This window comes from Gasterosteus aculeatus, chromosome 17 (genome assembly GCF_964276395.1).
Source record: "Gasterosteus aculeatus chromosome 17, fGasAcu3.hap1.1, whole genome shotgun sequence".
Lineage (NCBI taxonomy): Eukaryota > Metazoa > Chordata > Actinopteri > Perciformes > Gasterosteidae > Gasterosteus > Gasterosteus aculeatus.
In genome coordinates this window covers 19,598,254-19,666,025 of record NC_135705.1, presented here as the reverse complement: position 1 = coordinate 19,666,025, position 67,772 = coordinate 19,598,254, and the positions used below count along the sequence as shown (strand labels likewise).

General features: G+C 45.8%; 7 protein-coding genes and 3 long non-coding RNA genes across 28 annotated transcripts in view; 2 read left to right on the top strand and 8 right to left on the bottom strand.

The window, feature by feature from the left end:
• zc3h11a (zinc finger CCCH-type containing 11A) overlaps positions 1-4,770 on the top strand; it is a 9,138-nt gene extending 4,368 nt beyond the window's left edge. For 8 of the 15 annotated variants that reach the window (XM_078092312.1, XM_078092310.1, XM_078092320.1 and 5 more), the window contains 12 exons: positions 27-150; positions 243-422; positions 510-575; positions 664-837; positions 1,116-1,193; positions 1,271-1,369; positions 1,553-1,615; positions 1,731-2,192; positions 2,306-2,947; positions 3,031-3,188; positions 3,281-3,474; positions 3,665-4,770. In XM_078092312.1, the coding sequence (XP_077948438.1) occupies positions 27-150; positions 243-422; positions 510-575; positions 664-837; positions 1,116-1,193; positions 1,271-1,369; positions 1,553-1,615; positions 1,731-2,192; positions 2,306-2,947; positions 3,031-3,188; positions 3,281-3,474; positions 3,665-3,863 (2,439 nt within the window). In that variant the 3' untranslated portion in view covers positions 3,864-4,770. Of the gene's footprint in view, positions 1-26; positions 151-242; positions 423-509; positions 576-663; positions 838-1,115; positions 1,194-1,270; positions 1,370-1,552; positions 1,616-1,730; positions 2,193-2,302; positions 2,948-3,030; positions 3,189-3,280; positions 3,475-3,664 lie in introns of all 15 variants that reach the window. The other 7 variants (XM_078092311.1, XM_078092309.1, XM_078092315.1 and 4 more) reach the window with 1 other exon arrangement.
• Positions 4,771-5,213: 443 nt separating this feature from the next.
• Positions 5,214-7,178, top strand: LOC120834845 (uncharacterized). The gene is made up of 2 exons (XM_040203160.2): positions 5,214-5,563; positions 6,319-7,178. The coding sequence occupies exons 1-2, from the start codon at positions 5,377-5,379 to the stop codon at positions 7,059-7,061; spliced, it is 930 nt and encodes a 309-aa protein (XP_040059094.2). The 5' UTR covers positions 5,214-5,376; the 3' UTR covers positions 7,062-7,178.
• Positions 7,179-7,631: 453 nt separating this feature from the next.
• Positions 7,632-9,826, bottom strand: LOC120834846 (uncharacterized). The gene is made up of 4 exons (XR_005714512.2): positions 9,695-9,826; positions 8,905-9,082; positions 8,685-8,827; positions 7,632-8,156 (listed from the first exon to the last, which is right to left on the bottom strand). It is a non-coding gene; the product is annotated as an uncharacterized LOC120834846 (long non-coding RNA).
• A 914-nt stretch (positions 9,827-10,740) lies between these two features.
• LOC144388957 (uncharacterized) lies at positions 10,741-12,565 on the bottom strand. Its single transcript, XR_013453227.1, has 2 exons — positions 12,135-12,565; positions 10,741-11,977 (listed from the first exon to the last, which is right to left on the bottom strand). It is a non-coding gene; the product is annotated as an uncharacterized LOC144388957 (long non-coding RNA).
• Positions 12,566-13,274: 709 nt separating this feature from the next.
• LOC120834648 (serine/threonine-protein kinase 35-like) lies at positions 13,275-18,454 on the bottom strand. The gene is made up of 3 exons (XM_040202741.2): positions 17,673-18,454; positions 16,235-16,967; positions 13,275-15,541 (listed from the first exon to the last, which is right to left on the bottom strand). Exons 1-2 carry the CDS (start codon positions 18,187-18,189, stop codon positions 16,267-16,269), a joined length of 1,218 nt encoding a protein of 405 aa, XP_040058675.2. The 5' UTR covers positions 18,190-18,454; the 3' UTR covers positions 13,275-15,541; positions 16,235-16,266.
• A 2,365-nt stretch (positions 18,455-20,819) lies between these two features.
• LOC120834647 (3'-5' exoribonuclease HELZ2) lies at positions 20,820-38,941 on the bottom strand. 3 transcript variants are annotated; one of them, XM_040202739.2, is made up of 21 exons: positions 38,745-38,934; positions 38,187-38,483; positions 32,960-34,507; positions 32,362-32,545; positions 31,863-31,970; positions 31,137-31,651; positions 30,407-31,042; positions 29,283-30,084; positions 29,110-29,185; positions 25,596-28,938; positions 25,403-25,488; positions 25,147-25,272; positions 24,912-25,067; positions 24,683-24,827; positions 24,466-24,594; positions 23,827-24,019; positions 22,989-23,135; positions 22,623-22,832; positions 21,752-21,908; positions 21,403-21,570; positions 20,820-21,324 (listed from the first exon to the last, which is right to left on the bottom strand). In XM_040202739.2, the coding sequence occupies exons 3-21, from the start codon at positions 34,318-34,320 to the stop codon at positions 21,215-21,217; spliced, it is 8,652 nt and encodes a 2,883-aa protein (XP_040058673.2). In that variant the 5' UTR covers positions 34,321-34,507; positions 38,187-38,483; positions 38,745-38,934; the 3' UTR covers positions 20,820-21,214. The 3 variants fall into 3 exon arrangements, with proteins under 3 accessions (XP_040058673.2, XP_077948434.1, XP_040058674.2); XM_078092308.1 differs by having other exon boundaries at positions 38,187-38,505; positions 38,745-38,883; XM_040202740.2 differs by lacking the exon at positions 38,187-38,483 and having other exon boundaries at positions 38,745-38,941.
• Positions 38,942-39,502: 561 nt separating this feature from the next.
• On the bottom strand, positions 39,503-40,504 carry LOC144388956 (uncharacterized). The gene is made up of 2 exons (XR_013453226.1): positions 40,185-40,504; positions 39,503-39,948 (listed from the first exon to the last, which is right to left on the bottom strand). It is a non-coding gene; the product is annotated as an uncharacterized LOC144388956 (long non-coding RNA).
• A 9,118-nt stretch (positions 40,505-49,622) lies between these two features.
• On the bottom strand, positions 49,623-54,816 carry arfrp1 (ADP-ribosylation factor related protein 1). The gene is made up of 7 exons (XM_040204576.2): positions 54,392-54,816; positions 53,195-53,282; positions 52,555-52,637; positions 52,027-52,108; positions 51,849-51,919; positions 51,543-51,643; positions 49,623-50,932 (listed from the first exon to the last, which is right to left on the bottom strand). The coding sequence occupies exons 1-7, from the start codon at positions 54,482-54,484 to the stop codon at positions 50,845-50,847; spliced, it is 606 nt and encodes a 201-aa protein (XP_040060510.1). The 5' UTR covers positions 54,485-54,816; the 3' UTR covers positions 49,623-50,844.
• A 3,045-nt stretch (positions 54,817-57,861) lies between these two features.
• LOC120835833 (chitotriosidase-1) lies at positions 57,862-63,364 on the bottom strand. 2 transcript variants are annotated; one of them, XM_078092307.1, is made up of 13 exons: positions 63,180-63,364; positions 61,733-61,805; positions 61,585-61,639; positions 60,635-60,661; positions 60,332-60,536; positions 60,206-60,262; positions 59,754-59,919; positions 59,522-59,646; positions 59,258-59,381; positions 58,973-59,155; positions 58,773-58,889; positions 58,552-58,684; positions 57,862-58,421 (listed from the first exon to the last, which is right to left on the bottom strand). In XM_078092307.1, the coding sequence occupies exons 3-13, from the start codon at positions 61,607-61,609 to the stop codon at positions 58,165-58,167; spliced, it is 1,419 nt and encodes a 472-aa protein (XP_077948433.1). In that variant the 5' UTR covers positions 61,610-61,639; positions 61,733-61,805; positions 63,180-63,364; the 3' UTR covers positions 57,862-58,164. The 2 variants fall into 2 exon arrangements, with proteins under 2 accessions (XP_077948433.1, XP_040061031.2); XM_040205097.2 differs by having other exon boundaries at positions 61,733-61,837; positions 63,180-63,314.
• A 2,321-nt stretch (positions 63,365-65,685) lies between these two features.
• The window catches only part of chia.1 (chitinase, acidic.1), a 3,967-nt gene continuing 1,880 nt past the window's right edge, over positions 65,686-67,772 (bottom strand). For both annotated transcript variants that reach the window (XM_040203959.2, XM_078092306.1), the window contains 6 exons: positions 67,570-67,694; positions 67,235-67,358; positions 66,762-66,944; positions 66,527-66,643; positions 66,269-66,395; positions 65,686-66,063 (listed from right to left, as the gene is read on the bottom strand). In XM_040203959.2, the coding sequence (XP_040059893.2) occupies positions 65,843-66,063; positions 66,269-66,395; positions 66,527-66,643; positions 66,762-66,944; positions 67,235-67,358; positions 67,570-67,694 (897 nt within the window). In that variant the 3' untranslated portion in view covers positions 65,686-65,842. The remainder of the gene's footprint in view (positions 66,064-66,268; positions 66,396-66,526; positions 66,644-66,761; positions 66,945-67,234; positions 67,359-67,569; positions 67,695-67,772) is intronic.

Below are 67,772 nucleotides of genomic sequence, written 5' to 3'. Positions count from 1 at the left end.
TGTTTGTTTATCTCTTTCGTCAACAGAAAAACAGGAAGGAGATCTGCTGTTACTGGGAGAACCAGCCTGCCGGCTGCCAGAAGCCTCACTGCGCTTTCTTCCACGAACGGCCGCGCTGCATCGATGGCACCTTTGTCCCCCCGGATAAAAGTGAGGAGACTTTTCTGCAGCAACACACGCAGTTCAAATGTACTCTTTTTATATTAAAGCCCACGTGTAAACAATCAATGTCATTCCGTCAGGTCTAAACAAGACTGAGGAGCAGCCGCACGAGGAACCGCCCCCCGCGCCCGCTGCCTCTCTGACCGCCGCGGCCAATCCACAGCTCCGAGGCGTCAAGACAGAAACCCAGGAGCCGGTGCCGAGCCCCACCCACCCGCCCGTGGTGATTAATCCAGCGGACGATGACGAGGACGAAGATGGTGAGCTGGATTTGAAAATCCCCCCCAAATGCAGAGACCGACGTACTCCTTGCAGTCTTTCCCGCTAACTCGTCTTTATGTTTCCAGACCAGTTCTCAGAGGAGGGAGAGGACGGAAAAGTTGGCTTTTCTCCTCGGAAACCACCCAAATCAGGTGGGACAGTCACAGAGTAACGCCGGGGGGGGATTTGTGATCCAGCTGGCGCGATTGTGTTTGTGATGGGCGCGTTGTGTCTCTGCAGGTGACTCGCTGAGCTTCGGCGTGAGCACCCTGGAGGAGATCCGGCTGAGGAAGGCCCTGAAAGCCAGCATGAAGAGGGCGGGATACCCCATGCAGAGTCCTGACCCCCAAGCCAACGGAGAGAAGGAAAACATCCAGTCATTGTTTGGAGCCACCCTCTACCAGGCGGAAGACGGTAATGCAAGCAAAGCCCCCAGCTCTGCTCTACTCGTAATGGGGGTCTTCCTGAAGATGAATCCAGATAACCTTCATGCACTTCAATGGTGCTCATGGTTTCTTTACGCAGCACCTGACGTGGCTCCGTGTCGCAGACGTTTGCTTTGTATATCCCCCTCATGATAACTGTAGAATATTGTTTTTGTTTGTTTACTAAGTCAGATGAACTTGTAGGACACTAACCGCTACTTTTCATCCTAAATAATACTGTAATCGGGTTTTCCTGTTTTACCGTAGGACCGTTCGTGTGTGAGGAAACTGCTCGACCGAGAGGCAGTTTGGCTGAAAGACTTGGAAGGAAGATGCCCAACAATGGTACATTTTCACCTGTTTGGCGTGTTTGTGCCACTGCTCGTAATAACTGCACAGCTCACAGATTGTGCTCCCTGTAGATGTGAAATTCGGAGGAGTCGTGCCACTAAGAAGGGGTCTGTCTGGGCGTCTGGGCCGGCTTATGGACGAGGAAGAGCCCTTCCTGCCCCCCCAGAAAGGTGAGCGTCGGGACACGACAGCACTTTCTACCGAGAGGTTCTTGGTGATTTAGTTTTTTAAATGATGTTTCCCTTTTCTCTCTGACCTTTTTATAAGAACCAGTTGGTTGTTTCGGTTGTAGCCTTTTCAGGTTACAGCCTATAGTTAAAAAGTCTTGACTGCAAAATGCGCCATTCTTTCAGCTTTGAAGCCCATTAAGGACCGACTCGGCTTGGCTGGCTCTGCTCCCACTTCTACTCAACCAGGTATGAACGAGTTTCATTTCCAGTGTTTCCTCTTGGTTAACCGCTTTATTTTTGGCTGCAGGGTGAAAAGTTCCCTACACATGTTGACTAAAACATATCCTACCGTTGTTCACAGCCGACACCGACAGGAAGCCAAAAAAGGCTCCTGAGCAGATTCGCATCAAAACCTTGGAGGAGATCAGACAGGAGAAAGCAGCGAGGTCTCCGTCCCAGAGCCCTTCAGCCGCGGCCGCAGAAAGCAGCCGATCCAAAGCCGCCGCGGGCGTCAAGCAAGCCGCCGCCTCCGGAGACGACTCCGTCAACCACACCAAGAGCTTCTCGGAGGGCCTTTGTGCCAAGAAGAAGAGGCAGGAGGGACAGGATCCCAAGTCTAAGAAGCGCCAGGGAGAGCCTGACACGACGCAGGGTGCAAACGTGGGCCAGCTCAGAGTGAAGACTCTGGAGGAGATCCGCAGGGAGAAGGCAGCCAAGGTCCAGGCTCAGCAGAACCTGGAGGGTGAAAACCAGAAGAGCTCCGATAGCGAGGAGAGCCCCGCAAAGAAGACTCACCTGCTGCACGTCAAACTCAATTCCCCAAGTAAGATCATCCTTCATCACACTCGCGTTGACACGCGTGTGTCAGATTGAATAACGTTCCGAATTGAGATGCCGTGTTTTTGAGCCTCTGCCACCTTGTGTTGCATTCAGCAGGCAACGTCGCAACGCAGAAGAGTTCTGAAGTGACGGAGAAGCGGGTGAAAACTCCTCCCGCTGCCCCGGAGGTAACGCGCGCCGCCGTTCCTAGTGCCGCCCCCAGGAACAACGTCAAGGTCAAGACCTTTGAGGAGATCATGTTGGAGAAACGCCTCCGCAAGCAGGAAATGCAGGACCGGGCCACAGACCGTGGAGAGGCAGAACCTGCTGAGAAGCCCAGCGACGAAGGAACCGCCAGGCGGAAGGCTCCCGCTAAAGTCCGTCTGACGAGCCCGGGCTCCTCATCGCCTTCCTCCACCGCCGACGGCTCCTTTTCCACCCAGAAGGTCCCCGTTGGCAAACCCGTCTCCCTCCGACCCAAAGCTGCTTCCTCTCTAAGCAGCGCCACCCGCGGTGCCCGAGCCGCTGCCGTCAAAGCTGCTCCCTCGGTGCCCGCGAAGCAGGTCTCCCCTCCACCGGCCGAGTCGGACTCGCGGAGCCCCGGCCGCTCCAGGGAGGTCCCCGACAAGAACACGAGGAGCTCTACGGCGCCGTCACCAGCCACGCCTCCCCGGGGCCCCGCTGCAGAGGGACGCACTCCTGATAAGACGCTGAACCGTAACCAGAAGACATCCCCAGAGCACGGCGCCGAGGCCAAAGGTGTTGCACCTTTTACTGTCATGCTCGGCCACGTTTGTGGCAGAGCACCATGTTCATCACTCAAACTGTGCCTCCCTTTTCAGTGAGGCCCAAGCTCAACGTGAAGCCTTCCGTGGTGAAGCCCGCGGTGCAGGTGAAGCCCGGGCAGAAGAGGAGGGGAGCAGCGCGCTCCGCTGTCGCTGCGGTCAAACCTCTGAGCAGCACCTCCACGCAGCAGGAGCCCGCGTGCCGAGGCAGAGCGGTACGACCTGCTTACTCCGACAGAATCGTTGTCATGTAATCGCAAATGCGCAGAAAGATCTAAACCTCTGGCGACCTCTCTTCCTTTGTCAGGAGTTCCCGTCCGCCTCAGCAGAGTCTCAGCTGAGCGCTGCTGTTCCTCGGAGTCCCAGCACCCCCGTGGACTCGGGCTCCGGCTGCAGCCCCCCGAGGGAGGACCTACAGACCGTCCCCGTCTTCAAACGGAGTCGGAGCCAGGACGCCGTAGTTGCTGCTAGTGCCAGCGAGGCCTCCACCGTCCCCCAAAGGTAGCGAGCCGTGTGAAGTCCTGATCGAGATCTATTAAGCAAAGAGATCCGTTGTTTACCGCCGTCACGAGGCGACCTTCTTACTCACAAAGGTGTATTTTTACAGTTCTACGGTGCAGTTGACTGTGGTTGTGATGATTCCCCCCCCCCCTCCCCCCCCAAATGAATAACACTGCTCTCTGTATCTCAGCCCGGTCCCGAAGACGCCCACTCAGGCCAAGTCCCGCAGACTGAGCCTAGCGGCGCCGCGCACCGCCTCCACCTCGGCCATGGATGACTTCGAGGAGCTCATCAACGAGTTCACCGAGGACCACCTGGAGGGAGACGTGGACCCCGGCATTGAAGAGGACGACCTGCTGCAGGAACTGTCCGAGATGATTGACAGTTGAGGGTTCCACCTGGTGGTGGGCGGCAAGTGAACCCCCGCATGGAAACGTTTGAAGAAGAGGAAACAAAAAGGTCTTTTAAGCTTTCGTTGAAGCTAGTTTTTACTTTGCCTTTCAGGTTATATTCTCTCCTTTTTCATTTCCTGCCCAGCCTGACGGTTCTTCGTCGGTTCATCATGATGTTCATTTACACTGTCAGACCTTTCGGGTCAGGAGGGAAAGTGGGAAAGAAGCTTTGTTGCTGGGAGATGATGAGAGCGTCGTCACTTTAGCAGGAGTCCTCGTGCGTCGTTGTAGAGAGAAGTCCTATCCGTGTACTGTGTATGCAAAGAGAGCCGAAACAATGATTTATACTGATGATCATGATGAATGTTTTTGTTTTTCTATATCGGTGACGGTTGCCCAGCTAGTTCCCACATTATGAGTTTTAATGTAATAATGAGCCAGTTTCTCTGACGTTCACACCTCATCTTCCTGTCTGGATGGTTCCATCCTCCGGGTGAATGCGGCTGACTGATGTCAGAGCAGCTTCTGTGCTTTACTGTTTTTAGAACGTGTATTTTAGTTTTTAACCAGTTCTCTGGGTCAGTGGGTCCTTTTGAAACAACTAGCGGAGGATAAGTTTGTGTGTGTGTGTGTGTGTGTGCGTCCTCTCTGGGCTTTGTTAACAAACACCTCAGGTACCTTTCCTAGTGTGATTTACAAACACTGAATTCAACAACGCCATCTTTAGTTCTCTCTTGTGTCTCCATTGGTTTCTAAATGTGATCCGAGAAAAGATCTACTCATTGTTTGGACTTCACACGTGTTGGCGGTGTCCTGACCTCTATTCCTACGCTTACTGTTCAAAGTCACTTGTACATATTACTGTGTAATAAAAAGTGCTTTTAATGACTAGCTGGATCAAGAATTGACTGCTGATTTGAGTTATTTTTCAGCCAGTGCTTAGTTTCAGGCAGGAGTTCACGTCACATGGTGAGAAATGTAGAACTGGTGACTCAAACAAACTGAGTCTGTTGAGAAGCATTAACTGCAAAAGAAGTCTGTTAAAAGAATTGAAGGCTTAACTAAACAAACGTTCCAGAGAAATAGATGGAACCTCTTCAATAAATATTAGGGTGACTAGAAAATAACCAGAGATTGTTACTTCATGAGGTACATTACACACAGCGGACTACACATGGCAGCTTACAAAAATGTAAGTCGCTTTGGATAAAAGCGTAAAATTACCTGTAATGTAAAATTTTCAATCCCCCAAATTGTACACCATCAATTTTGACGTGACGCGTGGCAGCAAAGTGCCGTCCATTCAAATGTACAACATTTAAGGCCCTCACAGACCAGGTGACGTCAGGGGGGGGGGGGCACATTGGGACGGGCCGGTGTCACACGCCACAGTGCCGTGTGGCCTCCCGTCCCGCAGGAGGCGTCGCAGGGGCCGTGCACGCTTCTGCTTCCGGGTCGGTGGATGTAAACACAAGGACGTTCCGCCTCCTGCAGACAGCGGACAGAAAACATGACCAAACTGGAGATGCTCAACGCGTTTCTGAACGAGAGGCTGTCCGCGGCCGCGGAGGAGATCTTCCGCGCCGTGAAGAGCACCGTGGCGGAGTACCAGGGCGAGATCCTGCGCTCCAAGGAGGAGAACGAGCGGCTCAAGCGGCTGCTGAACGTGGCCGTCCAGCGGCTCCTGCTGCAGCCAGGTGAGCGCCGACCTGCCGGTTTAACGAACGAGGGGTGGGCGTGGCCTCACGGGACCCGCATCGATCCGGATACGCACTCGATCGATCGCTCCGCTTTCACGCGAATCTTTCGATAGACGACAACGAAAACAAGCGCAACCGTTTAGTGTCACGTCCAGCTGACCGCCGGGGATCACCGGATCCCAGTGATACTTACTGCCGGACGTGTCATACATTATATTAAAAGACGACCCCTCCCCCGAGGATCTGATGACCTCATGTTTTAGAGGGAGAACGTTCTGGGCTGAGCACTGATTTGAATTTAAATTCCTCCAACATAAATGTTTTGATGTTGTAGTTTAATCATATCCGCTGCAGAAGGTCTGTCAGACTATGATTCACTGAGTAATGTGGGAAGGTGAACATCTTTGACGTACCGATGAGTCCTCGCAGGTCTCGCGCTTTACCTCACATTGTAAACGCATCCCGTGAAAAGCTGCTGGTGACCAGGGTCTGGATTGCCCCACTGTGGCAGGTCACTGGTCATTGCCACTAAATGTGTCAGCCAGCAGTCAGCTGATGAATGTTTTCCTCAATGGCAACTGTTTGGCTGCTGTTTACATTCCTCCTGTTTGTTTGGTCGTCGTGTCTTTGTTTGCTTACGAATGGGTTGCAACGATATCCTTGTGTTGCATAATGACAATACATTATTCTTGAATCCTTGACCAAGCAAGACTACCGAGCGACTGCGTCTGAAGGTGCTTCATGTCTTGCAGAGCCTCCCTCTGTCGAGCCCCAGGAGGACGCTCGGCCCCGTGAGACGGAGGGGAGCCTCAGCGTGGAGCCGCTGCCGCATATCAAAGAGGAGCCAAAGCTCCGGGACGGTCCCGTGGATTCGTCACGGGAGGCCAGCGCCCCGGAGGAAGGAAGCTGCGGTCGCCTGGGGCCTCCGCTCGGGTCACATCCTTCTCCGTCCCCAGCGCCACCCGCCTCTCGGGAGGTGAAGTCCGAGCGCGCCGGGGAGGCCGGCAGCTCGCCGCCGCCCGCGACCGTTCACTCCAACGGCAGAGCGGCTCCGGGCGACTCGCGGGCCGCCGCCAACAGCCACAGGACAGCCCGGGGCTTCCTGCGCGCAAACGGCAAGCAGAGCGCGCACATACTGCAGATAAAAAGCGTCCGATCCCTGAAGCCGCTGGCCGCCCGCTCCTCTCACCCGGGCCAGAGCATACAGAGGTGGCACAGCTGCAAGGAGTGCGGCAAGGGCTTCAGCTTCGCCTGCCAGCTGGAGGTCCACATGCGCTGGCACACAAAGGAGAAGCCGTACAGCTGCGCCGTGTGCCGCAAGAGCTTCACCACGGTCAGCATGCTCAAGCGGCACCACCGCATCCACACGGGGGAGAAGCCCTTCCGCTGCCACGTCTGTGGCAAATGTTTCAACCAGTCGGCGCACCTCAACACCCATTTCAGGCTGCACAGCAGAGAGCGGGCCGGCTGGGGCCGGGCGCCACTCGCCAAATGAACAGACTGACCAACGTGTGTAAACTCTTTAAGAGGCCGAATGTCACCTGCAAACAATGTACAGTAAATGTGTGTGACTGTGTGTCTTCTCCCTTGTGCAATAAAGTGTGGTACATCATGTTTGCTCCCCGATGATTGTGCTGTGGGACACTCTGAGGACGTTTGTGTCACTTTTAAGCTGCAGTTCAGATCTGCAAACATGCTGACGTGACCGTTAGTGTAGGTTATTTAGAGAAACTACAGGGCAATTATAATGCGACTTATAACTGCACAGAACTTTCTCATATCCATTATAGGAATGTCTTTAGTGGTATATCCCGATGCTACGAGTGCTATTCACTGTGTTTAGCTCCATCTACCGATGTCCGACGCTGCTCCTGTTCCAAAGACATGAACTGTTTGCTAAATGCAGGGTAAGTTCTGAAGTCCATTGTCAGACAGACATAGTGGTACAGCTTCCTGATCCACATTGACATACCAGTGATATGAATGGAATACGGTGTCTACGAGGTGGCGTCTTGTGCTGTTTGTCTGTAACCAAAAAATGTTATTTAATGGAAGGACATTTACATTTCTGATGGTATGTATTCTTTACTCTTCCTTTAGGCCCTAAAGGAAGAATACACAAGGTGAATACAATTAAACCAAGCAGGGAACCTCGTGGAACTCGTTTCTCATTGCGGTTCTGTCGTGTACAAACACAAACCGGGATCGATCTGATGAATGTGACACAAATCCTTGTTAATTCCTCATTTTAACCAGCGATGTCTCTCTGCAATGATGTACTTTAAATCCTGACCCAACATGGCGCAGACGCAAAAAGACGTGCTAACTAAAGGTAACTTCTTTAATATGAATTAACAGGAATTGAGGACAGTGTGAGGTTGCTGCTTTGCACGTGGACTGTGATCCCAGCAGGGAAGCTCCTCTGTGCTGGACTCTGCTTCCCTCTTCTGGCTCCAAAGAAAATAGTAGTTCAATGAGCCGAGAGAAGTCCTGTTACTCCAAATTAAGATGAAGACGTGTTATCATGAAACAGGCCACTTGAATTCTGTTGATGTTCATCATTCAGGTCATTGTTTTCATCAGCTGTTGCCTGTAAAAAGTGAAATAATTGTGATTAATAAACACATGTTCCTTCTTCCATGAAATATAAGACGTATACAACAATGGTTGCAAACAAACCATAAAAACCACATACAATAAACTGCATTAAATACATCTGTAATAACCTAGATAAATAAAATAAAGTTTCATATAATTAAATTGATGGTTTAAATACGCGTATTCTGCCACCAACTGGTGGAGATGTGAAAACGTTTACTCTGCCTCTCATTGAACTGTCTGCTGTGTACATGGATGAATGAAGATACATCTGCATCACTGTAAATAAGTATCAAGGGGGTTCAACTCACAAACATACATCGAGTAGAATCAAATTGGATTTACAATTTGATTCTACTCATGTTGTTTTACTCAGCTCTGGATTGATCTGTAAGTTCACACGACTGTATAGTACATGTTTATTCAACTTAAGTTTTCAAACTAACTTATTATCATGCTTTGTGTTAAATAGGTCTGACAAAATTATTTCAATTCGCTTATTTAAGTTAGTTTTACTCACTTTGTAGACCTCTGGCGCTCTTGGGACCAGGTCATCAACGACTGCGTCCTGCCGGCCTCGTAACTGCTTCAGATCACGGACCAGAGAGCAGAAACGGTCCGCCGTGCTCACATCGACGCACATGAACGTTGCTGTCCGCTTGCCTGGAGAAGAGAACGTGTTTTTAGCAGGGACCACGCATTTGATGTTGGAGAAACACGGATAAGCCCGCTAATCTTACATCTCCCTCGACAGCGGTGCGGAGGTCAGTGAAGGCCGGGCGGACCCGTTTCCAGCCAGGCGCCCCCCCCCTGCGTGCCCTGTAGCAGGTGTGCGACTGGCCTCCATCGCAACCATCAAGTGATCGGTTTGAGGGTTACACTTGTACACAGGTACATCCGGGTCTTGTGCTCGGCCACCTGCACACAGAGAGCAGAAAAGGACAGACGGGTTTTCAAAAAGGCGCCAGTTGCGTGGGGAGTGTTTGGAGCGTACTCCCACCGATACAACGGCCGGTGGCGGGGATGGTGCAGCACAAGTAGCCGTAAAAAGCGTACTAAAAAGCGTCCCTCCGATAGACCGCATGGAGCGGGAGGAGATCCCCTAAGAGAGAGATGGTACAGATGAGGCAGTGTGCGCGCACACCAGCGGACAGAGCGCGCGCGCGTCCGCCCGAAACAACTGCAGACATTTTAGCCACAACGTACATCACTAATTAAAAGTTACATGAACGTTGGCTTGATTAAATTATATTTTTCTAAATGTCCTCTGAAACATTAATAATGATAGGACTTTATGTACTATTGTTCAACAACCGCTCTATCGGTCCGGTTATCGGGATTTACGGCTCAATGGTTGAAAGCTAACGCTAAGTTAGCTAGCGCTACTTTAACGCGGTACTATTTTCCATATTGGAACAACTGCATTAAACTAACCTCTAGTGTCATGCATGTACGGACAATATATTAACATGACAACTTTCTTTACATTTACTAACTGGGTTGAATGATATTGTTGATGGATCCACTCACCTCAGGCTCTCTTTCTTTTCCGAGCTGTCGCGCCGGTTTTCAAAAGTCGACTCGCGTTCGTCGTCTCGCTGGTGAACGATATTCATCCGCCACTTGGTTCGCTGAGCCGACGTACTGCGTGATGCGGTCCAGGTCACGTTTGTGATCCGGCTGTTCAGAACGTATTAATCCGCCGCGTGCTTTAGGTTAGTTCGCCGTCTGGTATTTACATTGGTTTGTGATGCAGCAGAACAGACAGTTTGCGATTATACACAACTTCAAGCCTCAATATAGTTTAAATTAATTATTAAAAAGTCACGCAATACACAGTTAAAAAATAAACCTGTTTTATAGCAGAATGTATGCATTTGTATTTCTGTGTAGATTGTGACAATTTAACATGGGGATCCAATGGAAATTGAATCGCTTATAAAAGACAGCTATTGAACTGACACTATTGAGTTCATTAAACTTGTTGAAATTTACAGTTTGTTGAACTGGTTTAAAAACCTGAGTTGGCGGACCGGAATCAATTAAGTTGTAATTATATATAACTCATCATGATAAGTTGAAGTAAATAACAAAAATAAGTTACTATGAGGTATTGTTCAAATCATGTTTGCAGTGTTGCTAACACATCCCGTTGGACCAGGATTATTTATTGATAATAATTACCAGTGGTAACCGCTGGCATCGCAGACGGATTTCTAGCACACACACGTTCCATTGCGTAGTTTAGCGGCTAGTTGTGAGTTTGTCTCGTTTTTGGCCGCCATACAGGACCCGCTGGGGGGATCACGTCTTTCAGCTGGCCTGGGATCGCCTCGGGATCCCCCAGAGGGAGCTGGCAGATGTTGCGGGGGCGAGGGACATCTGGGTCACTCTGCTGGGCAAGTAGAGGGAAATTGATGGATTCATAGATGCCTGTGTTCAGTGTCAATCTGTCTACGTTCAAACAAGCATCAATCAGCATCGACCTCGTAATGCACAATCGGAAGGATACCGTCATGAAATCCACAATTCATTCATTATTCTTCTGTAATTATGAGTGATTTACAAAGCAAATCTTTTTGCCAAACATTCCATTTAATACCAGCTGAACGTTAGAGGTGTACTGTGTAAGACGTAGCCACACGCCGAACAAACGTTTTATCTTGGTTAATACTTGTTGGATACAATGTAAGTTATAAAAAGAAGCCAAAAACAAACCAACAGCCCGGCAAGAAAACACAAACGCCGATCAGCTGATCCTCTGAGAGGATTTCAGAACAACACTGCAGCTTCTAATCTTCGAACACAGTTCACATGAAGCATCTGTGTGTTCACTGTTACAGTATCGTTCAGTCATTCAAATACAAAAAGGTCTATTGAAACATAGTGTTTTTCTTTTTCTCAGAAAGGTCGATAGGGACAAACTTAGCACCCTCGTTTCAGTAGAAAACCACCTGCAACACAACAACCTTGCACACCGTGACCTTTCCTCCAGGAAGGGCCCCGCGTGGGTCTCCTGAGGGTGGATGCACGTGCCGCTCACGGTGTGGATCGGCGGCAGTTGGAGATGCTGCAGGAGCAGGACTCGATCATCATCACCTGCTGCAGGGTGAGCCGGTTTTCGTGGGCAACGGAAAACCATCCGCGCCGTCCTGGTGTGGGAGGGGCTGCAGCAGCGTCCCTCCGGACAGGTTAGGGCGCAGAAGCGGCGGCGGTGGGCTCTGGAGCTCCAGCGGCCCCGCCAGCTCCAGCCGAAGGGACAGAGGTGAATTGTAGCCGCTCTGTAACCACTGCAGCTGTGGTTTCATCATTCATCATCATGGTGTGATTTCATTTGAATAACTTCCTCCAACAATCATAATCCAGTTCCTTATGGAACCAGCGTCCCCACCCAAAGGTTGTCCTCATAGCGTGAGAGCAAGTATTCACACTTCACCAGCAGCTTTCCACTCCTTCATTATTTACTCATTATACTTTATTCTGCTTTTGCTTTCCTTTAGATTTTTACAGCGCTGTGTGTCAGGGTTGGCGGTGAAGCCAGTTCATTATTCATTAACAGCAGGGACGCCTGCAAGCAAGCGTTCACACTTCAGGTTGAAAATTCCCCCGACTGTTTATACTTCAGGTAATTCCACTACAACAGAGAGGACTCGTCATTTAATGAAGAGCATATTAAGATGCGCCTCACCTGGGTGATGATGCACAGCAGCAAAGAGCAGATGAGCTGTGTGTCTCTTCCGTCCATCTTCCTCACCTCTGCCTCTGGAGCTCCTGCTGTTGTCCGTCCTCCCTCCCTTTGTCCTCCTCCTCCTCCTGTGGACGAGTGATGTCTTTGTTACAGGTGCTGGTCCTTGTTCATTTATACAGTCAGAGTCGTGATGTCATAGAGCGGAGAAGAATCTTAACGCTTTCTGAACACCAGATGGTTAATATCAATATAATGAGGATCATACACACGGTATTTACCCACCAGAGTTTATCCACATGTTGTAATTGTATGATAACTGCAGAGTGGCCAAAAATGGGCAAGTAGCAGAAAGCCGTCTGCTAACGTTACGTGTCTCGCACGTGAAAGCTCCTGTTGTGGATTCTTCTGAGGCCAGATAACCGACACGCGTTGACCTCTGGAATAACAGCTCGCCGATTCATTTTCCAGCTTCCTGCTGTCCCCAAGTGGCTGAAATCAGGAATCAGGAATCAGGAAACATTTATTAGCCAAAATATGTCAAACATACAAGGAATTTGTCTTGGCGGTTAGTGCGCGACAGTAGACAGACAAGACAACAGTGCACAGGTAATAAAATAAAGTGGAATGAAATGCTAATGCAATGGGTTAGTAAGAATAAGGCTAAGGCTATGGGTTAGTATAAAACAGGGGAATAAAGTTAAACAAATTTTAAATATTAAAATTTGTTTAACTTTATTCCCCTGTTTTATACTTGTGAGTAAAACCCTCCGTTAAGAAGAAGACTGATGTCTTCTCACATGATTATATTCACATGTTGTTAATCAACACGATGTGTATTTGTTTCTGAATGTGCGTGTGGCGCAACAACGTCAGGATGTGATTGACAGCTGGCGCAGGTTCCTGGAGGATGAAGTGAACACTGAGATGTTTGTCTCCATCTAGTGGTTGAATTGGATCAATACAGTAGAGTAACAACATTGAACACAGTTGACAGTGAGAATGTATTATTCTTGTGTGCTTTTTGAATTTTGTTTTCAGCCCAGACAAGTCAACTGACCGGATTGTAGTACAACTATTTCATCCCGTGGCGGCGCTGTTGAGTCCATTATTAAAATAATGATCAGGGTTATCGTGACATGCATTTCTATCAACAGCATTCTCTGGTGCCCGTCCCTCAAATTGCGGATCTTTTATTGACGTCGTGGTTAAAATCTTTTCAGGAGTTATGTATTTAAACTACACGCGAGAGGCGAAGGACGTCTCCATGTTACATTTCACTCTCTCACACACACACACACACACACACACACACACACACACACACACACACACACACACACACACACACACACACACACACACACACACACACACACACACACACACACACAGATGTGCAGAAATTTTTAGAAGTCACACAGATTGAAGGTATTTCCATACTTTATTGAAACAAAGCGCCGACACACAGTCAGCAAAAACAAACGTCATGTACAATCGCGGACCCGGTGCTCGAGCACGACGCGGCCCAGTGGAGATCAGCTTCAGTCAGGATGAGAAGCAGAGGACCAAAGACGCGATGAGCCTGGACGCCGCTGTCCGCTTGCATAGAAGAGTGTTGCATGTGACACGGGGAGCCTCGGTACTCAAAGGAAGGCATGACTCCCAATAGTGTAGACATGTTAAATACATTCGTCCAAAGTGAAGTAAAAAGGTGAGTGAACGATTAGCTCACCTACACTCCAAGATGATCGGTTCTACGCCGAACAATCAAACACGCACACTACTGGAACAAAAGTGGGGCAACTGAGGTACGTTTTTAAAAACACATGGAAGAACTTCAGGGTGTGTAAACATCCGTATGAGCGTTAACCCGTTTCCCATAGACAAACACCCCCCCACGCGGCCCTGGAACCTGCCAGCTGGTCTCTAACCGAGGAAGGTCTACGGCTCAGTGAGAGAAAACGAGCCGACACACGAGGTAGAGCGACAGGAACGGGACTCAGGGTCCCAGTTAAGCTGGACTTCAGAGCTTTGGTTTCAGGGTACAACGATGAACCAAGGTACGATACTCAGCGGTGCTTCCGAACCCGGTACTATTCAGATCTACGTCAGAACCTGCGGTCTTTAGTTCCCTTTGAAAACACTGCTTATAAACCCGTGCCATTGTTTGGAAGTAAATATTGTAAAATGTATATTTTTCATCCATCATACCAAAAAAAAGAAGAAGAGAGAAAGCCGTGAAGGACCTACATCGTGGAGGCCGTGGATACTAGGCGAGTCACACCAAAAGTAAAGACGGCAGCAGACCTTCAGCCACCTCAAGGCACCAGAGGTCTAAACAAGCAGACTAGAGGGAACCTGAAGGGGCAAAGAGCCATCAAGTCCGATCCAGCGGAGCGGCCGCTCGATGAGCCGCTCTCCCCGCCGGGCTTCTGGTCAAAGGCACATCGCCAGATATATACGGATTTAATAAATAAATACATTCTTCAAGTACAATTCCGCTTTAATTTGACCTGGGATTTATATTCATAACTGCGTTCACAGACTAATAAATGATCTAAAAAGCCCACAAGAAAGTCAAACAGCGACGTGTAAATAAGATGCGTCTTAGCACTAAATGGAGTGACTGCAGTGTGAGATCACAGTACGAGCAAAGCGATTCAGAAGGATCCTCAAATGTTTGGGCGATGGAACAATTTGCTCCACAATAACGTAGAAATGTGTCAACAAATTCTCCCGCGTGAAGCGCAGCGAGGCGTCACGCCGAAGCTCCGTCAGCGGGACTCGTTCGTCGCAGCAGCTCACGCGAGGTTTCTAATGTGCGTGTATGAACTCATCCTAGAGTCAACTATGCGCAGGCTTTACTCTCCTGGTCGGTGTCTATTTATCAAGGACATTTCCATTGAAACCGAACGTCACCGACGCTCCCGTGTGGAGACTCATGGCCGCGTCACATCTGCAGCTGCGGCGTTTCATGTTCACGGACTATTGCGTGAAAACATGGTGGAACCAGCGGGACTCGCGCGACTGAAACTGAACATGTTCATGCTTCATCTACATACTGCAGTTTCAGTCTGGTATGGTGCATTGCTAAGGCCAGAAAATAATGTTCCAACTTGCGTATTTAGAGCTCCGGATCTCCACGCTTCTGCTAATCGTCTGGGGCCTTAGTTCCTCTCGATTGGCCAAACAGCCTGAATGAAATGTATTCATTCATTATTTAATTTTTATCTCAATATGGGAATATAAAAATCACATCTCATGACAGAAGATCCACACATATTACCACCTAAACGGACCCCGTGGCTCCCACGTAGTGTACTTCAAGGTAAACCAACAACAGCAGTGCAGACACAGCAGGCCGACGCGACGGGAAACGGGCCACCAGAAGACAGGTCAGCCCGGGGCAGCGGGAGTGAGGCATCCCGCCACCGAGGCCCAAACTTCACCGAGACAAAGGAGGGGAAACTGCCACATGAGGCCTGAGGAGGATTCCGGTGGCAGCGTGATGTCACAGCGCTGGTACCAGGCCGAGCGTTTCTCTCTCATTGGGATGTTCGGGGCGAAGCGGCCGCTCTCCGTCAGGCTGAAGACCTCGTTGAATAAATCACACTTGGGACATCCAAACACCAGGATTGGTTTCCTCTGCGAGCTTCATTCGTGTAGCAGCTCCCGGCAGAAACGGCGGCCTGAAACGGAAGCAAAAGAACAGTGTGCGATTAAATATCGAATAATTTATTTATCTCCCGTGGTAGAAAGTAAGAGCGCGATGGTGGAGACAGTCGCTCTTCTTCAGTGATACACATGATGAAGAGCGCGTGCAACACGTCTGCTCACTCATGTATTCGATATCCTCAACTCAAGTGTGTGTGTGTGTGTGTGTGCTGCACAGAGACAGATGGACACACCTCACCAACTAATCCTGCAGCAGCCTATAAAAGAACAACAGCCCACAGCTGCATCCGCCACCGTGAGCTCACATCAAGTCACACTTCATCAGGCTGCATAACGGCACACGGGCAGAACAACATGTCACCGTGTAGAAGATATGATAATTATTAGTATTACAATCTCACCAACGAACAACTTCACAATAAGACAAAACAGGACATTCATCAGTCAGCTTCTGTGGGACATTTCCTGGGAGAATTAAGACAATCAAACGTGTAAGAAAACGTCCCTCCGCTCCTCCTTCAACATCCAGACAGAAGTCACATGACCTTCTGCGCTTACTTTCCTCCCTTGCTCCCTCAGGTCGGATTGCGAGCGAATCGCAATCATCAGATCAGACTATGCAGACAGTATTTCTGCAGCAGATAGAGCAGCGATTCATAAACGGGGCAGGCAGAAACACATTAACATGGAGATATAAGCACACGTACCCGCGGAGCATCCCGGCGGAGGCCCGTGCAGCTCACACGGCCTGGTCCACCCGCACCTGCAGCTCAAAGGCGTCGGGCCGGTCCTGGGGGTTGACGGCGAGCATGTCCTGCAGCAGCTTCCGCACGCCTTCCGACATGCGGGACCGGTGCCGGAGCGGGATGTTCAGCACCATCTTTGGGTTGTCTAGCAGCGCCTCGCCCACCGGCACAATGTCCACTCCTTGCCTCACGTAAGACCCCAGCAGCTCCCGCTTGGACTCGGCGTCAATGAAGGTGATCCTCTCCAACATGGCCCAAATGATGATGCCCAGGGCGAATATGTCGGCCTTGGCCGTGTAGTGGCCCTCCCACACCTCTGGCGCCATGTAGAAGTCCGAGCCGCACGCCGACGACAACCAGAACTTGTTCACGTTCACGTTCTTGCTCTTGTCGTCGCCCTCTTTGGGCTTTCCTAACCCGGCGCAGACTTTGCTCAGGCCGAAGTCGGCCACCTTGAGTACCGGCGTGCCGGACTTCTCCGAGATGAGGATGTTGTCGGGTTTCAGGTCTCTGTGGACAATGTTGTTTCCGTGCAGAAAGGCCACGGCGCTGGTCAGTTGGAGCATGAAGCTGTTGTTGGTCTGCTGGTCGGGCCGCCGCGACAGGATGAAGCGGTTGAGGTCGCCGCCCTCGCAGTACTCCATGATGAACCAGAGGTAACAGGGCTCCTCCGGGGGACCCAGGACCCGCTCACCTGAAACGAAAGTCATTCACAGGATGAACGGACTCGGCAGCAGGTATTGGTCATACAGGTCTTTCTTGGCCCGGGTACCAAGTGACCTGCAGACCCGTTGGTCGGGGCCACGGTAGAGAACGGGCCCAGACGGAGACATTTTATTTTGTATTTGATTATTCTGGTCTTGAGCACTTATGCACATGTTTGTGTATTTATGCGTGTTGTTTGCAGCACCCCAACAAGTAAAGGCACTTGCATGAACAACGTACTGGGTTATGATTCTGATTCTAGTGCATTGGATCAAGTGCAATTGATCACTCGGGGGTTCGGAGTGAGAGTGGAGATAAATCCTGCAGTCTTTGACGTGGTTCCCACAATGTGATTTACATAGAAAGATGCGTTTACTGACAGCGCGATACGGTCACCGGAACCAACACAGCACAAAGCCGGGGTTTAAAAAAAAAGAAAACGTGCAAAGGTCGACCGTCCAGGATGCGATTAAAACACCTCTGTGAACACAGCAAAGTCAGCAGACTCCATTTTAGTGCGGAGCTCCTTCACTAAACGGACCCATCCCCCCCCAACCAGCGAGCCGCGTCACGGCCACCGAAACAACACCGGCTTCAGTCCAAACTACACGCAAACATCCCGGAATCTAACACCGCGTTTGGCGCGACCACGTTAGTTCCCGTCGCTTCCCTCCGGCCCCCGCGGGCCGCTCACCTTTCAGCGAGGTCTCCACCAGGCGCAGGTACTGCTCGGACCGCTTGTTCCCGTGGCTCATCCTCTGCGCCACGCCGTCCCGCTGCAGCACGCACTCCTCCAGCTGCACCACGTTGCGGTGCCGCTTCTCCAGGCTGGCCAGCGCCCAGAACTCCCGCAGCGCGAGCTCCACGTTCTCCGGCGCGTCGCACCGCAGCTTCTTCACGGCGACCTTCGCCCCGGACCTCCGCGCCGCGGCCTCGTACACCACGCCGTACGTGCCCCTCCCCAACTCCCGCAGCAGGCTGTAGCGGGGCGCCGCGGCCCTGCGCTCCGGCCGGGCCCGCTTGAAAAGGCCACCGTCCTCCTCCTCCTCCTCCTCCTCCTCCTCCATGTCATGGCCGTCTTCCGCGTTGCCGGCGGCGCTGAGACTGCGCAGCACGTCGGGCTCGTCGGGCCTCTCGCCGGCCGGTTGTTGGCGGTTGGCTCCGGCGCTCCTCGTGCGTCTGCGCCAGTTGTCAGGCCCGACTTTCTCCATACGTCCCCCACCAGCGGGTCAAGCGTTCGGGGACATGTCCAGCTCCTCCGCACGTCCCCCCCCCACACCACCAGCGCCTCGCGGGTCAAGCGTTCAGGGACATGTCCACATGTTGTCCCCGTCGGCGGGGTCCCATGGAGCGGTTCGGCAGAGGGAAATGTGAACCAATGGAACGAGGAGTCACGATGGCCACCGCGTAGATAGCGGTTTCCGGTCAAGACTTTCAGAATAAAACTCGATTTATGTCCAGGTGCGTTAAGATGGGTAAAGCGTGCTTTTATTAATATCGTGCGTTACATATAATGTCCCCTTAGGTCATTACTCTTTTTATACATACATACCTGGATTGGGTGTTGCTTTCAAACAGTTTAATTCAGGGAACTAAAGAGTAGTAGTAGATTGTGGGAACCTAAAACAATCAAAACGTTTAGTTCAAGGAAATAAGGAAAGGCAGAATATGACCTTAAACCTGAGCATTTAGTTCTGGGAACTAAAAAGAGGTTCAGGCACCAACCGTTGGCGGTTTCCGCGTGCACACTAATCTCATCTATAGCAAATTGTAAATTGACTCATATGAGGAAATTGCACTCTCTTTTCTTGTTCTTCTGAGTTTGTACCCTATGGTTGAATGCACTTATTGTGAGTCGCTTTGGATAAAAGCGTCAGTAATGTAACGTAATGTAACCTGGATTCTGGAAACCCGGAACAGTTCTAAAAAATTAATTTTCCTGCATTTTATGCAATTTACTACTGTTGGTTTTTAATTTCCATCTTTTTTTAAACGTCCTTCTCTTTTTGCCTTATGCTTTTGATAGTATTGTTGCCCTGTTATTGAAATGTGCTCTACAGATAAACATGCCTTGCCTCTACTTAACCACTTCCGGGGCCCGTTGGCGGTTTCCGCGTGCACACTAATCTCATATTTACCAGGAAAAGGGAACTTTCTACCGTTGTGTAACGTTTGCCTGCCAGTTAAACGGTGAATGAATGATTAAACAACTGTTGAATTATTTTCAATTTATTTTCAAATCAGTGAAAGCAGGGTGTTTTCGTCTTTGTGGATTAATTTCTGCTACTTTATTTACAATGATCCCCGCTAGTTTTCCATAGATCTGAGACGTTATGCACGTGACGTCGCACGCGTAACAAGTTGATATAATAAAATAATCAAAGAAAATATATTGTATATGTATAATATAATATATATATCTTGTCTTATTTCCCTTATTTTTAGCGAACGTTCACTGATTCATGCACCTCATCAACCACAAAGCTAACAAGTCCTAAAACCAGGAAGTGCAAACCTTACAACAGACTGTCTTTTATTACAGTGCTTCAATGGCAAGAATAAAATAACAGTTTTACTTATTAGTAGGAAGATTGTCCAGATTACATCTACATTATTCGTATCAAACAAACATAACCTCATAAAAAACAAATGGTATTTCAAAGTATTCCTGACTTTGCTACTCATTGTGGCACAGCCCCCCCAACAGTGACTAGAGAAACCATTATGTATTAAACACCACAAAAGAATGCTATACTCAAATTCATATAAAAGGAGTAATCAAGAAATTTGTTATGCATTTTTAAGTCAATGGTTAAAGAGCCAGATGAATAAAATAGTTTAAAATTGGTGCTCTGAAGGCGAAGCGGTCTTCACCTTAAATTAAGCCACGTTACACTGGATCCTACACATCCCATAATGCAACTCAACAGCGTCCCTTAAGCATTGATGTAGTCCGAAATACATGTGGACTGCAGGATGAGGAAGCAGATGCATACACATTTCTGAACTTGTGTCTGTGGTAACGTTTCCCATGTGGCCCGTTTCTATAAAGCATAATCAACATACAAGCAGATGAAAATTCAGAAATGATGACATAACTGTCTCTGAACTTCACCTGTGTAATTAAGGCTCCACCTATGAGAACTTCACCTGTGTAATTAAGGCTCCACCTATCAGAACTTCACCTGTGTAATTAAGGCTCCACCTACGAGAACTTCACCTGTATAATTAAGGCTCCACCTATGAGAACTTCACCAGTGTAATTAAGGCTCCACCTACGAGAACTTCACCAGTGTAATTAAGGCTCCACCTACGAGAACTTCACCAGTATAATTAAGGCTCCACCTATGAGAACTTCACCTGTGTAATTAAGGCTCCACCTATGAGAACTTCACCTGTGTAATTAAGGCTCCACCTACGAGAACTTCACCTGTATAATTAAGGCTCCACCTATGAGAACTTCACCTGTGTAATTAAGGCTCCACCTACGAGAACTTCACCAGTGTAATTAAGGCTCCACCTATGAGAACTTCACCAGTGTAATTAAGGCTCCACCTACAAGAACTTCACCAGTGTAATTAAGGCTCCACCTATGAGAACTTCACCTGTGTAATTAAGGCTCCACCTACGAGAACTTCACCTGTGTAATTAAGGCTCCACCTATCAGAACTTCACCTGTGTAATTAAGGCTCCACCTACGAGAACTTCACCTGTGTAATTAAGGCTCCACCTACGAGAACTTCACCTGTATAATTAAGGCTCCACCCATCCTCATTGCCAGCACACACCAACGTTCTGACCAAAAAACAGCGATCATCCAGTCAATCAAACATTATACATGTTAGGTTCAATGGCGATATTTTATTAAGATTTCTGTAGCAGAAGTGAATCCCTGAACATACAAGAGAATGTATCACAATAGGTAAAATGTTTCTTAAACACAACCAATAAAACCCAGAATATGCAGTCTTTAAACCCGGGGATATACAATTTAAATGAGCACATCTAACAATGCAATTCTAGATACAGTTGATCTAGGAGCTTTAAAATTTCCTATTCATATCAAATAGCAAGGAAAATCAGAGCACTTCAATGACAATATCAAAAACATCAAATACATTTAAAACTGTAAAAAGGGCACATGAAAAGTGATACAGATGTTTCGTCTTGCTGTTCTTTTCCTCTGGTCTGCTACTTTTATAAATCATGTGTCTTATAAAGGATGGATGAAGTCACCTATTTGTACAACACTGAAATGTCTTGTGCATCTGTCACTGCATTTTGGCCCCTGTAATGACTAATGAGCTTCTTCCAAGTCCTATTCTTGCTCAGCACCAGCTGGTTCCCTTTGAGAGGACAGAAACATTTGAGTTATGAAGCTACATAGGAGCTAGGAGCTGTGAGCGTAGCAATGGGGATCTTACCGATGATGCACAGTCCCTCCTTGGCCCTGGTGATGCCCACGTTGATCTGGTTGGGATCGCCCACGAAGCCCAGATGTCTGGAGAACCAAGCTCCGTCTGGCTCTTCCTCAATTTCTTTTTCCGGCAGAGAGCACACCGTGGATAAGATGACGTAACGCCATTCGCTTCCTAGAAGACAGAATGTTGCGTGTCACACAATGAGCCGCTGTTAAACGATGACACATCGGGGCAGGAAGTGGTGGTTCCACGCGGGAACGAGCTCAAACATACTGGATTTCTTCGGGACGAGCAGTTTCACTCTGTTTTCATTATAGCGTGACGACTTTACTCTCAGTAAAGGATCTGTTACCTTGGCTTTTGGTGATTGTGGTAACAAGAACTTGATCCATTTTCTTTTCCTTCAGCCCATCTTTGATTTCAGACACTTGGGCATTATAGGGAGTCAGAATCACAATGTCTTGCTGTTTGATTTTAGCATTCTCCACCAGCTTCGTAGCAATTTCAATCTGCAAAAGAACCAAAGCAAATTACCTTGATTAAAAGCATAAATCCATGACGTCACCACCTGGGTTTGCATTAGACTGTCAGGTAAAGTGTGTGTTTTGAAATGTTGGAAAAAAGTCATGCGAATTGGCAACATTTCCATCAACTAGTTTCAATCCAATGGACTTGCGTTGAGCATAGTTTGGGCGGAGGTTAGCGCTCTAGGCTTCACATTGCTGTAATCTACCAGTAGTGTAGAAGAGGAAAACAAAGAGCCTTGTCCATCAAACCATAATTACCCTTTATTATTTAGCAAAGACCCTTTTTTCAATTTGGTGCATGAATTTTGAAGACAAAAAACGTCTCAAGAGAACATACTGTTCACTCAGGTATTGTTTCCATAGAGCTTTGACCAATGCAAGGCTTGAAAATGTGCATTAATATACTTAAATGGAAACACGGCATGATAAAAGGGTGAACAGGTCAACGATAGGATGGATAATCTTCATTTTTGTTATGTTTGTTGAAACTTCCTTGACGTCCCCACAGCAATCAGTAAATCAAATACTCTGTATAAATAAAAGTAATCAGAGTATCTTTGGTTGCTGACGATCCGACCAGCGAACGTACGGTCAGAGTTTGAGACCCCTGCTTTAATAACTATGGTTGCTTGTCCACTTACACTTGATTGTCACTGTTTAAAATCAACGAGTAAACCAGGGAGCCTGATATCGTACCGCTTTGTCTCTCTCTTCCATGTTGGCTTTAGAGTTCTCGTTGCCCTTTGCTGTGTTGACGACCAGACTGATGGTCTTTCCGATGATGTGCCCAAAAACGATCGGCGTCGTCTTTTTTTGAACACGCAGGACGCTGCTCGGCTGCTCCACCCCAGTTTTTAGTCTTCCCTCATAAAATTCTTGTGATGGGAACTCACATATTTCCTCATGCTAGAAAGGAAAATAATTGGTTGTTATTATTAACAATTTTGAATATTTATCCTAGACATATAGTAGTAGAATATTTCTGCAGTCATGTATGCAATGTGCTCTTATGATGCACACTGTATACTGTGTGCATATATGGAGTCTGTTTAATGTGCTCACCATTCTGTACTGGGTGTCCAGCATCACCGCCCGGCTCTTGTGCATCATATAGTAGCGCTCAAACAGAGATTTGGTCATCCCAAGCTTCCTCACACCCTCGTGCTTCACAATGGGTCGTAACTGTTTGTGGTCACCAATCAAAACAATCTGAAAGGGATATTTAAAAAACATTCAAATCAATAACTAGTGTGATGATTCAACGAGAGCCCGCCCCTCCCTTCTAAGTCAAAGACAGTCCCATGTAAAAATAGCCTAGACACAGACATTATTATAAGAATAAATTACATCGAAAGTTATTCAAGTAGCATCATTTCAATGACTAGTTATGTTTGAATATCACGCCACATTGTCAGTTAGACACATACGTGTTATGCTTCTGTTAGCTGGCTTGGATGTGGTCAAATATGACCCTGAATACATTCAATTCAGATCCATGATGGAATTCATGGTGATCGTTAGAGTGAAGAGAATATTACACCCGGACAACTTGAGTCTGCAACCTAATTTAGTAATAGTTAGCAAGCTGAAAGGTTTTCTGACAGAGTGTTTTTAAAAATAAGAGGTATGCCTTAGGTTACATATAGTTGAAAACCCCTATTTTGCTCAGCATCAGTTGGTGAACGGGATAAATCTTCCATTTTAACTATTCTTATGCTTGTTTGACATGGATCAGAATAATACTGAAAAAAAGGTATTTTTACATTAAAACTTGTTCTTTAAAAATGTTGTTTCCATGTAGTATTTCATACATTGATGCACAAAGAAAGCAACATTCGTTGTTAGCGCACAGATGCATACAGTGGATACTAGGATACTAGTTATGAGATGGAAAGCTCACCTTTTCCGGTTGGTTGCAGACTAAGGGAATCAGGGCCTGGGGTTCTGTCGCCATTGCACATTCATCAATGATTATTTGGCGTGCAGCGAGCGTGGAAGTCAATATCTGGTTGGAAGACTGTGTACATGTACACAGTATGATGTCATGCTGTTGGAGCTCAGAAATTCGAGCTTTTTTGAGAAGACTTTTGTATCTATGGAAAAGAGATATCCATGGTTAGTTTTATAATTGCTTGCACAATTGTCTTTGTGCAAGTGGTGCAGATCTGTTGTTTTTTGCACATATGAGAAGCAGATGGAATCTGATCTTCTCCTTTCAGATTTTGGCCACTACCATATGTGGTTGTGTGTTGTATAATGCAACCTCCAATTGAACAGTTCACTTAGTGAATACAGAAAATGGCCCAAAAAGTAACAGTCATAAAATAATGTTTGATCTGGTTACCCGACGTTTAACTGCCAAACCAACTAGTTAGTAGTTATCTTTGAAGTCGTTTGTTAGAGTGAAACCTGAAAATGTGTTATTCAATGCTCAAAAAAGACAAAGTGGAGATTTACTAAAAAATAGTCAAAGAGAGTGTTTAGCAATCCCCCAATTAACTGAATAATATGTGACATTAAATGCAGCATCTGAACTCACGTGTCCACTTCTTCATCCGTGAGCTGAATGTTATTCGACAGGGCATCTCGAATGCGTTCATCAAATTCTTTTATTTGACGCGAAAAAGGGTTTTTGTCCTGTCTCATGCGGTGATGCAGTGTGATTCCCCTAAAACCACGTCGAGTTATCAAGTGTTGGTTAACAATCCAAGCCGTTATTAAAAAATAAAAAATCCTAACTGTTGTGATCATAATACCTGAGCTCCTTTTTGCTCTTTTCTTGGCGGTGTGGCCTCTGAGAAAACCGAAGAGCGCTGTCTGGAAAAGGGTAATCCAGCATCTCCACTTGTTCACCGTAGACCCTGAGGGGCCGTAGTCGGTCCCCAAACTTCAACAAATTCTCTGTGATATAACAGCAAATCCTTGGTTGTAGCAACAGAGAGAAATAATGCTAAAAATGTCAGCAGAGAAAAGAAAGCAACCTGCCTGCAACGACATCAACGGACTTGTTGGACGGGCCGCAGTAAAGAATGACTTGCTTCTTGCCCTCATCCTTTGGGTCAATTAATTTTCTCGGGTGCAGAGAATTCAGCTCAACGAAACAGGAGACTATGTAAGCGCCCACCACGGTCTTTCCAGTTCCTAAGAGACAAATGGGAAAAATGGCATTAGCCTTCAGCAGAAAGGAAACAAAAGGATGAATATACGTCCCTGCTCTCACCAGGTGGTCCCTGAATGAGCGTGAAGGTGTGATTGAGAGCTTTCTCCACAGCAAGACGCTGACTGACGTTAAAGTGTGGGATCCCAGGTGGTAAGTCTCTGCCTGCTCTGTGCCAACTTGGTTCCACTGAAAAGACAAAATGACTACTTTCAACGGGTCGTTTTGTTGCTCACAAAATAAAATCATTTTAGTCAAACTCAAAACCTGTTAAACAGTAAGAATATACAATGCAATCATTGCGGACTAATGGACATACCCTCTCTTGGAATTTGTTTTCCGAGTGCTATAGTCCTGACCAGATCACATGCAGATGGAATGTTCAGCACAGCTTCTTCCTTCCGGCTACAAAAATGAAAGAAGTTTGAACAACGTCTAACTTCAATGTCAATCCAAGAAAAATTGAAAAGTCCAATGTAGCAATGTTACAAGTGAACTCCACGTATACTTACACGTCAGGAATGAGCTTTGGGATTATTTCCACTGTGAAACGAGTGTTTTTCCTGTAGACACAATCAGGAATGGTCTCCATTGCCAGATGATTGACGGAGAAGTCGACCGTACTTCCTTCATTTGGAGGCTTCTTCTGTTTTGCTACTTTTCTTATGAGGCAGTGGGCCACCCATGTATACGGTCGGCTTTCCACCGGTGCAGAATCCAGGGTCAAACCTCTTTTCCGTATACACAGTAAGCACTTCCATAGGTTGCATTCAATGGCCCAATTCTTGATCCATGTCACCGGTAAGAAGAAGCTTCCTGCTAGTGTGCCTTCCTGCGCTTTAGTGAAGTTTACCACCAAGTTCTCAATGGTTATGCTGTAATTTTCCTCCACTGCATTGAAAACGGATTCCATGTCACACATCGGTTTCCAGATACGGACGTACTCTTCAGGGTCGTGATAGAAAATCCTCGATGGCCTGTCTGCAAATCTGGAGAAGCATGGGACGCAGCTGCGGACATGGTGCACACAAATCTCAAACTGTGGTTTAACGCACACCAACTGAACAGCAGGCATGTGATAGCCTCTCCTTATCTCTGTGTTCATTTGGACCTTCAGCGTGGCACCTCTCTGCAGCTGAAGCTCGATGGCGACCTCATGCTCCTGTTCGCCTTGCTTGTCGTTGCAACTTGACTTAGACTGAAGCACAACAGCTGCTTGTGGCAAAATCCTAGCCTCTATTGTGAGAGACTTTGCGTGATCCCAGTTTCTTGTGTCAACGGCTTCAATAATGTCTTTCCATACTGCCAGTGGAAGCTCAACGCAGGGATCACAGCCTGGCATTTGCAGCTCCTGGTGGATTTGGGTGTTGCCAACTGCGTAAATCCGCCTGTTCCATTTGAGAGTGACACAGTTGTTTGCTTCATCAAAAACTGGTTGGTCGCACAATTGTAAATCTCTGTATGCAATTGATACTCTCTCCGAAAGAGCATTCTTGTTAAAAGGAAATGCCACTGCTAAGTGGTCCTTGTTGGGACTAACAACAAAGGCTAGATTTGGGGCACTTTGGTGTCTCGTGGTAACTGCATAACGGATCTGATCAGCCTTTTGTTCATACGCTTTTGCATCCTTGCAACTGTCCTCAAATTGACTACACAAAGTCTTGATCTCTGACGTGTTGTATTGGACCCTGCGGTTGCATATGATGGAGTGCAAAAGTCTCTGCGAGATTAAGTCAATGTACCGCCGTATTGGCGAGGATGCATTGGTGTAGGATGGTAGTTTCAGAGAATAATGCCCTTGCTGTGCTTTGTCTGAGGACATAGAACATAGGACTTCAGCTTTACGCTGACACCTTCTGAACTGATCAATGACTGGCTGGAGCAGAGGGTGGATGTCGTCTGCAGCGATCAGGTCCACCATGCTGTCTACATCATCTGATCCGGCAGCTGCCTGGATTTCTTCCCACACTTCTGTGAGTATGCGGAAGTTCTCACAGTTCGGGGCTTGGTTGTCGTGGTCAACTCTATCCTTTACATGAAAAGACAGGGATATTAATTCTCCACATTTCTTCTTGAATTCTTCAATTTTTTGGGGAGCTGGTTCCGCTTGGCAGCGAAGGGGTGTGCAGTACATGGTTTCCTCTGAACCCATCAAACACTTTGATGCGTGTGTGTTGAATAACACACTCAGCTCTTCAATCATCAGATTGGCTTTGCGCTTTCCGGGCCATCTGCCTTCCTCAGGTTGAGAGTAAACCCAATCGACAGGCCTCAACATCCTTTGGGCCTTTGCGAAACAATAAGCCACCGTCACGCAGTCTTCTATGGAGTCAAATCGAGGGATGTCTCTATATCTTTCGGTGATCATGTCTCCTGCCTCCTTATAAGACAACTTCCGATTTGACTTGATGGATGACAGCTGGAATTTGGGCTCTCCAATGATCTCATTTGTTTGTTTTTTTACTTTGAACATCAATGAAACCACCCGTTTATCTTTTCCAGGCAGAAGACTGAAGTGTTCAGTGGCGTCTTCGGGGAACATATGTCGAGGTTGCTTATCCCCGTAATACGTTACTCCACGTTGTTTTGAATCGCAATCTAATTCACAATCTTTACTCACATAGCTCGCCACATCTGCAATATGGACTCCCAACTCATACTCATGGTCTCCAATTTCCATGACACTGATGGCGTCATCCAAGTCTCTTGCATTTTCTGGATCAACAGTGAACGTAAACTTTGTATTTACGTCCTTTCTGTGTGTCCTGTCTTCATCTTCGGAGGTGAGTACACCGTGCGATTCATTCATACATGTATTGGGTGCAACTTTGAATTCTTCATTCAGGATCTGTAGTGCAGCAGGAAAAGAACCTCCGATTGGAAGAATTTTTATGACCTTCCCCAATGGAACACGGCAATGTTCCTTCCATCCAATCACTTGCACCACAAATACTGAATTTTGTTTGAGGTTTCCATCAAGAAATGTATATGACATGGGGATCCACACTCCATCTATCTGCTCCCATATTGGAAGGAAGTTACATTTTTCCTTGAGGAGCAGTATGCAGATTTTGGGTGCGGATCTTGTGATGGGAATCATGGTCCTTCTCACAAATCTTTGGTAAGAATTCTGTCTGGATTTGCTGTGATCCTCGTCCTCAAGGATGCACACCAGTTCACGGGCTGATTTGGCTTCCTTGGTGATGCCGATCACTTCTGCTTTGTCTACGACCACTTCGTCCCCACTGAAGACTTCCATCAGGTTTTTCCATCCCTCAATGATGATATGTTCGCCGGGGTTACGAAAAGGTACCACATAACCTCTTCTTGCTGTCTCCCTGACCAATTTTCCTTGCCGGTAAACCCCTGGGTATTTTTCACACAACGCCAAAAGCTCACTGACATCGTGTGATGATTTTGACTGATGGTTGTCAAAGGCTTTCAAATTCGATCTGCATTTTTCAACTTCATCTTCTTCTCTCAGCTGTTTGTATTCATCTGTCAACTCTTGAAGAATTGCATCATTGATAGTGTTGCTCTCATGCACTTGCTCAGACTTTTGAAACCTGGCCGTTTCCATGACGTCTTTTTCAAAGAAACCTTGAGCGTAATGCCGGGGTGAAACACTATTGTTGCTGATGCAGTGATCTATGTAGCTCTTCCAGACCGCTGAGCATTTCCCAAAGCAACAAAGCGCAGCGGCGTCGCCCACCACAACCACGAGGGACTGGGCCCTGGTCATGGCGGTGTTTAACACACGGGCGTCATTGAACAGCTCCAGACCGGGCAGGTGAGATGTTTTCAGGCTGTCGCGTGTTTGCACCGGCGACAGTATGACCACCCTAAACTGTTTGCCTGCCAACACATGAAGACAATTCCCATTAGGTCATTTAATCAGGTAAAATGTTGTACAGTTATTTTAAAAAGGATCCGTTCATTTTTATTTTACCAATATCTAACCAGGCATTGAAATACAACGAAGCCTCTTGAACTAGTCAGACAGGTGTGTATGTACATTAAAACTACCTTGCACATTTGCAAGATTCTCGACGTGGACTCCAGAAAGGTTTCTTCTTGAAAGGGATGTCCTGATTTGCCGTACCTAACAATTGCAACACACATCATTATAACTGTGACAATATGCAGCGTAACGTAATATTAATATACATTCATGCATAAATCTTCACGGTCTGATTTACCTGATTCCCCTCTGACAGGATGCAGATGGAGCTAAGGTTCTTTGTCCCCCAGCTCATTGGCCAGTCTTTCAGAACCTCCTTCACTTCTTCAACCACTTTTACAACCTCTTCTTGGTTATACCAAGACAAGGACACAGAGTCCAGGAGACACTCTCCCCGGACGTGGTGAAACTTTAGTGCATGGCCATTTTCAGGAGCCGGAACATCTCCAACGGCTTTGATAACATCTTGCTGACCAACGTAGAAATGGGTAGACACAAACTCCACTATTTCTTTGCTTGAGCGGTAGTTTTCATTGAAGATTATCCTGCTGTTCTGGGCCGCGTCACACTTTTGACCTTGATAGTAATGGAACAGGCGGGTGAGGAGCGTGTGATTTGAACGGTGATGATCATCAACTGAGAAAAGCTTGGGTCCCATTTGCATGTGATCTCCAGCCAAAGCAACCCTGGTGTTTGGCCCAGCGAGGCCAAGGGCCATCAAGGCCTCGCATTCCAGCATCTGAGAGGCTTCATCAATTAGTATGTGGGTGAAATATCCCTCTGGGAGCTTTAGGTCGTGAAAGCGCCTCGCCATTGTTGTCGTGGTTATGACTAGTTTGTGGCCGTCCAGGGCAGCTTTTGTAGGTGGCAAGAAAAACTGTCCATCTCGTGAAAGCAAACAGTATTTTTGAGTGACGTCATCGGTGGCAGCGTAAGCCTTTTTACTGTTTGCTTTTATTCGAATTGGCCGCATCTCGTTATTTCGATTTTTCTGGTCAATGAATGGGTGAAAGTGATCTCTGACGTACAGATCTGCAGAGCTGAAAGGAAACATTGAACCTTTGTCATCACAGCGGTTTGTTGGTGGTTCACACAGGTGGTTCAGAGTAGTTCTGCTGCTGCTGCTCAATTTAATTCAAATAACATCAATACTTTAATACTATAGTACAGTGCATGGCCTAGCTGCCCACTTGTTGTTTGGTACGTGTGAATCCGTCAATAAGTCGACGTGCAGCGAACATTAACAAACATAATGAGCATCTAGTTTGGAGCACGGCAGCGTGGCTGGGTCACGTCAACGTTAAGACATTAAAAAATACTTCTCCAGTTACAAACACTGCTATTTTGAACGACATACATTACCTGTTGGTGTGGGTGCAAATGAGCACTTTTTTGTGAGGCTGCTTACAAAGTTCTCGGGCCGCCGTGGCGAGCGTGAACGTCTTCCCAGTTCCAAACGGGCCGTAGACGAGGAGAGGCGCCACACAACCCCGGCCGTTGGAAACGCCCGTGATGAAGTTAATCGCCGACAGCTGCTTTGCATTCAGCTTCGCACAGGAGACGTTGTTCACGGGAGCGATGCAGTCGTGAAGGTCCGGAAGCACTCTTTTAGTGTCGGGAAGGAGGTCTACGGCCTTGTGCATGGTGCAGAAGCCGAGGCGGTCGAGCTGAAACTGCACCTCCATCGGATACGAGTCATCGCTTCGGAGCGCCAGATCGGAGCAACATTTCTTAGACAGCTGCAAATGCATTTTGTTTTCGCTTGTTTTGTCGGGCAGAATGATGGCTTCGTAGACCTTGGGGTTTGGAAAGCTTGACGATAAGGGGGCAATCAGGGCAGACTGGATGCTGCGTTTTAGTGCCAGGCCCTCGGGTGTGTCTGGCGTGAGATTGAAAGGAATTGAGACCGCACAGAACAGTTCTCCCGGATGCGCCTGCAGGGGAAACTTTGTGCCGCTCAGACGGTCACACGTTGTCATTTGTCCACAAACATTTAGTCTGAAGCAGAAAGAGAAGAGAAAGCCTTAGACGTTTGATATATGTGCAACTTCTAAACATCATCAAAGAAAGACGCCAAAGACAAGCATCCTACCTTGAGACAATCTGGTCCTCGGCCCGCTCCTCGTTGTAGAGGAAGTCGTGCATTCTTTCTTTGTAGTTCTCGGGATTCAGAGGTGTTTGGCTGTTGTTGGAGGACTTGTCCTGGAAGCTAATCTGTGGCGCCTTGTACTCCTTTAACAGCTCCTCCTGTTCTTCTGTCCTGGACGTACACGGGATGATCACCCGGTTCCCTCGATGCCAACGCTCGGCGCTCTGAAAGGTGGCTCCGCCGCCCGAAGTCGGCTGCTCAACGTCGTCCAGGGACGGCTGGCCTACTCTGACCCTGAGTTTCTTCAGCAGCACTGGCCTCGCGTTGAAGTCCAACACCAGCCACTGGTCATAGAGGCCAGGATTGCTAGCTGTGAAGGACACGGTGATGTCATAGGTCATGTCTTCCCTGAGAAAGGGTTCACCTGAGGAGTGGATGCAGGGCGCAGGACCCAGGTCCCTGAGGGTGAATGACGCTCCCGGTTCCTGCTTGAGCAGCGCCACGTGCACAAGTTGTCTCTGTGCACACAGAAGATGGAAAATGAGCGTACGAAAAGGGTTTTTTGAAGATGTGTTTGAATGATCATAGATCTATTTATACGATGGAATACTATCTAAGAGGTTTGGGTCATTTTTGTTCTTGCACGTATATATTATCATATGTCTTCTTTTATGAATTCTGGCGCTTCTCACACAAAATCTAACCAGGCCTTGTGGTAAAAAATCTTACCTCTGTTTCAACTTTGAAGTCCCACTGAAATGTTGCATTGATCTGTTCCCACTGCACACTTAATTCTTTATCACAAGAGATGCTGACATCGTCCACCTCTTCGGATACCTGTTGAAAGAGTGAATTTAATAGCTGTGATTCACTGAGGAGTGAGCTGTCAGTTAGTAATGCGAACACGAATTATGTCAACTAACCAACTTTGTTAGAAGTCACAATGTTGTATAATCATGTGTTACGTCTGGATTGTATTTAGCTTTAATATCTTTGGGTCTGGAACAATTTGGGCTTGAAGTGTGATGGATGGAGATTTAAAAGGAGACTTGTACATTTCTATCTTTATACATCGACCATCTAAACAGAATTGCATCGCTATCGTCATTTACCCACAATGCATTAGGTTCTAATTCAGTCAGGCATCGCTACCGTAGTTTATGAGTCGGTGAGTTCACTCGGTGGGTGTGATGCCTGCGACCTTGGGGTGAGTCGTGTATGTACTCACGATGTATGCTTCGTTGCTGGTGTTTTTGTATTCCTCCAGGAGGCTCTCGTTGTAGGACATGAGGCCCTGGGCGCCGATGTTGTGTCGGATCTCTTTCTCCTCCTCAGCACGCATCAGCCACTCCTGCAGCTCTTCCACGGAATGAGCTTTTGGACACTTGCTGCCGTATTCGCACGTTTGTGGTCTAGGATGAAAGCGCGCAATTACAACACAGCGACACGATGAGGGTCCGTCAATCAAACTACCCCTCTGGAAGTAAAAGTGAAAAAACTCAGATGTTTACAATGACAGTTCTTGGCCAAGTGCTTTTGATCATGCCATAAATGTAACAGTCCACGACGAAACAAATGATCAAACACAGTAGACAGTAGATCATCATCCGTTCCACGTGTGTTGCATTTAATTATGTCCGATACGTATTATTTATATTACACATGTTTTTGTGAATGTAACCAAACCAGGGTTATGCGTGTACCATAACCCGATACATCTTCTACCATGTTTACTGACATTTCTGCATTACCTGTTATTATATATACACACACACACACACACAGAATGGACATGTGATGTCAAACATGTGATGCGAGGTGTCTACCTCTCGCAGAGCCAAAGCTCAGACCGGTGGTTGTGTGGGGGCGGCCGTCCTCTCCACCTGGTGGTGGTGTCCTCGGCGAGTAACTGAGAGTGCTCCAAAGAGCTGCAGTGCTTGTAGAAGCTCTCCGGAGAGGAAAGGACCAGGAGGCACACTTTGCAGTACATGGTGACCTTCTTCCTGTGCTCCGTCTGCTCGCCCTGGCTCACCTGGAGGAGGAGCGGTCGCACAGAGAGCCCGCCTCGCTCCGCTTCCCACACGGCCATCTCCACCTCGCTCTGCGCCGAGCCGCAGTGGCCCGGCTGGTGCCAGCACGGCTTGCCCTGCCTGACGTGGCTGCAGTAGGTGAACTGGCAGTTCGGGCGGAGAGGGCGCACCTGGCTGTAGACGTGCTTCCTGCTGTTCTCGGACAGGTGATGAACTAAGACGGGGTCCCAGGTGTGCGCCGAATCTGCCGAGCAAGTGGAATTCCACTTTTTAAGTGTCAGCTTTTGCGGGCAGTCGTTGAAGCATTCCCTGCAGAGCTCTATGAATTCGCCGGAAAACCGCCGGCGGATGCTTTCGGCCGCACTTTCTGGTGTCGACCGCGTGCGCTCAGACTCAACGACCTGTCGGATTAACTGGCCTTTATCGATACGATGGTCTTTCAGGTGGTTCCACACCACGGCCTCTTCGGAACTCCTGGCAAAAGTGCATGCGGCTCCGTGATATGTGCATTCAGAGCCCGAGCCCTCGACGTGGAATCTGCACACTTGGTAAAAAACATTCGGCCCGATACGAACACCCACAGGCCGGTCCGCGACAGGCTTCCACTGATGACAGGCCTTGTCTTTGGCCAACAGCAGATCTCTTCTGCAATTGTGGCTGATCAGCTGAACTGTGCGTGTTATTTTCTTCTCCTTCATAAAACACTGATCACACGCAGCCTTCAACTCCAGAATCGGCAAGAGGTCACCCAGTGGTTCGGCGTTACCGGGCGGATCCACTCCCGTCTCGGACTGAGCTACAAGCTTACAGAGGAGCATGTGGTCCAGACCGCGGCGCTTTTCAAACGTCCAAACGGTGGCCTCCTCGACACTTCTCGCAAAGGTGCAGCGGTTCTTGTGGGACGTACAACCATGGCCTTCCACGTAGAAGAGGCACATCTGGTACTGATTCGGATTTGGAAACATGGGCCGCTTGGAGACCGGCCTCCATTTGCTGCCCCCTTTGGCTCTGCAGAGCAGGAGGGTGCGGGCACACTGGTGGAGGACCGGCTTCAACGTGTACGTGACTTCTTTTTCCTTGACAGAGCACTGAGTGCATGCAAGTTTGAGTTCATGCGTCGATGACAGAGGAACCAGTTTGGATTCACTAGCTGCCATTGTGATACTTTCATAATGCTGAGGTCAGCACAGAGGATTCACAAGTGCAGATTGTAGTATTTTGGTTGCAGATTCAGTTACAAGTCTGATTAACGGAGGCACCAAGTCAGGAGCCTCTAACAGAATGAAGCTGCATCAACTGGTCTGTGACGTATCTGCAGAGATGTCCGACTTTCCTTCCATGAGTCTGAAGAAAACAAACGAGAAGGACAGCATGATGAAAAAGGCAGGCTGACGATGCAGGCTAGGCTGCTAGTTTGTAGTGTTAGCACGTTAGCTTGTAGAGGACAGCATTGGCCAACAATACATTACATTTGTCCTTTAGCTGACGCTTTTATCCAAAGCGACTTACAATGAGTGCATTCAACCATAGGGTACAAACTTAGAACAAGAAACAAAGTGCAATTTCCTCAAGTAAGCCAATTTATAATTTGCTATAGACGAGTGGTGTTATAAGTACAATTTAAGTGCTATAATTTGTTAGTCTTTCAGTCGAGTCTGAAGAGGTGTGTCTTTAGTTTGCGGCGGAAGATTTGAAGCCTCTCTGCGGTAACAACAATAAACCTTAACCTGTGTGTAATTTAATGTCTATATGACGCCTTGAACCGAGGCTATAAAATTGAGCTTTTGGCCATTTCACTCCTTAAATATACAAGTGCACAAACAGGAAGCGTCAACACATTGTTGTCTGGCATACAGCAACATGCAAACAGTGCACAGTATCATTGTGTGTAATGTCCCAGTGGGGATTCTTTAATTGAGAAGATGTTTAAAAAGTGGATATTTCTTTTTAATACTTGTTTTGTTTACATTTACATATTTACACATCCACAATAGATACGGAGGAGCATTTTTGTCTTTAAATGACATTTAAAGAAAGAAAGGGAGATCGTGCTATCATTTATTTTCTATTCCAGTGCTCCTCACAAAGTCAGAGTGTAGGACATTAAATTTCGACAAAAAATAAATAATAATACTGCCCGGCCGTTTGCGCGTTATTGTAAAATGTAATTTTTTCAAGTAAAGTTGACTTTACTAATCCAACTATTCACTTTACTAAGAAATAATCAGGAAACCGATTGCCTTAAAACTTTCAAGTAAGCTGAACTAGAAACTGTAAGCTTCGGACACAAAGACAGAACAGTTATAATGGAAGACAAAGTTTATTTCTAAGGAAGTTCCTCACACATTTTGTTAATCTAAAACATGATTAAAAAATGTAAAATTACATGTGTTGAAATGTGGACATTTTGCTCAAACTTTTAAAACATCTTGACATTGCAACGAAATAAACTGATTGCCTCTCCTTTTAGTGCTCCTAATGGCATTTGAAAAAAAAACAAGGAAAAAAGTCTGTCCTATCCAATTTAACTGTAAGACTATAGGCAATTAATCAAATACGAATCAATGTTCTGTTACTTGTTTGTTGGTTTCAAATATTAGAATGAACTAAACTTTTTTAAAAAACATGCAATTACCCACAATATGAACAAAACATGCCTTGCATCATGAAAAAGTAAGACTGTGGTTTGTAACAAACGGATAAACAAATGCAATAGTTGTAGATATTCCTGAAGTTGCTGGCCAACACTTCCATTTACATGTGTTCTTCAAAGCTGCAAAAGAAACAAGAAAAGCATCAGTCAAACTGTAAACAACCCATGCAGATGCATGTTAACGGCTAACTAACCTTCAGTTTAATGGAAGATTTTAACATTTCACTCATTTTATCTGCCGCCTCACAAATTGTCTGGAGGAAGATGGAGAGCTTAAAGGTTCCTTCTTGCATTTGGTTAAATGTTGTCATTTCCAGTAAGTATTAAAATAGAATTTTTATAACGTTACATTAGTCTTTACGCAATGACTACCGTGACTCCCGCAATGCGGTGCGATAATTAATAACCGTGCACGCGCGTTAGGCGGCCACGTTGTTTAACGGTCATCACTTATAACCGCACATTAAAAAAGTTAATACAGGTTTCGGTTAGCTTTCAAAATCTAAGAGATAAAGTTAACCCCCAAGAACTAACGTTAGCTAACGGGTGAACAATATGGCAAATGGACGAGTAAGTTTGCCAGGTGGAACGGTGCCAGTAAACGGTAGCATTTTATCATGTAACGTTAGCTGAGACTTACCTTCTGCACCGAGCGGCGCTTTCTTCCCGCTTCCAGCAGCCGCCTCAAAGGGAAGCGCGTCTTCAAGTGCGCATGCGCGTTAGAGCCGAGTGCAGCCGAGTGCTACCGAGTGCAGCCGAGTGTCTCCGGGTTTTGGGGAAAGTTCTTCGACACTCATTCTTTTAAGTAAACGTTACTTGGAATCACAAGTTTCATAAGAAAGTGTACTTTTCTACGTTTCCTTCAGTATGGTCACCAAATTAAGCAGAAATGAGTTAAGGGCACTAATTTTTTTAAGTAAGGTCAACAATTAGGTTTTACAGTGTGAGACGGACACCCCGTTGGGTGCCGGCCGGCTCGCCGTTTTTATTTAAAAAATAAAAACTATGACTAAATCCATTCTAACTTTTGTTAACGAGACGAGACGAAAATGTTGGTGGTTGACGAAGTCACGATACTTTTCCCCCCTAAATTCGCACGCAGCCGACAGACAACAGACCGGCAAAGTACGGCGGTTATTAACGCGTCATGGTGACGTCATCCACGAACCCAGAACGCGCGCTCGAATATGTGCAGCGGTGGTTTCTTGTGCACCGACTGCGGACCGCGACGACTGTTTTACGCTTCGGCGAGTTTGAACGTGGCTTCGTTAGTTAGGCTCCGCTGTCTCGGGTTAGCTGACTGTTAGCGGGCTGAAGCCGCGCTGCTTCACAGAAACACGAAGAGCCGTTTAACAGCTCGGGGCTGTTAATGCGTCTAACGTAATAAAGTCATTGCAGGTTCTGAAGCCTCACGCGTTTCAACTGTAGTTCACGCGCCACATCGTGAGAAGACTGTTAAACCGTCTCGGCCACCGTACGCTCGTTACTAAGCAACAGAGGCGCGCACACACGTGACAGGTGGATCCTTTTGATAGAAGTGCGCAGTGCAGGTGGAGGAAAACCCGCAGGACACAAGAGAGAAGAACTGGTCATGAAATAAACAAAGAGACAAAGAGAAAGAAAAGACTGTTGAATGAAAAGTGAGGGTCCAGTTTAGAATGGCTGCTTTATGATGCAGCCAAGAAAATAATGTATTGCACCGATTGTAGGACGTTAAGGTCTCTTTTGTTGGGACAGTGGAAACAATAAATGAGCATGAAGTTTCAAAAGCACTGCAAGTAAACAGACAAAGACAACAAAGTGTTGCGTTTAGGTCCCTGGTCCTCATGAACTTGTTACACCTTTGCCAATTTGTTAAATTGCCTTGCAAATAAATGCTTTGCTATTTGTTAAAATCCAAATCCTTTCATGTAATGATGTTTCACATGTTATTTATATTCGCTCACACAAACGCACCATTTGTTCTCCTCCGTCAAATTTTACAACCCATTGTGGCCCGCGAGTCAAAAAGTTTGCCGACCCTCCTATAGACCTGTCCTAGGAGGGACATCTGATGGACAACCAAGTACTGCAAACTAGACTATTATGCAGTTGTAGACACAACACAGGGGGACCCTGGGCCTGAGAAGGGAAGAAACGGAGTTTAATATGGCTATTAAATGGGACTAAAACTAGACTAAAACTAATTACATTTTAGTCTAGTTTTAGTCAGATTTAATAAGCCATATTAAACTCCGTCGACGAAAACTAGACTAAAACTAAGAAGGATTAAAATGACTAAATGTGACTAAAACTAATGCATTTTTCGTCTAAAGACTAAGACTAAATCAAAAATAGCTTCCAAAATCAACACTGATACGCTGAACTTACTCAGGTGATGGAAGCAGCCGTTAGTTGCGCTGCATTAACCGGCTCGCTGCTCTCCGGTCGGTCGTCTCTTCCCCGTTGTAATACCTGCTTAAACACGAGTGTCTTCCTCCCGTGTTTAACTGGCGCGACGTCACCAACGTCTCATAAACAATGCGCGCTTCAACCGTCTCCATGGCAATTACGCGCGCCACGCAACGCGCATCGCGTGTCCACCGGGTGGCGCGGCAGCACCGGCTCACGGAACGAAGCCAGGCCCTGGCTTTCGGCCAGAGAGCGTCTTTAAAAGTCGGGTTCCAACTGCAAACAATTGTTTTTTTTTCTAAAATACGATTCAAAACATCATGAAGGAATTACACATTTAAAAAAAAAAAAAAAGCTAAACTGTCTAGTCAAGTGTACTACTTTGATAATACTGCTGCTGTCATCCATACTACTTTTACTACTAACGTTACTACCACCAGTACTACCAATAAGGAGACGAACAACAAAAAGGAAAATACTATTGTGATGAAAATTACAACAACAGAAAAACAATAACAGTCGTGTGCGCGTAGTTACCGTGTATTGGGCTGCTCCTGGTGCAGACGGTCGGGTTAGTCCTCCGTGTCACAAGTCAAATTGTGAGATTAGTGCGGGTTCGCTGTCATATGATTGAGTTCAGTCGGCCCCTCCCTGGTCCTTCGCTGTCTATCGCAATAACTCAGCTTAAGTTTCGTTTTCAACGCACTGTGTCAGTGTGACGTCACATCTGTTACGCGTGCGCGCTCCGTTCACCGTCGCTTCCTTATTTTGTCGACAAGCTGCCTGCGGTTTGTTTTCTGTACATGAGTCATCAATCTGGATATTGAATCGAGTGCCGCTCCACACCTCATCCACACAAATGTTCAGCTGTGCCCTTCACCGCTTCCCCATCACCACTAGTGTCCATCAGGCAATGTTTCTTCACCGTTCATGGCATCGCCACCTCTTTAAAATAAGGACTTTTTCTTTTTCAAACGTTCCTATTGTACACTGATGACCCTTTGAGTCTTTGTTTAATTCAGTCTTTTTTGTGCTTTTAAGTCAAAATGTCCGCTGTGAAAATAAATACTTCTTATTTCAGTAACTTCTTTTATTTGGATTGTGTAGCTTTTAGTTGCTTTTTCTGTAAAACAGTCCCTTCACCGTTCTGTCATATTATTTAGACTTTAGGTTGTTACTGAGAATGCTACGGGCAACATGGCCCCTTTGACACCAATGTATATTTCCTTTTAAAATAAATATAATTTTAATATCACTATAATGTGTACAAAAAAAGTAAACACGTCAGTAAGAAGCACTTATGATATTGATTTAATTGTATTTACTATGGGCCTAAAATCAATGGCTGCTAAAAAAGACAGGAAAAAACAATTTAGACACTTAGTTTCAAGAGTCTTCAAGGACACAGTAAAATCAAATGAATAAATAATAAATTACTGTGTACAGTGAAGCCCTTTGAGGGAAATTTGTCATTTCTGATTTTGGGCTGAATTGAATTGCATTCAGTAAATTAATCCTAACATTGGGTTCAGACAATTTTTGTCAGTTGAGTTTTAAGGACCAATAATCCCACATTTTAATGCTGTGTGGTCATGATATGCTCACGGTAAATTAATCAAAAGTCAGACTTTGACACACAGAAGAGAAGAGAACTTCCACTGGCAGTGTGGACAGAACGTCGTCAGGCAGAGAGGTTCTCATGGAGCTCCTCCTCCCTGCGCACGTCAGCAGCGTGGACTTCCTGCAAAATAAAGTTAGCAACAGTCACATTCATGTGATTCAAAATGAAACCTAAGAACAGAGATGTGGAAAATGAAAGTTAAACCAGTCAGAAAAGTGGAAACACTGCAGATATGTTGAAATCTCCCAGAAATGCAATCATTGCAATAAACAAAGCAGAACAACCCGAAATTAAGAGATGTGTTTTTTGTCACAGCCCGAGCAGGAGCGCTGCAAAAAGACATGTAGGTGTCCTACTTCTGGATCCTTCTGGAGCCGTCTCCCATTCGTCAACCTCTTGCATCCGGACCAGGTGACGGGGGTTACGCAGGTCCAGCTTGGTGAATATGGTTGCCTCACAAATTTGGGGACAAGTGAACAGAGTTTAGACTGATGAGTAAAGTGAGGGGGTGCGGAGCTGAACTGGGCTCATTAAGCAGACCAGTTATTCCAGATAGCTCTGTGTTTGCCTGTTCAAATGTCAATGTGTGTGTGGGCTTTTGTTTGCGGATTTTCAAAATATGTTCTTTAGAACACCATCCCCAGCTGGGACCAGCTCCTCTAAGCCCTTCTGGTTCATCGTGCTGAACAGGTTTGCTGAATGTGTCAGGGAGTGCGTGGGAAGGCAGGACTCAAATGCAGAGTTTTAAAACAAAGAGACTTTAATAGTCAAAAGGACAAAGAAAAGAAAAGCAAAGGCCAACGGGCACAAACACAAACACACACAGGAACTGGGTGCAAAGAGGCAGGCTGGACGATTGACAATGACGCGACAAGTGACAGGAGACACACACACCGCTTAAATACACTGGGGAGGTGCAGGTGATTGGACACAGGTGGAAACAATCAGACAATCACAGGGGGTGACAGGACAAGGCAGGAAGTGAAGTTACCCAGGGAGACAAGAGGCAGAAAACTACAAAATAAGACAGGAAATAAAACCACACCGTGACAGAATGTACAGTTGTTGGCATGGTTACTGTGCAATAAAGTAGTTCCACATGCTGTAAATACGTTTATGGGGGTTAGCTTGGCCGCCACCAAAACAGATATGGGACCCTATGGAATATATCTAAGGAATATTTTAGATATACATAAATATATACATATATTTTATACATACATATATAAGTGTGTTGGTTGTGCCCTTCCCCTGTCAGGCAGGCTTCAAACCCTTTGCATTGTTTCCTTTATGTGTACCTGCTGCTAAACCGGTTTTATGTTCCTCAAAAATCAGTCGGAGGGGATGTTGCATTAGAAAGACGGCACTTCCTAGAAAGATAAGCTGGATAGAACCCTCTCCTCTACAGTGGTGTCATGAACACACATTGTGGTTGAACTTTGCTGTGAGGTGAAGAGGGTGACGGCCAAGCTAAGTCTCATAAAAGTTTATTGTACAGCCACCATGCCAACAACTGTACATTGAGGAAACCTGTTCAGCACGATGAACCAGAACCGTTGTTCTGGCTGCAGCGAGTGACTCACAAATTGAGACAGACTGACTGAAGATCTCGACACTATTTGGGAGGACCCAACATTCCTCTATAATTTGTATGTCCAGTCAGGTTTACAACCCAGAAAAATGCATTGTTATGGAAAAAGACTGTACCAGCAGCACCTCCTCACGTGGTGCATGTGAACATGTGACAACGTAGATACGTGCCAATGTGTGATCGTGCACGATTGTGTACGGTTACAATCAAATATACATCTCATGTTGTTGTATTTTTGTCCTTCACTGCACTTTGCAGGTGCAGGCTACAACAGGTCTTCTTTCTACTTCCACAAGCTCTGCAGAAGGCCGTCCTCGTTGACAGCGACCTTGGCAGAGACCTTTTTGTGGGGGAGGCTTATCTGCTGTTGCCATGGAATCGACCCGGCCATCTCAGCCGAACTTAAGAATGAAGACTAAACTAATGCTAAACCGAGCAGATGCAGACTACATAGTGAATCACACATTACTTTATCTATTCTCAATGTTTTTGAGCGTCTTGATTTACTGACTTCATTTATGCCGGCAGCTCCTTTAATCCAAACGTTATACAGAATTACAAACACCGAAAACGTCACATCAGAGTTGTTGATTCAGGATCATCTACGTTTGAGCTTGCCACCTCTTGGCAGGCTGCAAATGATTGGGTCAAAGGTCAGAGGCAGTGACAACACCACTGTGAGAAAAAGCATCATAGAGGATTATAGAGGAAACAGCCAATGAATGAGAAACAAAAAAGACTTTTGAAAAAATAAATGACCAAAGAAATTGAATCCACTCCTTCCAAGAATTTGGACTCATTTATATATTCATTATATTTTGGGGATTTCACACAGGCCGCTGCTCCGCGCCAAGAGTTTTGTTCATAAATGAAGCCGAGCAGAAGTTCTCCATAAGCTAATCGCGTTGTTGGTGCCAATAGATAAAAAAGTGAAGCCAAACACGAGTTCAGCACCTGAATCGTCACATATACGCTTAGTCGACAGAGATACAGTAGATGTTCAGTGACCCGTCTTGTGCTCCACTCAAAGTGGGAAGTTATACCGGTGCTAACCGGTTTATTATACGTCTGACGTCATCCCGATAGCTGCAACTTTCCACTGCCGTTTGAGGCCAGTCGTAAGGTAACAGGAGCCAACAGCACAACGGAAACATGAGCTCTGATGTCTGAGGCTTTTTATTGCGAGAAGTTGTTATTTTTAGCAAGATTATGAATTATTAACAGTTACGTGAAAATCCATTTCTATATCCTGAACCAAGAAAATTTTTGTTTTTTTCCAAGTCACTGAGCAGCGGGACCCAATATCGGATCATTATTGAGTGAACTGGTTCAAAATTCTAGACTCAGTCAGCTGACGCTGTACGATGTTAAGCAGTCTCAGTGTCTAGCCCTGCAGCGAAGCATCAGCTATTTAAAAGTAAAACAGAATCAACTAGTTTCACAGCTGTGGCTACTACATTCCTTTATATTGAGATCATCACAAGCAACCGTCATAATCAGGGCCCGACCCAACCGGTTCCCTAACTGCCAAAAAGGAAGAAAGGCATCCGAAGGTTTCCGCATGGAGCCCCAACCATCACAGTGGGATTGGCAGCGTATTTTAGAAGAAGGGTCCGTCTTTGAACGTCAACTGACCAGTGACTAAGCCCCGCCCCCGGCTGCTGCTCCATCCACCTGTCACACCTGCATGGAGCCCACGCTGTCACGAACTGCCACCACTGACAAAGTATGCATTGTAGAAAGGCAAAAGCTATTTAGGATCCCACAGAAGTATCGACGTCTTGCATCTGAATATCAACTGGTTAAAATGAATGAAGCTTCGGATCACAGAATAAAAGTGAAGCACCGAAACGCGTGTTTTTAAAATAAAGTCTCTTTCCGACCTCTCTTGGTGCCTCGTGTCACTGTTACACAGCACTCCAAACCCGCTAAACCAGCCTGAACATGGAGAACATCTAAAATAGTTGATGAAAGTCAGTGGACGCTTACCTGAGCTGCCTTGCTGTGATTGGCCAGTGTTCGTCCGAGGGGCGGGACATGGTTACGGGTTGACTGTGCGGCAGGAGAAGGCCGGACCCCCTCACAGGGCAGATTAGTTTTTAATATGACGTGGTGATGTGGTAGAGGGTTCAGCAGAGAATCTGCAGAGGCCTCGCTAAAGAAGCTAACTGACAGCAGATAAAATGAACAGGTCAAAATATCAATAAAACTCACAAAGCAAAAATGGTTATTATTATAACAATATTGCCAGATTTGCCACACACACACTTGAGTAATCACGGCGTCGTATTTAAAGTCGGATTCGTTTCAGCGATGGAATGTGACAATCTGTTGGTTGTGTCTAACCCCGAGCGGACAAACCAAACAGTGGCTCGCCGCTGAAGGCCGCCGCGTCCCTCCAAACCTGCTTATTACACAGAATGGGTTTACGGTTTCATCCGCTCCCTGTTTGATCAGCGTTTGACTCTTGCCTCGGTTTGCCTTGCTCAGTCGGGCCTCGCTGTGGAGCTTCCTTTGGTTTAATTGTCTGATAATGCTCTTTGTAAGCTCTGTGTTACGCATCTGCACCCGGCAGGCTCAAGTTACCGCAGCCGGGCAACCAAAGCCACCACATACCGTCGTCAGCCATGAAAAGGAAATTAAATACATTTGTTATGTTACTAACATCACAGTACGGTCATATATTTGTTTAAAGCAGTAAAGCGTCAATTTTGAAATTAAATCTTTATTCATTCATTCTAATATTATCTGTTTTTTTACAGATGTAGGTCCTCATGTGACCCAGCAGGAGATTTGCCTGGTCGCTCTTTGCACCTGCAAAGCAACACCCACATGACTTTGTCTTCCTGTGTGTCTCTGTGTCGGTCTGCGGGTGTGTGGTTAAGATGCAGCATGTTTTGGAACTGTGAGCTGATAAACCTTAGATAAAAGCCACTAACAAGCCCAGTTGGTGTCACCAGGGTCACGTAAACGCAGAGCAAAGTCACTGTCATCCTGCAGGCCGAGCAGACTCCAGAGGGTTCCTGTTAAATAAATCATTTCACTGCATTTAAATTGAATGAGGCTCCATAACAACTTGTTTCTGCCTCTTCACCAAAATAAATGAGGTGACGCTAATTAACGCAAACACCTCGCAGTAGACTCACATTGCACACGTGAACATTGATTCAGCATCTACTCGTGCAACATTTAATGTTGAAACCTGAGCGCTCAGCAGTCAGCGGGGACGGTTCATTTCGCTACACGTGTTTGTAAGATAGAAGCATCCGCCGTGTCCAAAGTGCTGAGTAACTCTCACATGCTCAATCTAGTCCTGCACGCAGCGGATCTGTTTGTTTAGGGAACCTTGACCTGTCCGCTTGCAGGCCACGTTCAGAGAGCCTTCAACTAAAGAGGTGAGTCAAGATGTAACGTGTGACATCGGCCATGAGTTCGATGCCTTTATTCATCTGCCTCTCACTCTAATTCTGCTAATGGTGTGTGTGTGTGTGTGTGTGTGTGTGTGTGTGTGTGTGCATCAGAGAGGCTTTCCAGGTGCACACACAAAAGGAGACATCTGTGAGACAAGGAGCAGGGCGTTGACGGGCCAGCGAGCCAGAGAGCACCCAGTGCTTCATTCATTATTCATGGGTTTGGGGCAAAGGGGGCATCTGTCAGACGGCCGTGGCTCATTCAGGGCAAAGGAAAAAAGACCAAAGTGTCTGGTTCTGTGCGGAGATGCTTCCTCGGATGTACGGAAGCGTGTGGAGCCAAATAATCACTGTTATGACACCAGGCAGAAGCACCGATAACCTCGCCGTGTCAAAGTAAGTCATAAGGCTGACGGTGGTGATACGTCTCAGCTACATGCGGACCTGTTAGATCAGATGGAGAAGAAGTCCAGCAATCCTAAGCGTCTTGTAATACACTCACCTGGCAAAAAGAAGTTTAAAAATAAGAAGAATAAAAACCCTCCGTTCAGAACTATTCAACTATTCAAATCAATGTCGCAGTTTACTGTTGCCGTGGCGATGTGGTCCGACTTCTCTGTGTCACTGAGGTGAGCTTCATCCACACAATCTCATCACAATGTATGGAAGCCATCACCAAATAAGTGACTGTTTGACATTTTCTGTAACCAGTGGAACATCGGAGCAAGGTGGAGTTGCCCTCTTCCCCTGATCCTAACCCACAGGAAACAGTTGAATTTATTTTTATTTATTTTTTCAAACATGTATAAAAGGGAAAAAAAATGTTACTACTTGTACACACAAAGAAAATACAAATTATTAAAAAAAAAATAGAACAACAAAGAGCTAAGACACAACAGAAAAAAGAAAACTGTTCGAAAAAAAAGGAGTGGGAAGAAGCATGACACTTATTTGATGTCCCGCCCCTTTTCAACTGCTCGTCAGCCTGTACCCACCCAGAATACTACATAATACACCTACATACCACGCATACACTTCACAAATATCCAATGACAAAAACAAACATAGACCACATGCATATCCCTGCAAACATACCTATAACATGTATACATATATATATTTATATACATATACATACTTACTCTAAGAATAACATTTATTTAATAATAATGATATACCATATACATTATATATGTTCAACATCTGCTCTATTTTTAATTGACAGAGTACATTTAGATATGGATACAAGGATGAATGCTGACCCGCTCCTTTAGTCTAGACTGAAATATGAAAAATGTTATACATTAAAATCAATCCAGCAGATAACTCCAATTTGTTGGTAAATGGTAGTTGAGTGGTGTGTGTGAAACGCATGTTTGTTTAACTTTACAGGGACCATCTGTGTCTCTGCCTTGATAATGAGTTAAGCGGAAAAGGGGTCGTCCATCCATCAGCAGGTTGATCTGCTGTTCCGCACGTCGACGGTACGGACCTGTGTGGAAGGAGCACTCAGTACCAGGAACACTTTGTGTGGAGGACCCGGGGCTCAAACAAACAAATCACACAATTCTTATTTGCATCTGCTTATACAAGAAAACACTTCACCTTTAAGAAACAAGCACATGACTTTGACCCCGGGGCCCAGCGTTCATGACCCCATAGGATACCTACACTTTATTACTGTTATCACTCTGTTATCACTTTGCTAAAACCAGATGAATGTTTTATTTACCACAAGTACTAAATCAGGGGTGTCAAACTCAATTGCACAGGGGGCCAAAATTCAAAACACACTTCAGGTTGCGGGCCGAAAAGAATAAACATTTATTGAACACACTAAAATTAAATGTTTCTTTTAACATAAATATGAATACAAACAGACAGGAATGTTATTCTGCAATAAATAAACATAAACTTTAAATAACTTAAAATATCTTGCTTTCCATAAAAATATATCCAGTGAAAATTATACAAGTTAGAGATATGAACATGCTGCAAAAAACCGCCTGAGAAAATAATTAAAAATTGTGACAGTGCTTGTGCTTTAAGTAAACATTAAAATAACAAATCAAAACATTTGAGTTTCTTTGCTTTTGTCATTTCATATAAAAACACCTTAGATTTTAAATATCACAAATGATTTTACTCTCCATAAAAATATCTCCTGTCAAAATTATACAAGTTAGGAATATGAACATACTGCAAAACAAAACAAAACCTGGAAATTTAAATAAAATGTGTGCTTTTCAGTAATAACAAATAACGATTCATTCAGTTTTCTTTGCTCTTATGCTATTTTATCAGAGCTGGATGCTTTGCATCTTTTTTCGGCAACAAGTTGGTTTATGTTTGGCGCGAGGTCCCGTGTTGTGGAGACTCTCAGGATGGACTGAAGGTGCTCATCAGTGAGACGACTCCTGTGTGCTGTTTTGTTTGTCTTCACTGAGAACAGCTTCTCACGCAGATATGTGCTACCAAACATGCACAGGGTTCGAGCCGCATGTAGACGGAGCTGGGACATTGCTGCGGGAATGGAGTGAATAAACAGTGACGTACTTTGTCTTTAGTGTCCCATTACACTGCAGCTCAATCAGCTCCATCTGAATCTGCACAGGTGCAGTTTCCACGTCGACGGCAAATGGGTTGCGAAACAACTCAAAATTCTTTTTTTGTTCCTCAAAATCACCAAAGCGCCGCGCGAACTCTGTGCGCAGTGCGCTCAGTTGATGCGTATTTGGGAACACCGTTGTGCCCCATTACTTGGCAACAGGGAAAGTGGGGCGAGTTGCACTGGTGCATTTGTGTCTCCCATAAAATCAGCTTCACTTGAAATGCCTTCACTGCGTCATACATGTCAGTGATCATGCGGTCACGTCCCTGGTTTAAGGCATTGAGACGTGCGGTTATGTCAGCCAGAAACGCCACGGAAAGCGCTCGGCAAGGCAGCTGAAGCGCTGCATTATGGGATCTGTAGTTTATTTTGTTATCAGCGCTTCATATCGTCGGGCCATTAGTAACAATAATATTAAATGATCTCGCGGGCCAGATATAATTGCATGGCGGGCCAGATATGGCCCGCGGGCCTTGAGTTTGACATATATGTACTAAATACAGCAGATCAACATGCACAGAATGCTGTGACCATCATCCCAGTGTCCCACTTGGTCCTCCTCTACTTATGAAATCACCAGGGTGTTATTAGTAAAACGCGTCGTTCATCACCAGCCTCAGAGGGCGTCGTGTTGTGTTTTGCTCTACATGAGTCATCTGTAGTGACTCGCTCCTGCAAACCGCTGCTCTACAAACCTGCTGCTTCCAGGAGGACGTGGGACTGTGGAAGAAAACCTCAGCTGCCATGACCATTACACCGATACTCACGGACCCCCCCCCACCCCCCCCCCGCCTCATCGAATAGACCTGCACATACGAACAGGAAGGAAACGTGTCTGGAAGTAGTTTCAACCAGGTGAGATGTCGCCAATAATTCTGTGATGTGCATTTTATTAGTAGGATTTCTGAGGGAACAAACGAACTAGTCTTTAAGTGAGGATTAAATCCAATAACCACAACAAATGAATTAAATCATACGATCTCAGAGCTGTCTCTTTAGGTTTTAGTGCGTTCATGCTGCTGTTACGCATCCATCCTCATCCTCATCTTGTCTCTCCTTATTGAAGTAGTTTTGTTACCAAAAGTGCCACAAAATATAGATAAGACATTTTGAGGGATGAGAAGCCGGGGAGGAGGCAGAGAAGAGGCTTTGCAGGGAGGGTCTCGGGGGTCAAAGGTCCCGAGCATGAGGCATAGGTGAGTTCTTGTGAGTGGATCAATATTATTGACTATACTGATATTACATGGAATAATAAGCAGTGACCATGAAGAACAACTGCTGGGGTTCAAATATTATTGTGAGTTCATCCAGTGTTCACGTCTGTCCCTCAGGTGGATTATTGCAGTTATGGTGATGCTGATTAATCACACATCACAGCAGCAGCCACACAGAGGGACAGACGTGGGACACAGAAGCGAGACGCTTTGAGCAGCATGACGCGTCTCCATTACGATACGGAAACAAGACCTCCGCTGTGGGACTAATCAAGTAATAACTCGTCACTTTGCCTAAACGCAATAAACAGGAGTTACAGTTGGTTCGAATTTGTATATATGAGGCGTCTCCTAAATACGTTTGAGAGGACAAACAACATGAACTTTGTGTGGAAGTGAGGAACGAGAGACAGACGTTTAGATGCAAAAGCCATCAGGCTGATGTCTACGTCCTGCTTGAAACTCAAAGCATTACTGACTTGATGTGAGATACAGAACTGCACGAAAACTCTGAGAACGTTTCACCGTTGTCAGTGTTAGTTGGACGGCGGAGAGCCGGTGCCGTCCCGCCCAGAGACACGGCGTGTTAATATTTATAATCCGGTGGTGGCCCACAGCGTTTACCAAGCAGCTGCTGTTGTCTCCTGCGATGGAGGCAGCGGCTGCGTCTCATAACCGGCTTGACCTCCAGGCTTTCGTTTTGGACTTTTTAAGTCAAACGTCAATGCAGAGCTGTTCTGACACACAGAAAGCGAATATTACGAGGAAGCAGTGCGATTGCATTCCACAGGTTTTATCCATTAGCTAAAGCCGCTAACCCTTTACAAGGAGCAGCCTATCAGGCCCCCTGCTGGTCCTCAGAGGGGATCAGAGCTGCGGGTCACAGCTTCCTGTGGTGCCCCGTCCCTGACTCGTGTCACCGTGACCCTCTTTATTCTCCACCTTGAATCAAAACATGAAAATGTGTCTTTGAAATTAGAAGTTTATTATCTTCACGTTACCCTGCTGGTGTAAAGTGATGCAGCCAACGATAAGGGACCAAGGCGCTCGCGTAGGAGCCCCAAGGAGTTCAATTGTCTTGAGTACAATAGAGAAACACAAAAGTTAGAATGTAAAAGGAAAGGGTTTTTCTCTCCTACATGTAGAGTTGGGAAAAAACAGTTTGAGCTCACATTTGGATTTTAACTCTCCACACAACACAGCTGTCAAAATAAAAGTCATGAAAGAATGTCAGAAGCTCCTCCCACTCAAGTTATTTCTTCCGATTTATCCATCATGACGTTATTGTGAAGCTAAAAACCTGGTGAATAACTAACACAAGAAAGTAGGGTAGTGGACGTTCCTCAGTCCGAGGGGGGAAGTGTGCAGATTGTTCCCGTTTTATCTGACATATTTCAGTTACATTGGCGTCGACCAGCAATCACACATTTTCCCATCTCCATAAATACTTTTGATCGGTGTTGAATCCCTTTAACAACGACTACAGCGCAGTGTTACCCTGCTTTTCACACAGTTCACAGCTCATAAACTCAACGGCAGCATGGATCCTCCCAAACAGTGGACGTTGTCCCTGGGAGGGGAGGGGGGGGAAGACCGCGAGTGTTGACAGACCATCTCCAAGCCACGCCCCTTTTCTGTAGTCGCCATAGAAATGATAAAGTAGTAGAACGGACGTCAACGGGGCGGCCGACTTCCACACAAGCGGAGGTGTGGGTGTTCAGCTCTCTGTTGGCCCAGTCAAATGAGCACAGATAAGATACTGTGTTCTAAGTGGCCCAGCAGGAGGCATGGAAACTGTTTAACATATTCAAAGAAAGGGCACGTGCACAACACCTACAGTATCACTGTTGGTTCATATTGCTTTACACAAGGTGTGTAGGGTGGAAATTTGAGGTAAATATTGTTCAGCGAGTCTGATCCTGAGCGGCTTGTGTATTTCAGCGGCGACAGGTCGCGCGTCCACGCCCGTCCGGAGACAGAGGAAGTCAAGAGACTCGGCAAACGGCCCAGTCGAAGCCCACCTGAAATGATGCTTCGTGATCGACAGAACTAAAAAGGTCAACTGAAAGCTGAAATACAAACTGTTCAAAGTCACAGCAAAACACGAGGAGCGGGCGGAGAGAGCACCGCCTCCAGGGTTCACGCGGAATGTCCTCCAGGAGAGTCCCTCAGTCCAAAGTGGGCGGCTTCCTACGTGATGTCCTTCTGCCGGGGGGGTCGGTGGATGTTCCGGACCACACACTTCACCATCCACTCGATGCCTTCGTTCACCCCATCCCTGTTTCCAAACAGAAGGCACTCACTACTTTGTTCTTCTGTCCAACTACTCAAGAAGTGCGTTTCCACAGTGAGGCCTCAGGGCTGGTGGGTGTGGTGGAGTGTGTGTGTGTGTGTCTGTGTGTGTGTGTGTACAGTGGTGTGTGCACAGCTGTCAGTTCGGTGAAGCTGATAAAGAAGAACGAGCTGCGTGTGTTGTTCTCCTACCAACTGCCCCGTCAAAATCAGACAACAGTGTTATAAATAAATTCTGTAAATATAAATACCCATGGCTCACCCGTTTAAATCTCCATATTGACGCAGAAAAAGGTTTGATTGACATGTCTGCAATCAGAGTGTTCTGAAGTGCAGCTATTTCAATGTACAAATCTGGGCCTTTTATTTTGAAGTACCTCCATGTTGATATAGTTGGATTTGATTTCCCACATCCCTTTAACGTTAGCTTTGCTCACTTAGCAGGTGTATAATGTGACGATTTCTAGCTCAGCTGTTAAGCAGAGAGCAAAAAGAAGAGGGACTCAGGAAGGACCCGTTTATGTGAGTACGTTCCATCACGGGTTACGACTGACGGGACACACTCGCCGTTCCATTCAGCGCCGCCGCAGTCTTACCCGGTCAGGGCGGTGCAAGGCTGGACCAGACAATCCCTCTTTCCGATCTTCGGGGCCGAGTCACTGAAGGCTGTTTTAATGTCCGGCACGGACAAACAATCCTGGGAGCGCAGAGCGGAAAGTGGAAAACAAGAATTATTTCATAAGGTTCCCGGACGCCTTCTATTTGTCTGTACGACGAACAGCTCGAAACCTTAAGATTTGACATTACGATGAAATAAAAGTGCAATAAGCAGCAAGTGGGCGGTGGTTTAGGTTTAAAATGAGTCCGTAATAAGCTGAAGAGGTTTAACGATCACACAGTACCGGCACATCCTGTTTGTTGGCCAGCACGAGGAGCGGGACACCGTCTAACATCTCGCTGCTGATCATTTTCTCTGCAGACACACAGTCACAATTAGCAAAACATGACACACGGTGAACCACAGTCATCTGCTCTCCAACACCGCAGCCGGCCTGTCAGCCATGATACTCCGTTACTCACCGAAGGCCTCCTTGGATTCGGACAGGCGCTCCTCATCCGTGGAATCGATCACGTAGATGACGCCATGGGACTCGGCGTAGTACTAGAGGTCAACAAGGAGGTGTCAGAGCAGCTTCCTCACATCTTCTCTGCTACGTGGATCTTAATGTCCAAAGACCTCTTGCGGGTTGCAGGGATTAACAAGTATTTAAAAAAAACTACTCATTGGTACAAAAGGGGAATAAGCAGCAGCAAAAACAAAAGTTACGATATCAGCATTGTCTCTGTGCCGAGCCGCTACTCAGCACTTTAGTATCGGGCCAGAACTTCACGATAGGTGCATCACAAGTTAAAGAAGAGGTGGCTCCTCATTTCACACGTGAACAATGACATCCTGCTCTCAAACAAATAGTGATGACTGAACATAATCCAGAGTCTTTGATCTGGGTCCGGACTCTTACACGGTAACAAAGGCACGTTCCCATATATCCGTCACAAAGTAATGCTATCAGTGCATATTTCCTCCACCCTGATTCATCCATAACTCACTTTGTCCCACAGAGACTGCAGCTCGTCCTGACCCCCCAGGTCCCAGAACATGAGACGAGCTTTGCCCACATCGATAGTGCCAACTGTGAAGGAGAGCGAGACATGAATGACAACTGTAGAGCTACACTGTAGAGCAGCGGGGCAGATCACACACACGCTGTGAGTTATAAGACGTATCAGATGGTTCCAGAGTGGAGAAGTAGAATGAAAAACATCTGGACTGAGTTTGTCCAGAAAGCAGCAACACAACAAGAAAATCAAGGCGAAATGCCAATTAACGCTCAGTTCATCAAGAATAAATAAAAAGCACCACGGAAGAAGAGGAGCGTGCATGAAAGGCATTTGATTTCACATTGCGCAGCACTAAGATGAGGTGGTTAAACGAACGCCAGTCGGACATCACGCAGTGAAAAACAATGTTGAAACGGCTCTCGTGTGTCGGTGTGAGAAATCTGTGTGGAGCCGTGAGACGCTTTTCACTGATTTTCCACTGAAGCGTTTCATGCATGAATTGAAATTGCGCATAAAAGCAGGTGAAGGGCAGCAGAACTATTGTGCACTCAGCTAATAAAGTACACAAACACCTGTACTGGTTCAGAGGAAGCAAGCACAACTTAAGACGTGAGAATAATTTACTTACTGTTCAGGCCAACGGTGGTTGTGATCTTTGATAAATTCATGCCCTTATAGTTCCTACTGAATTTGGTTTTGGTTTGCTCCAAAAAGGTCTGTGAAGAGACAAAGCAGTGAGATAAATACACATTTTATATTGCATAGCTCACATGAGAGGGGCTGACATCACACAGCAGGGGGGCCGGGGTTTAAACACCACCACAATCAAAAACGGAATCATAGTTGTCCTTTGTAAAAACAGGAGTTCAATAGCCATTAATTTGATGCATAAACATTATGGTTTAGTTTTTTTTGTAATTATGTAATTATCATTCTATAAGAAACATTTTGTCACATATATTTATTGTGTGTTCAAAAAAAAAAGTTCTGAAATGATTTTTTATTTACATCACAAATAAATGTTTTTTTAACAGGGGTGTGTAGACTTTTCATATCCACTATATCTCATCATTTTCTGTGCACACATTCTAAATGATTTTTATCAATGTGCACTGTCCCGTATCAAGTAAACCAATGAAATAAATGCGACAGATCTTTTCTCCGTCGCTCCTCCTTCGTTTCTCTCCAACAAAAGGGTTTTTCGTGTATTGGAGGTGAGGACCTCCGGACAGATGGTAAAGCCCTCTGCAGAGAAACGATGATTTGTGATTTGGGGTCCCTTTAAGTTCCCTTTTATCTTTAGTGTTCATGTCAGACCGACTGTGGTGTCAATTTATCTTGTTTGCTTTGACAAATTATTTTATTTCCGTTGATTTAATGTATAATTCAAGGCCCATATAACCGGCTTTCACATTAATAACAATAATTTTACGGAACAAAATGTAAAAGTATTATAAAACTCAATCAGTTGATGACCCGCAACAGTGCGCGATGCAAACATCCCATTGGCTCTCCGTGCAGGAAGCGGTGCGATGACGACTTCCGGTTTGGCCTCCAAAAAATGCGTCATCCCAGCAGCGCTCGGTGCGTCCTGTTCGTACGCCGGTATCTAAATGCTAAATCCGTATAATGCGACCGGCGTGGTGCATTCTCGTTCTTCGCAGACGACGGTTCTCTTAGTCTGCTCACGCAACAAGCAACACACGCCAAATGACGACGAAAGCACCACAACACACACGGCGTCGTTGACACAATTGTGTCACAATGTTGCCGGAGGGGACGATGGAGATGACTTTAACTTAAATCAAATTATAAAGTCATTTACCGTTTTCCCAGCGTTGTCCAGTCCCAGGATCAAAACACAGTATTCCTCCTTCTGGAACATGTACTTATATAATCCAGATAATAAAGTATACATCTTGGAAAAAAAATCTGTTAACTCCACGATTCCTCGCTAACTAGTTATGCCGAGAGTAGCTCGACAGCGTAGCTTATGCTACACGGGCCACACGCTGCTTCATAGCGACCAACAACCATAAATACATCAAAAGAGTCCGTACAAGTGGTGGTTTGTCACTAGTTTGCTGCTCTCAAGCGCTCTCTGAGAAGCGATGCTACGTGTTCTCTAACCAGGAAGTGCGGCCGCAGGCATTGTGGGAAATGAAGTACAGAGCGTCTCGGTGGACACTGCGGTGAAGGGGCGGTACGTTCACGGAAAACCGCAATTCCCAGCAAGCGCTCCGGTGTTTGCTTTTAGGAGCGTAAAGGACTGGCGTCATCGCGTTAAAGTTAAAATGTACCCTATTAACGCCAAAGTTGATCATGAAACATTTGAATTAACAAAAATGAATGAAAATATAGAATTTGTTGCATAATGGTGAATGTAGGATCATTCTATGGATTTGATTTACACCATTCTTTCTCTGCCACTGTTTGTTGACATTACAAATAGTTCTTTGCTGCTATATTAATGCTCTGAATGTCGTTCAGAAAACCTTTCAATAATGGATGTAACCAAAACTGAATAAGTAACATGGGAAAAAAGATACAAAGCATCCACGTCATCTACCATCATGTAATCATTGCTTACTTGGGCAGTTTAGCAGGTTATTATTGCACTTACAGAGTAATCAATACAAAACCCTGGTCAATAAAAAAACACGTCAAATCTCGACAGATACTGCAATCACACAGCTCAGTATAGTAACAGTAGTAGCGGCTGATAGTATAAAATGTGCTGGTGGTCATCCACAGTAAGCGATCTGTGGTCACTGTTGTTCCAAAGGCTGACAGGCTGACAAATGTACAAAAAAATGAATTGAACTATAACTGTTGATAACATGTATTCTGTTCAGTCCAATACAAACGATAGGTTCAAACAAAGGACCATGGTCTGTTAAAATTAAACAAAAATCTTAAAAGATACGAAGGACGATGGTGTTGGCCTGTGCATAGCAGAGGGAACGAGGAACTGGCTCCTTCAGGAAGAACCTTCAGAGAGATGTTTGTATAATAGCGCCATCGTGTGAGTGAAGTGATTACTAGTAACTGATAGTTTAGAATGTATAAGAATACAATTCTTTAGTTCTGATAGATTATTGTTAGATAGATTATTCTGTAGCTTGTGCCAAAATAATAAACAGACGCCCATCGAAAAGTTCAAAGAGCCAAAAACAACTTGATAAGATTGCTCACAAAACACAATGAAATAACAGTTAGTGATGCGAAACAGACTAGTAGAGGTTGTACTTGCGCCAGCTGAGAAGGTACAACCTGCCTGATACTTCTACTCCGCCATCATCCAGTCTGTCCTCTGTTCTTCCATCACTGTGTGGTTTGGATCGGCCACCAAACAGGACAGAGCCAGACTGCAATGTACTGTCAGGCCTGCAGACAGAACCTCTGGTTCCAGCCTGCCCTCCATCCTGGACTTGTACACCTCCAGAGTCAGTAAACGGGCTGGAAAGATCACTGCAGACCTTCGCAGCCTGGACACGAGCTGTTCCAACTCCTGCCCTCTGGGAGGCGCTACAGAGCAGCGCACGGCAAAACCACCACAGGAGCAGCTTCCTTCCACGGGCCGTCCCTCTGATGAACAATTAACCAGACACCTTCATCTGCACCACTTATTTTATATTGCACATTCCAGTAAATGTTTATGCTTAGTTTTTGTGTTCTATTTAGTTGTTTTTTCATATTTTTTATATTTCTGTTGTTTATTTGCACATCTATGTACGATGGAGAACAACGTGTAACCGGAGACAAATTCCACGTATGTGTAAACATACATGTCCAATAAGGCCGATTCTGATTGTGACTCTGGACTTGAGAACGAGCTGTGCCTCTACGGCCAGTCTCACCACAGGGGGGCCAACTGATATCGTTGCACTCATACTCCGTGTTCTCGTGAGCGTGAAGTAGTTACAAGCTAAGTGCTGATTAATGGACTCATGAAGAGTGCTCGTGTTTGTTTGCTCATATCTCCAACCTCAATAAACTCAAATCAAGAAGTTGACGTCATTCCTGATGCCCGGAGGTTACCCTTGACTCCCGCCCGTCATAGTGAACAGATCTGATTCACCATCACAGGTAGTTAAGGCCCTTGCATAGCTTGACAGGCTGTTGCACGGACCACAAGTACGTACGCAGAGTCGCACTTTGAGCCTTTTGTTTCATGGTTTGTCGCTCAAACGGCCCTATTTGGGCAAAAGGAAAGAGTTCAGACAATTTTCTCTTTAAATGCTTATTACGTATTCAAGTTCCTCCACAAACATCTGTCGAGTGATTCGGTGACCCTTGCTATGGCAAAGAAAAACTCACAGTTATAAATTACGTCTTCGTTATCATGTCCCCTAAACAAAGTCTGCTGGATTGCAGTCATTATGTGAGTCCGGGCGCAAAGTTCTCTCCCTGCATCACCTTCCTCACATGCTACTGACGCCGGCATTATCGCTTTGAAGGGGAGTATTTCAGGGAGAAGCAGAGATCCACATGTGACCACGGGCCACGACAAGGCCCGGACGGGTTTCAATTTATGGTTTTATAGCATTTTACTATTTTTTTCAAATTAGTATTTAAGGTCCTTATCTTAGTCTCATATTTCAGGAACCCAAAAGTTAATATGTTAAAGAAAAAAAACAATCCAAAGAAAGTTAGTGTACTCTGTCCTCACAACAGGTTGTGTTTTCTCCAGTTATTGCTAAACGTGTGCAGCAATAACTGGAGAAAAAGTAAAGCGCCCTTGTGAATTGTGTTCTGTGACCATGGAAATGGACGTTCCCCTTCAAACCACTGCGGCGGCCACTTTAATGTGTAGCATTGCCGTCGCAACGGTTTCCTGTGTTTTCTAAACCATAGCACAGGAAAGCAAACTGCTGTTGCATTTGTTCGGCAAATTCTTTTTGAAGTTGAAGTGAAGAAAATCTGTCTTTGTGTTCTGTGGGTGTTTAGATCTTTAGAGTCCAGCTGTACGCTTGTATGTCCACGTTATGGCTGCGCATTTGTTACATATATAAATCTCGAACTAGAAGGATGATTTGGTGACACTTTGTCATTTCATCTGAGGTTAGATTAGCTCCTCCAGCTCCTTTGCAGGTAATGATTGCTCTTCTGCCATGTCTCAGTACATAAAGGCCAACTGTGTGACGCGATGGGAGCGGAGATGATGTGACATTTCTTGTCACGATGTGACATTTCTTGTCACATTTACCGATTCTTGTTTCATTTGATAATATGAGCCTTCCACAGCTGTTTGACTTAATAAGACACGACAAAATGCATTTCAGAAGAAGGTGATCAAATAAAATATGTATTTATATATGTCAAAATGTGTTTTCACTCAGCAAGGTAAGAATTCATACTGTCACCAGTGGTAAAAACATGACACATCCCTCCAACTATACCGTCTGATAACATGTAGGTTTAAAACACAAATATGAGGAAAGTACTACATTTGAACAACTACATAACTTGAAAAAAAACAACATTTAGTCATTTAGGCAAATGATCGTGTACACAGAGGATCCAATAGAAGCGTGACAGGGGATTTAATCGCTGACTTTTGCATCAGTTGTATCACACGGTGTCTCCGCTCAGGGCTCAGGGCCACGTGCAGCACTTGCAGCTGGTGTTGAAGACGGTTCCGCTGCCGCAGCGGCTCAAGTGGGTGATGCCACCGGCGCACGAGTAGAAGCTGGTCCTGTCCTCGGGGTGGGGGTAAAGGCCGTCAGGTCTGCCGTTGCAGAAGCCGGGTCCTGGAGCGTGGGTGGTGGTGGTAGTGGTGGTGGTGGTGGTTGGAGGCGGGAGGGTGCTGGCACCTGGTTTGGGGGTCGTGGTAGTGGGCAGAACGGGCAGTTCTAATGGTAGAGGAGAAGGAAGGGGTTTGAAGCGAACAAAAACACAACAACAACACACTCAATGTGATTGTTTAACATGGTGACCAAATGGAATTGATCCCTTGGGGATAATAGGGCAAACGTTACATACCGATATTGAGAAGTTTGCGGAGATGACTCATCAGAGGATGTTTACCCTCACCACAGAACTGTCCTGCAAAGTCATCCAAATCGAGGGCCCACACAAAGGCACCCCCAAACTTCTCCTCCTGCAAATAACGCACCTGTTGGGGCAAAAATTAAAAAGAAACAGGTGTAAATACTTTTTATTTGCTAGGAAGTAGTTCGGCGAATCAGCTAGGAATTGCCTACCTTGGTCTCATAGCTCTCCCTGTTGTCAAATCCAACCCACTCATTGTTCTTGGTGGCGTAGGGAACCTTCTGGTCATCGATCCACTGAACAGTGGTGCCCTTCAGGAACCCACAGATCTAGACGATGGACGTCATGGGGTTTGTGATGATGTGTGTAACCGATATACTGCACAACATGTAAAGCATTATATGAACTATACCTCGTAGTAGGACCAAAATCCCGCTTCACGTGTGAACGGTCCGGCTGATGCAGGACCGTTAGCTGGGGCTCCAACACCAGTGCTTGATGATGTCAGACGGAAGGTGCGACCATAAGTAGCAAATCCCATCCTGAGCTTCTCCAGTGGGGCGCCGTTGTCTCTCCAGTACTTCATGGCATAGTTCTAAAAAAGTTGATGGAAGAGCCAAAGTAATAGTAATATTATTAGTACCAAAGGCCGGGTACCCCTAGGTTCATGCGTCTCCTCTTACCAATGTCAACTTACCGTGTTGAAGTAGATAAGATCACCATTGTCCTCGGATCCACGGAACAGTGGGCTGTTGTGTCCAGTGAACGTCTCCCAAGTTCCATGAAAGTCATACGTCATCACATTGATAAATTCCAGTTCCCTGGAGATGGAGGGAAGGAAATGTTGATTGATTTTCTCTTGATGGAAGAGCCAAAGTGATGCTAATATTCACAGGACCAAAGAGCAGGCGTCCCTACGCTCACTCATCTTCTGTTAATCCATAAAAGAAAGCGAACTCACTTGGCGATCTCAGCGATCTCGAATCCAGCATCAATGGTCGCCTTTCCAGCCGGCACTGCGGCAGTCACCATGAGCTGAGCCTTTCCGGTGGCCTTGGCCTCGGCTGCGTAGGCTACAACCAGTTCCTGCAAATAAAGACCACAGAGAGTCACAAAGCTGTCAACGTCATCTAAACCGTAGTAGTAAATAGTAGCTGTGGATTGTGGCTAGAAAGGCAGCCATGAGTACCCACCCTGCAGAGCAGAGTGAACCGCTGTTTGTCCTCTGGGGGACTCCCACGAGAACCGGGGTACTCCCAGTCCAGATCCAGACCATCAAACCCGTGAGTCCTCAGGAATTTGATGGAGGACTGGATGAATTTCTGACGGTTGGCTGGTGAGGACACCATGATGGAGAACCTGCAGGGAAGATGATCCTCTGTTCATACTTAGCCCGCAGCTTTTAGAATAAACAACTGGCCGCAATTTTCAAGGCGAGCGTGATTCGTATTTTAAATTGGGTTCATAAAAAATATGTTCCGTGGTTAATATTTTTTTTGTACAGATGAGCGTCAAAGCTAAAGACCAAAATATCTAGTTAGTGTTTATTTAGTGGTTCTTTTTTTCTAAACAACGGTTGTGCATCATCAAAGCTCAACGCCATGTTTAGGTTGTGATGAATTGTGTGATTTGAAAGGTGACTCACTGTTGAGAACCAAAGTTCCATCCACCGACAGCCAGCAGAGTCTTCAGGTGAGGATTCCTGGAAACGGCGCAGACAGTAAGTCATCTTCCTCTCAGCGCCTGACCTACGTCAACTAATACCACTTACTTGCTCTTGAGGCCATTGAAAGACTTGTAGAGGATATCGTCATTCCACTCGTAGGTAACCAGCTCGTTGTTATGGTTGAGGATGGAGAAGGCGTAGATCAGGGTGGTGCAGAGGAAGGGGTCCACATCTTGTGGCATGTACTTCCCCTGCCCAGGTCTGTACTGGGACCAGTTGGTGAAGTAGCATATCATCTGGGTGGCGGATCCTGTGAGTAGAGGAACATAAAGGAGAACTGAGTCCAGGCACTTCAAGTGAAAATCCAGATAAGACGTTGCCAGCGGGTTAAAAGGTATTAAAACTTACCCAGCTGGCACATCACCAGACAAAAGCCTAAAGAATATGGAAAACAATGGTTAGACAAAGAAAGGCACTGACCCCAAAAATGAATGACATGTCTAGTAGTGTGTTGGATTTGCTGCCATGTTGCAGATAACAACCAAAAAGATGCTTCTGTTGAGTAGAAGCATGTGGGCGAACTACGGCCATGTGACCACATGACCACAAGCCAACGTCTGCTCATTCTGGGCTCATGTAGGAACAATGCAGCCGGGTCTGTGAATACGACCTGCTTATATGTATCTCTAAAAGGCCCATTGAAGGTGATACACAGCACACACACAGAGAGTTAAATTGACTGTCAGATCGTCAGTGTTATCAGTCAACTCTTAGTAGAGTTAAACAATTTAACTCTACTAAGTGTCACAAATAAATCTGATCAGTGTTAAATACCCTCTACGTAGAGTTAAAACCCTTGACTCTGGATAATGGCTCCAGCTCTTTCGTACAGTTGACTCTGTAACTTTTTGCAGTGTGATTTCAACTCTGCACTTCAACGCCAGATAATTAACTCTAAGAATTCTGCTGTGCACAAAAGCATTTATAATCTGTAGGTGATTCAAGTAAACTTACTTATTAGTATTAAATATCATTTTAGCCAAGAGATATTTTTTCAATGCTACACTCAATGCTACTGTTCAAGATGATTTAGTTTCTGTGGCCCAAAAACCAACCGAACCCAAATTTCCCTCAACAGGGTTTAACATTTTTAACAACAAATGCACATGAATGAGTGGAAGGAACTCAGGAAGTAAAACACAGGAAGGATCCCTCCCCGAGGAGAGTGGCTGGATAGATGCAATGAGTGCAGAATAGGTCACCATGGTAGGACAGCGCATGGACCATCTGGATGATACGATTAGTAATGTTACTGTCTGTTATTGAGGATTAATACAGAACCAAATCTGCATACATACCTGCTAGAATTGTGAGCCTGGTCATCTTGAGTTCTCTTCTCGCAATGCTGGAGTCCTAAAACACAAAGTGAACCAGAGTCAATGACAGAAACAACAGCAGAAAGCAACCACAGCAGCCTAGGAAGAAAAATGAAAAATAAGAACTTACCTTGTATACTCAACTCACGACCAGAGGAGAAACCCAAACATCAGCAGCAAAGTTTGGCCTTTTATACAGGTGTCTGTGCACAGGGGCCAGAGGAGGTGTAACAGCCTTTGATACATTGGGGTAATAAATGTTGATTATTAGAACGCGTTTTGATAAGATCAAGTGAAGTGCGGCTCTTTGTTCACAGCATGCATTCATACATGAAACATGCCAAAAGGCCACGTCATCGGATCGCAGACAGACAAAGATAAAATGTCAGCGTCAATATACGATAACAACCAAGTTAAAAGATATCTAACAGTTAAAATGACATAATAAAATAGACATTTGCTGAACTGGTTATTTGTAGAGAGTGGAGAGCACGGCCGCGTATGGTAGCTCCTGTCATCAGTGTTAATGGGCGTGAATGGGTGAACAATGAAGGGTTGCGTTAAAGAGCTTTAAGCGATACAAGGGTACGAGTACAGTCGATTTACCATTTACCTGATCATTGTAAAATCAACTACTAGTTTATTTAGCCTGCAGAACCACAAACGTTTAGTTCCAGTTTCATATTATTGCAATGAAATACCGAGGTTTCATTTTCAGCACTTCTCTGACAACCAGTAAAAGAATTACTCTCAGCTACAGGTCTTCAATTTAAACACGTGTGTGACTGGTGATTAACGTGCACAGCCAGTATAACGTAGCTGGTGTTAAACAATTTAATTGAAACTAAGCAAGCAATTTGCTGCGTGACACTTAATATGAATGACACGCTGCACAATAATAATGCTAATAAAAACGAATGCATCATTTGACGAATGCGTGCAGGTCAGGACTAGTTAACAGATTAACAGCTTTGATTACGTCGTCTCTATCTTTGTGGGACTTGCAACGACCGTTGACCATCGAGCTTGTTTTTACACAGATAAGTGTGGAGGTGAATGGGGCATTCAGGGACACAGCGGGCTGTGCTACTCACAAAAAAGAGAAACAATTAGAATATAACATATGTAACACAATCTTGAGATGTATAATGTGTAATGACTAAATAATGACTAATTAGATGGTAAAACAAAAGAGAAATGTTATAGTTTTCCATTAGTGTCACAGTGTTCTACAACAGGCAGTGTTATCACGATATGATGCAACGCACCAACGAAGAAGAAAAAGGATACGGACCAGGAAACATATATGAAACATAAATAAATCATCTGTTTTCAAATGTTTTATCAGGAAGAAAATGTATTAAGATATCCGCGAGGCACATACGGTTTTGGTGGCAAACACTAAATGTAAACGTTTTGTTGATGCTTAAAAGCAGCAGTTCGTAATGAAGTAGTTACTTTTATAAAGAACATAGAAAAACTCTTGAGAGAAAACGCTGCAACTTCTCACTCTGACACTGTGCTGATCATAACACAAGTACGAACAAAGCAACACCGGAAACAAGTCAAATTCACACCTTGATCACGAAGGTTTAGGTGGTTCCACGTGGCCCCTGTGCACCCAGGTCATTTATTCATCTCGCCTTAAGGTCCGTGCACAATAAGGGAGGATGCGTTCAGGTAACACACGAGACATCTACTGCACTGCGTCTGTCCTGGTGGAGGGATCCTCCGCTGCCGTTCTCCCTCCTTCTTTTCTCCCCGTTAAAGCTTCTCGGGTGGAGTTCTTCCCGTGGGTTTCAGGACAGAGGGTGTTGAATGTGTACGGACCGCAAAGCCCTCTGAGGCCAATTTTCAATTTCAATGTGTGATATTGGACTCTAGAAAACAAAAAGATTTGCATTGGACTGAACTTCACTCATTTGTGTTTATCCTTCATGCTTTTCTGGCATTCTTCACATTCTTCTCTCGTGTGTCTCAGTGCCTTTGCATTCCCCTTCAACTTGTCATTTTAATAAACTTTAGTTAATTATTTACCGACAGCAATTAGTGAAGTGGGGAAATATTACCAGCTTCACACGACAATAATATTAATGACCTGAATATATATTTATTGCTCCCCACTCATAGTTCAAAGTGCCAAAGGGCATGTGTGATACCGTAATGACTGAAGCCAAAGGTAACACCTCCTAGTGGACGTTCATCAGAGATTTGCTCCCATCACGTACATACCGAGTTGTTTGTGATAAACTAGACTGTAAACGGTCCAACGGAAAAACCAGCAATGCAGAAAACTGTTGTAAAAAGTCTGCCTTATGTTATGCTTTTAGAAAAATGTATCATGTCATTTCCTGTCAACTTTTTCATGGTGAATTTTTTCCAGTCTTAGTAGTTAGCTCATACCGTTTGTTCTCTCGAATGGTGGAATTCTGCTGAGATATTGATTTATTATTTTGACTTTTAAGGGTCCATTTATATTTAGTGCCTTAATTCAACCTGTCTGCATGGACTTATGGTCCGTGGAAGAACTACAAGCTGTAGTCTAAACATAGATCATGATGTATGCACCATCATCATTACAACAATTAATAACCATTATTAAAATTTGTTAGATTTATTATTTAGACTATCAAGTCCAAATGTGAAGCAGAAAAGGTGAATTTCAAGCTCATCTTCCTGTTATTTTATTTTTTTGAATTTAACCACTTTATTTGAACATGCAGAAAGTTTCACATTTTATTTTTTATTGTTTTTAAATGCAGCCCTACTCTTTGTTACATGCCAATAAATATTAGCAAAAGAGTTTTAGAATCGTACTGAATTCATTTGATTTGTTAGTCGTGTATAGAGGACATAGAGGAATTTGTCTTGTTCCGTTTCCCTCCAGCGAGTCGTTCAGAAGCTTTGTGCATAGCGCCCCCTGCAGGGCCTGCTGGAGCAGCGAGGCCGAGGTCTGCTGGCACGAGGAAGAGAAGGAGCTGCTCCTACCAGCCGCTGACTCCTTCCCCTTCCAACGGAACCGTGACGACATGAGAAGGCTGGACCCGAGTTGATGTCAGCCATGAAAATGATTAAGAATACTTCTGTCAAACAGCCAATCATTAGGCCGATGGTCTTGATTACTGACCATCAGTAACCAGTAAGCATCCTCACTCACACACCTACAGGCAATTTAAAGTCCCCAATCAACCTGATCCCCAGAGCACGTCTTTGGACTGTGGGAGGAAGCCGGAGAACCCGGAGAGAACCCACGCAGACACGGGGAGAACATGCAGATTCCACACAGAAAGGCCACTGGGCGGAGTGGAACCCAGGACCTTCTTGCTGGGGGGCGACAGTGCTGACCACCTCACCACCGAGCCGCCTGTTGTTGTTTTTGTATTCGAAAAAAATGACACGAATTTGAACTTTTACTTGTTTTGGATCACAATTTCTCTGACAACTTTTCAAATATTATTCTTATAGAATGTTGTGTACTGTATGACGAGGCAGATAATGTGCCTATTGAGGCCGAACAAGACTGAATGTTAATATTTCTTTCTCCCTTAAATGTTTGTATGGAATACTGTATTTGTGGAATACTTCATTACTACATGTACATTGCAGGTCATTTAGCTGACGCTTTTATCCAAAGCGACTTACATTACACTTTAAACCCGCGGCTTTTCACATTTTTCCCAGGGAGCAATTAGGGGTTAGATGTCTTGCTCAGGGACACTTCGACTTGAGACATGGGGCAGCAGGGACTCGAACCACCAACCTTGCAGTTCCCAGCACACCCTCTACCCCCTGCGCCACGATGACCCCCCGTTGTCGTGGCGCTGCGTATTTATGTGTTAAATACTCACACATTGCCTTTTGCATTTTGATTTCTGAACATTTCATTCATGGTTTCTATCCCTGTAGGCATTTTATTCATAATCCAAATGAATTTAATACAGCTGCATTTGGAATTGAGGAATGGATACTGACCATGGATGAGAAACGTTCCCTTTAAACCTGAGTAATCGAATCAAGGATCAATGTAGGAAGCGGCATAACATTTGAATGTGAACTATTGAAATCATTCACATCATTCATCGGTTCAGTAGATTTTGTTTAATTTGTTGAATGAAGCTGTACAGTCGTGACATAAATAGTCACTTTCTTGTAGTCAAACGTTGGTTCCTGTTGCAGCACGCTGGGGCTCCAGCGTCCTTCGGTGCGTTGGACATGCGTGGCCTTGGCGTGTGCGTGTCGCTCAGTTGGCCGCTGCGGGCCAGTCACAGCACTTGCAGGAGTCCCAGAAGACGAGGCCGGCCTGGCAGTGGTGCAGGTACGTGTTTCCTCTGAAACACTGGAAGTAGGTGCTCTCATTGGCCGTGTTCTCATACAGACCATCGGGGCGGCCGAGGCAGAAGTCTTTGGCGGGGTCCCTGGTGGTGGGGGGCGGTTTGGTGGTGGTGGGCTTTGGGGGAAAGCCTGCATTTTACCACGTGGAGAAAGAAGAAAAGGAAAATAGCATTAATGTAACAAACCGACACTCAACAAAGCGTCTATGAGTAAGAAAAGGTACTTATTTTTAAAGTACATTAATGCAAGACTCGACTTTAGATGTACTCTTGGCACAGTATGGACTGTTAACAAGTACTACAACGCAACCCTTAAAATAAATCACAGTATTTACCCATTGACATCCTCAGATGGTTGACCAGAGGATACGGTCCAGTTTCACAGAAGTGTCCAGGGAAGTCGTCCATGTCCAGAGTCCACACATGGGCACCTCCCAGGTTGTTGGCGGTCATCCACGAAACCTACAGGGCGAGAACATCAGCGACAGTGAAGATCCCCCAGCTGCTACTGGGACATCAGGTGGACCTTTATCGCCTCGCGAGAACGTTTGATTATGTGTCCAGTGCAGTATAACACTGGAGCTCTTGTTTACCTTTGAAGAAATGCTGCGCTCGTCATCATAGCCCACCCAGGCGCTTCCGAAGGTGGCGTAAGGAACCTCCTGCTCAGCGATCCATCCATTGACGGCACTGGAGGTGAAACCACAGATCTGGTAACACAGGAACGTAATCGGAAGGTCAACGCGAGTTAACTTTGATGTGTGTGATTCAGTGTTTACGCTCTATCCCGTCTACTACTGCGCAGACATGCCGCCGGCTGCGCGTTACCTCATAGAAGGCCCACATGCCTTTAGTGCGGGTGTAGGGTCCGGCATCGGCGCCGCCGTTAGACGGAGCCCCCAGGCCGTTGGCGCTGCCGGCGAGGCGGAAGGTGCGGCCGTAGGTGGGGATACCCAGGAGCAGCTTCTCGGCCGGTGCTCCCAGAGCCAGCCAGTGGGAGATGGAAGAGTTCTACCGAGAAGAAGGAGACACAAACACAGTGTTACTGGATGAAATGGAATGTAAAATGTTTCCCAGGATTGTCGATCTTACTGTGAATACGTCAAGCAGTGGAGGGGCTGACATTCACATACTGAATAAAAACATGATAATAGATGATCTTGTCTTTTAGATTTGCAACGGTGAAGGTTGTTTTCCTCCACCACATTATGGACAAGCTAACAACACTCAAACTAATATAATATAATGTCAAAGAGTCTGTGTGGTTTCCATGAGTCCGTCTTTTTGTCTCTTTGTCTTACGATGTTGCGATCGCTGGCTGAGCCGGAGTCGGCGGAGCTGCGGTAAACTGGGCTGTTGTGACCAGTAGTTTTCTCCCAGTGTCCATGGTAGTCGTAGGTCATGACGTTGATGAAGTCCAGGGAGCTGTTCAATTTAAATCAGCAGGAAAAGAAGATAAATTGTCGATGACGGTCTCAAGTGAAAAAGTACCCACAATTCATTTTGTTTAACAGTAAAAGCTGTTTCGCCCCAAGTTAGCCAAATTAGCACGGCGACGTCTACAGCTAACAGCTGGTTAGTCGGCAGTCTTAACACGAGTCTCACGAGTCTTAACATGAACTGAAACCCAACTTACCCTGCGATCTTATTGACTTCGTAGGCTCTGTCGATGGTGGGACGGAGAGAAGCCACGTTGGCCGAGAGCAGCAGCTGAGTCTTCCTTTCTTCCTTGGCTTCGTCCTGAAAGGCCTTGGCCAGTTCCTGCAGAATGGACAAAGAAATAGTAGAAATCCGAACCTGAACATCAACACTGTCATCCTTAAATTACTAAGTAACAGT

Excerpts from the sequence above, each read along its gene's own strand:
- LOC120834845 (XM_040203160.2), top strand. The coding sequence starts at position 5,377 with ATGACCAAACTGGAGATGCTCAACGCGTTTCTGAACGAGAGGCTGTCC. Across the intron at positions 5,564-6,318 it reads GCGGCTCCTGCTGCAGCCAG|AGCCTCCCTCTGTCGAGCCC; the intron begins GTGAGCGCCGAC and ends CATGTCTTGCAG.
- LOC120834647 (XM_040202740.2), bottom strand. The coding sequence starts at position 34,320 with ATGGCAGCTAGTGAATCCAAACTGGTTCCTCTGTCATCGACGCATGAA. Across the intron at positions 24,595-24,682 it reads AAGAGCAAAAAGGAGCTCAG|GGGAATCACACTGCATCACC; the intron begins GTATTATGATCA and ends ACGTGGTTTTAG. Across the intron at positions 21,571-21,751 it reads CACAATCACCAAAAGCCAAG|GAAGCGAATGGCGTTACGTC; the intron begins GTAACAGATCCT and ends TCTGTCTTCTAG.
- LOC120835833 (XM_078092307.1), bottom strand. The coding sequence starts at position 61,609 with ATGACCAGGCTCACAATTCTAGCAG. Across the intron at positions 59,920-60,205 it reads TGGAACTTTGGTTCTCAACA|GTTCTCCATCATGGTGTCCT; the intron begins GTGAGTCACCTT and ends TCTTCCCTGCAG. Across the intron at positions 59,382-59,521 it reads GAGATCGCTGAGATCGCCAA|GGAACTGGAATTTATCAATG; the intron begins GTGAGTTCGCTT and ends CTCCATCTCCAG.
- arfrp1 (XM_040204576.2), bottom strand. The coding sequence starts at position 54,484 with ATGTATACTTTATTATCTGGATTATATAAGTACATGTTCCAGAAGGAG. Across the intron at positions 53,283-54,391 it reads TGGACAACGCTGGGAAAACG|ACCTTTTTGGAGCAAACCAA; the intron begins GTAAATGACTTT and ends GTCTCTTCACAG. Across the intron at positions 52,109-52,554 it reads TGCAGTCTCTGTGGGACAAA|TACTACGCCGAGTCCCATGG; the intron begins GTGAGTTATGGA and ends GTTGACCTCTAG.
- LOC120834648 (XM_040202741.2), bottom strand. The coding sequence starts at position 18,189 with ATGGAGAAAGTCGGGCCTGACAACTGGCGCAGACGCACGAGGAGCGCC. Across the intron at positions 16,968-17,672 it reads GGTGGAGACCTCGCTGAAAG|GTGAGCGGGTCCTGGGTCCC; the intron begins GTGAGCGGCCCG and ends CTTTCGTTTCAG.